Source organism: Chionomys nivalis, chromosome 10 (assembly GCF_950005125.1).
Source record: "Chionomys nivalis chromosome 10, mChiNiv1.1, whole genome shotgun sequence".
In the NCBI taxonomy this organism is placed as follows: Eukaryota; Metazoa; Chordata; class Mammalia; order Rodentia; family Cricetidae; genus Chionomys; species Chionomys nivalis.
The window spans coordinates 14088184-14159490 of NC_080095.1; the positions used below are offsets into that span (position 1 = coordinate 14088184).

General features: G+C 50.1%; 1 non-coding gene and 4 gene segments (V, D, J or C); all 5 read left to right on the plus strand.

Moving 5' to 3' along the window:
- LOC130882232 (Ig gamma-1 chain C region, membrane-bound form-like) overlaps positions 1-3982 on the plus strand; it is a 4004-nt gene extending 22 nt beyond the window's left edge. Inside the window, 5 exon segments of the C gene segment in view lie at positions 1-309; positions 657-977; positions 1079-1393; positions 2762-2892; positions 3899-3982. The exon segment at positions 1-309 is cut by the window's left edge and continues 22 nt beyond it. Of these exon segments, the coding sequence occupies positions 1-309; positions 657-977; positions 1079-1393; positions 2762-2892; positions 3899-3982 (1160 nt within the window).
- Positions 3983-17953: 13971 nt separating this feature from the next.
- LOC130882233 (Ig gamma-2B chain C region-like) lies at positions 17954-25540 on the plus strand. The segment is given in 5 exon segments: positions 17954-17963; positions 23902-24192; positions 24516-24578; positions 24687-25016; positions 25124-25540. Coding segments are annotated over 5 exon segments (1017 nt in total).
- On the plus strand, positions 23382-23506 carry LOC130883231 (small nucleolar RNA SNORA40). The gene has a single exon (XR_009057927.1). It is a non-coding gene; the product is annotated as a small nucleolar RNA SNORA40 (small nucleolar RNA).
- A 5303-nt stretch (positions 25541-30843) lies between the features above and the next one.
- On the plus strand, positions 30844-53025 carry LOC130882234 (immunoglobulin heavy constant epsilon-like). The segment is given in 7 exon segments: positions 30844-30907; positions 49318-49596; positions 49725-50045; positions 50128-50448; positions 50532-50858; positions 52725-52858; positions 52942-53025. Coding segments are annotated over 7 exon segments (1530 nt in total).
- Positions 53026-63623: 10598 nt separating this feature from the next.
- Positions 63624-64971, plus strand: LOC130882235 (Ig alpha chain C region-like). The segment is given in 3 exon segments: positions 63624-63834; positions 64057-64377; positions 64580-64971. Coding segments are annotated over 3 exon segments (924 nt in total).
- The last annotated feature ends 6336 nt before the right edge of the window (positions 64972-71307 follow it).

Below are 71307 nucleotides of genomic sequence, written 5' to 3' on the forward strand. Positions count from 1 at the left end.
ATACACCTTTTCTTGCAGCCTCAACAACAGCCCCATCTGTCTATCCACTGGCCCCTGGATGTGGAAGCACAACTGGCTCCACAGTGACCCTGGGATGCCTGGTCAAGGGCTATTTCCCTGAGCCGGCGACCGTAACCTGGAACTCTGGAAGCCTGACCAGCGGCGTGCACATCTTCCCATCGGTCCTGGATTCTGGGCTCTACTCCCTCAGCAGCTCAGTGACTGTGCCCTCCAGCATGTGGCCCAGCCAGACCATCACCTGCAATGTCGCCCACCCGGCCAGCAGCACCAAGGTGGACAAGAAAATTGGTGAGAGAGCAAGCAGGGGAGGAGTGGTTCAGGGTTAAGACATTTGCCTACCTAGACCAACCAGGTTGGGCAGCCATCACCAGGGAGGGGACATCAGCTCAGGGTAGCAGGAGATCCTGTCTGTGTCCCCTTTTTTGCGTCTTGGTGCCTTCTCATCTCCAAACTCCAGTAACACTCAGTCTTCTCTCTGCAGGGCATGGGACAGACTGTTGCAAGCCTTGCACATGTCCAGGTAAGTCTACAGGCCATTTACTCCAACCCTGTATACAAAAAGTGACCTAAGTAGTGTCCATATTCAAGAGTGGTCCGGGTATTGGCCTATTTCCATCTTTCTTCTTCATCTACAGACTCAGAAATATCATCTGTCTTCATCTTCCCACCAAAGCTCAAGGATGTACTCACGATCTCTCGGGAACCCAAGATCACGTGTGTTGTGGTGGACATTAGTCAGGATGATCCTACCATCCAGTTCAGCTGGTTTATAGATGGCAAGGAAGTGCACGATGCTCAGAATCAGCCCCGGGAGCCGCAGTTCAACAGCACCTTCCGAGAAGTCAGTGTCCTCCCCATCCTACACCAGGACTGGCTAAATGGCAAGGAGTTCAAATGCAGGGTCAACAGGGTAGACTTCCCTGCCCCTATCGAAAAAACCATCTCCAAAACTATGGGTGAGAATTGCAAAGTGGATGATGTAGTAGCAGCAATACATGAACAGACTTCTACCCTGTCAGCGACCTTTGTGCTGACTATTTATTCTCTGTACCCACAGGGCAACTTCGCGTTCCACAGGTATACACCATGCCCCCACCCAAGGAGCAGCTGACCAAGAATGAAGTCAGTCTCACCTGCATGATAACGGGTTTCTACCCTGCAGACATTGATGTAGAATGGAAGAGGAACGGACAACCAGAGACGAACTACAAGAACACCCCGCCCGTCTTGGACACAAATGAGACTTTCTTCCTCTACAGCAAGTTCAATGTGAAAAAGAGTGATTGGGAGAGTGGAGATACTTTCGTCTGCTCTGTGGTACACGAGGCCCTGCACAACCACCACACAGAAAAGAACCTCTCCTACACTCCTGGTAAATGAGCCCAGTGTCTTGCGAGCCCTCTGGTCCTAAGGGATGCTGATACCCACCTCCATCCCTTCACTGTGTAAATAAAGCACCCAGCACTGCCCTGGGACCCTGCAAAAATGTTCTGGTTCTTTCTGACATATAGAGTATTCCTTCGTCATGGGCCGTGGCATCTCCAGGGTTTGAGGTCTTGAATTAACACTAGGGAGAAAAAATGTGAGCCTGTACTGCCAGACTCAGCAATCTTGAATTTGGCTGGCCTGAAAAGAACCTATTTCTCACTGGAAAGGCTTATCCTTAGGCAGGGTCTCTCACTTGCCCTCCCTCTAACTAGCAGTTCATCTGTTCTGGGCCCAGAACATCCACGAAGAAAGGGACACACAAACCCCATCTCCTTCAGTCTGTCCTTGCCTCCCTCCCTGTCCAAGGATATCTCTGAGTGCACTGAAAAAATGTATGTGGTCATAGGCATTCAGACAGACCCTGGTTGGAGCTCTGCTCGATCCAGGAAGCTTTGCAGGGGCTAGGTCTATGCCATATGTTGAGAACGAAGGTATCTCTCGCTGCCTATGAGAGAGACTGTCAGATGTTCACATGAATCCAGACCTATTAGAACCAATCTGCTGGCAACACCCAGCCCACAAGGCCCATATGTACACACACACACACACACACACACATGCACACACAACTGGGCCATCATTTGGGCATCTTGCACAATACTCAAAGTTCAAAGGGCACCAGGTCTTTTCACATGGCCCTCCTCAGCATACACAAGAGGGTCGACTGAGACAGATACAACATTTCCCTGCCGAGTGTGGCCGCATACTCCTCTTACACACAAAAGTCCTCTCAAGCCCAGTCTGTCCCTGGACCTCAGGCCTACCTCACACAACTGAAACTATTCCAAAGCTGTATAACACAGTTCACTTCCCAGTGTGGATTTTGTCTGAAGTCCAGGCAGCACCAGGCACAGACTCTGCCATCACTCTGGCATTCTGAACTTAGTCACCAGAGGACAAACAAAAGACCAGGCAAGCTACACAGTCACTACCCACAAGAGTCGAAGGCTCTGACTAGCCTAGCCAGTCCCAGAACTGAGGAGTTGAGCAAACAGAAGGGTCTCCTACACAGTCCAGGCCACCATCAGGTCCAGTGTGTCTGCCTGAGCCCAGAAACAAAAGTGGAACACTTTTGGGAACTGAGGTTTCTGGTCCAAAGAGAACAGAAATAAAGCTGGCCCCAGGAAGGGTCTGCTGGCCCAGCCCAGCTGGCCCTTTCTCCTCTGCCTCCATGCAGATCCACTTGCCACATAGGGAATCCCTCCCAGCCACACCCTGTTGGGACAAACACTGACTGCCCTTCTCTGTCCAGAGCTGGAACTGGACGACAACTGTGCTGAGGCCCTGGACGGGGAGCTGGACGGGCTCTGGACGACCATCACCATCTTCATCACCCTCTTCCTGCTCAGCGTGTGCTACAGTGCCACGGTCACACTCTTCAAGGTCAGCCACACCTTCCGTCCCCACAGTGTCCATACTGTCCTCACACTGCTTCCAGTCCGTCACCATGCTGTCCCCATACTGTCCATGTCACCTCTACATGTTCCCAGTTTGTCCTCTTGCTGTCTCTACTCTGTCCCCCACAGTGCCCCATGGCTTTGCTTGCTGCCCCATGTTGTCACACTGCTTCCATCACACGGTCCCCCACACTATCCCTGTGATGTCCTAGGCCCCACGCTGTCCCATGCTATTTGCCACTTGTTACATGCTGTGCAATGCTGTCTACACTGCTGTTTTGACACAGACTCCACAATGTCCAGTGCCATCTCCATGATGCACCAAACTACCCCGTTGTGTCCTATACTGTCCTCATGCTGCCCCACATTGTCCCTTGCTAGCCACTATGCTTTTCCATGTCGATGTCTGTACGTTCATGCTACCCTTACTGTCTCATACTAACCCCATTATCTCCCAAAATTGTCTGCACACTGAACCCTGCTGCCCCATAATGTTCCCGTGCTGTCCTCAGCCCTGTCCCTACACCAGTGCTACAATGACCCTCTCAATTCTTGTGTTGCTCCCATGGTGTCCCATGCTGCTGTATCTTGTGCTGTCCCTACACTCACCTATAATGTATCATGTACCCTGTTGTTCCGTGCTGTCCTCACCTCTCGCTCATCCTGTCCTTCTGCCACACCCTATTCTCTCACCATTCTCCCTACTCAGTGTCTACATTGTCCGCACACCGCCCCATGTTGTATCCTCAGCCTGGCCCCATGCTGTCCAAAACTCTATTCCATACTATTCCCACACTGTATCCCCGACATACACCCCCTTCTATCCCCTCTGGTCCCCATGCTGTCCTCCAGACTCCAACATGGTTTGAGAGGAGCTCTAGGAGTGGGTACTCTCCTGCCTGTATAGAGGGGACTTCAGGTGAGATAGTCCGTGGTTTACCCACAGGATAGAGTGCAGGCCTGACCCTTGTCTTCCCCATCCTGCCCCACAGGTAAAGTGGATCTTCTCCTCAGTGATGGGACTGAAGCAGACGCTGGCCCCTGACTACAAGAACATGATTGGACAAGGGCCTTAGGCCATCTCCTATAATGGGCAGAGGGTTTCCTGGGCCCAGAAGGATCCTGTCCACCATGTCAAGCAGCCTAACTCAGATCACACTGCCCACACATGCTTCACTACCCTCTAACCCTGAGACCCAGCCACCCTCAGTTCTTCCCTCGTTGGAGGACCATGTGAAGAGTATATTCTGTCCCAGGAAACAGCCAACAGGACCTAAAACACCATCACAGCAGCAGCCAAGATACTGGATGGGGCCAGAAGGGCCATAGTTTCCTCAACAGTGTATCCAGACAGTTGGCACAGAAGAGCTCTCACTGAAGAAAAGACAAGTGCCTACAATGTCTGTATCGAACTGGAAAGGGACCAACCTTGGAGTCAGCCATGTTCAAATCATCCTCTAAAACACAGGGATTCCTGACAGAAGAGGCAGTTTTCAAATCCCCAAGAGCAGACATCTTTCAACCAAGCCAGGAGGATCAAGGCGACCATGGCCCAGATGAAGCTCACTGGAGTTATTCCAGTGGCCTTTGCATCGCCTATGTCCAGCAAGGCTCCTTTTGACCTATTCCATGAATGCTGGGATAAGGAAAAGGCCTGTGTTTCTCAGGGTCTTGGAACCTTAGAACCTTCCAAAGATTGGGTTCCTTGTGTAGATCCCTCTTCTGGACACTGCTTCAACATACTGGATTCTCATACCCTGACCCCACAGCCTTGAGACCCGGACACTGCCATCTCTCTGGATATCTCAACTACACTCTGGACACCTAGCAGAAGAGGGCTTGGACTTCATGGCTTCTGTGTGGCCCTGGCAGGAACAGGCACAGAGGACACTGTTCAGGGGCTGGGTGACCAGCGAGGACCTCCTGAAGAGGGGCCTGATGAGCAGGTTCCGATCAGGCCAGAAGAAAGAAGGCAACAAGCAATCGTGGTCAAGGGACACAGAAAAGATCAATGGCACAGCAGGCTCATACTCCAGGCCTGATACTGCTCAGGACTTACAGCAGTTAATAAGAGTTGGAGGAGAAGCCCAAGGAATCGTCATGGCCTGAAGCACTATCTACTGATGTGTGGAGTAGATCTACGGAGGCCCAATGCCTGCTTCTCCGTCATTTCTCAGCCAATGAAGACACAGTGGGTACCTGCCATTCCATGACTGGGAGGAAGTTCTCAGAGGGCTTGGGGCTTTGGCTTCATCTGATTTCCTGGAGATCCTTGATACATTTAAGATCTCTCTCTAGTTTGGTTTTGTTTGTTTGTTTGTTTGTTTTTGTATTTTGACAATAAAACATTCTTTAGAAATTCTACAAGCACTGTGTTCTTCCTATGTGGACCGGCCCTGACATTCAGGAACAAGGTACAATTAGGCAGCTCAGTGAGCCATGCAGGCCCCTCTACCTCTCTCCTGGCCATGTGTCCTCCCAGGCTTCCCCTAGTGGGCCCTTCACTGCTGGGCTTAGCTCTGCTACCTCAAACCACAAGGCCCTCAGCCTTTCCTCACTACAGGTAGCTTCTTCCCAGCCTGAGGCTACCCTGAAGCCCAGGGTGTCCCCCAAGCTGGCCAGGCAAAGCCTCCAAACCAGACACACAAACTGAGAAGCATGTGGCCTTCAGTGACTTTGAGCTGCTATGGATTCAGCAAAGGACAGGGATTCGTTCAGCTGCCTCCATAACTGATGTTTATTGTCTCAAGCCCTAGTAGAAGTCCCAGACCAGATGTTGACAGCGTGGGTTCTCAGCAGGGCTCTGCTTGGCTTGTAGATGTCTTCTCCTCCATGTCCTCTGTGTGTGTATGTGTGTGTGTGTGTGTGTGTGGTGTGTGTGTGTGTCTTGATCTCTCCTCATAAGTGCACAGTCAGCCTGGAGGAGGTACACCCTAACCCGCACTATAACTTACCTGTTTAAGATCCTGTCTGTACCTGGCAGTGGTGATGCACATCTTTAATCCCAGCACTCATGAGGCAAAGGCAGGCAGATCTCTTTGAGTTTGAGGCCAGCCTGGTCTACAAAGCAAGTTCCAGGACAGACAGAGCAACTATACACCCTGTCTCAAAAAAAGAAAAGATCCTGTCTGCAAACATAGGCACAGTCTGAGTCCTAGGGACCTATATATCGACTGGTAAATCTGTTGAGGACAGAATCTAGCCTATAATAGCTTGCCCAATGGCCCCTAAAAGTTCATATCTTTCCTACATACAATGTCCCCCATGCTCATATCCCAACGTCTCACCCATCCAGCGTTCAGCTATATCCCAAATATCCTCCAAATGTCTGCTAGTTAGGGAAGGGTGAGATGTGGATGAGACTCTTTCAGGGTCAGTTTCAGGCCATAGCTGTCAGGATGGAGGTCAAGGCAGTAGGCACAGAGCAGATATTTACACCAGGATCACCTGAGCATATGCTCAGGTTCAAAGGCAGATTGTAGACGGAGCTCATGCTGTGGACAAGATGGTCCATGGTAATCCTCTCCCACTAGCTCAGTGATAACACCCTGCGCTATGGTAAAGGGAAGAGTAAGGCTGCACAGGGCTGCCCAGTGTCTCGGTGCTGCGTGAGTCTGTGTCCTACCACAGCTGGATTCTGTCTTCACATGGAGATCAGGAGACGCAGACAGACTCCATGGCCTGACGCATCCCTGTAGAGGGATATCTGGGTCCAGGAAGATGTTTCTGGAATATAAGGATTAGCATCCATGGAAAGAGAAGATACACAAAGACCTCCTGAGTTGACACCCCAAGAGTCTGTGCCAGGTGCTGGCTGGACAGTGAGTTCTCAGGTGGAATTTAGTAGCTGACATGTCCTAATGTCATCAGGATACTGTTCTTGTCTATATAACCTCTAGCTATGGTTATATGAGGGGGCTCAGCTGGGTTGGACTGGTCAGGAGAGGATCTTTTCAGCACAGCTACAGGGGGTGCAGAATCCAAACTGGCCTATACCACCACAGCGTATGGTGCTGGGCAAGACTTGAGGAGCAGCAGATTCCCGAGAATGGCACTGCTGCCATGGAAACCATAGGGAGGTGGACAGGGGAGGCAGTGAATCTGTGCCTCATGAACAGAGAGATGCATGGAACCTGAGCTTCGATCATGTGCACTGGACAAAGATGAAAAGCTCTGCACTCGGGACACAGAATTGGGAGTGAAGGCAGTGGAACCTGGAGCACCAAGAGGACAGCTCTGCCTTAGCCCTGAGGAAAACTGTTTAATCCTCCACAGACTTTCTGCTTTATGTGACCAAACCAACCTCCCTACAAAGTAAGGGAGATCAGTCATAGAGATTTTTATTTTAGAGACCATTTGGGCCTGGGATAATTTTGCTACTCTGATATATATACCCCTGTGAATTAAAACTTCCATTTTGTCTCATAGCTCAAGTGTACAATCCACCATTGCAAGTGTCTTAGTTTCATTTCTGTTGCTGTGTTAAAACAGAAGCAATAGCAGCTTTATTCAGCCTGCAGTTTGAGGTTGCAGTCTGTCACTGTGATCAGGGAAAGCAGGAGCTTGAGGCAGCTAGTCACATCCACAGTCGAGAACAGAGAGAGTGAACGCATGCTCACTCAGTGACACATGAAGTTAGGAAGAAAATCTGGTGGGGATAGAAGAGGAAGTATGGGATGGATTTTATCAAACAGTATATGTATGTATGAAATCCTCAAACAATAAAGAAAAGTAATGCAGGAATAACTCAGCAGGCAAAGGCACCATGCATGAAGTGTGATGGTGAAAACCTAAGTGTGTTGAAAATTCAGGAACTAAACTTGGTCACCAGGACACAAGTAATAGAAGGAAAACAATCAAATTATTCCCCAAAGTTGCCCTCCTACCTCCATATGTACACCATGGCATGCACACACACAAAGAGACACACAAACATGAATTAAAGAGACACACAAACATGCATTCACACACTCAACATAAACACAACACACATATAAAAACATACATACACACACTCACATGCACACACATGCACAGACACACATATACACACATGCATTTTTTAAGGACTGCATCCTTTATCTATCTTTCTGCAGGTACTTGTGCTCACGCTCCTGTCTTTGCCAAACAGCATATTTTCCACATCTCTACATTCTGCTTTCTGCTTTCAGTGTAACTCTGGCTATGAAAGTGAGTCACAAACATGCCCAACCTCAGTGTGATACTGACTTGAAATTTCCTCCACCAAACAAATTACTTCTTCCCTCTGAACATAGTCAGAGGCTTTTCTAGAATGCAACACAGGTCTCCAGGTCAGTCTTGATGGAACCTTGTCCCCTTCGCAACCTCATGAGCTGGATCCTTGCTGTCTCCAGTCCCTTTTTAATGTTTGCCTGCACTGGGCTTTCTCTTCCTGTAACATCCACGTAAGTTATCCTTAAAGGTGCCCCCATCTTTTCTTCTGTGTACAAATCCATCCATCTTACTTTTTAAGTTCCTAGACTGGGTATATTCTGAGAAAGCATTTGTTTACAATCAGAGAATTATATATTTCCCATAACTCCTTCTGTTCTGGTTATTGATGCCATTGGTCCTTAACTTGTGTTTAGCCCTTATAATGACCAAAAACCCTTATTGTTCTTTCTTTAACCCCAAATTCTCTCATTCTCACTCTCTCTCTCCCTCTCCCCTTCTCCTCCCGATTCTGTGGGGGGGGGGGGGACAAAAGAAAGAAGGAGGGAAGAAGAGGGAGGAAGAAAGAGAGGTGTATAGGAGTCTGTGAAGGCCAGAAAAGGCATGTGATCCCTAGAAGCTGGAGTTACAGAAAGTTGCGAACCACCTGGTATGGGTACTGAGAACCTGAGAACAAGACTCAGGTCTTCTGCAAGAGCAACATGTGCTCTTAACTGTTGAGCCATCTCTCGAGAACCCCAATTTTTCTTTTGAGGCCTTGTATGTCATCCAGAATAAATTCAGTCAATACATATTCAACACAACCCAGCATGGACAGAACGACCAAGTTAGAGACTTGGAGGACTGAGCATCCTTCCAGCTGGGCACTGGGATCTGGTTTCTGCTAGGTGAGAACCTCCATCTTCAAAATGAAGAAATCAAGTCCACTAGGCCCTAGAGTAGGCCTGAGCCCTGGCTTTCGGTGTGGGCAAGCGTGTGTCCTGTTTGTTACCACAGCTAGAAACAGATGCTTCTGCTGAGAAGCTGCCTGTGTGGAGGCTGTTGATACAGACGAGTTGTGAAGCGTGGTAACCACCACAACCCACATGACAGGCTGTTACAGACTGTGGCTTTGGTGCCGGGAAAGGCATCCACCAACAGTCCTACAGAGGCTCCAGTGCCGCAAGGCCATCACATGTCTGGAGCAGATTTTCAATCAACACTTCTATGACACAAGAAGGGACTCATGCGGCAGCAAACCCTTGTGTTGCTGTGAAGATGGGAACTCACGTAGCAAGACTATGGCTGTGTTTGAGAACCTTGGCACCGGAAAGGTTTGCTAAAGGAGTATCACAGCATCCTTGTACAATTTTATCTTCTAGCTGGAGAAAACCTCCAATACAGACTCTCAGGACAAACTAGGCAGCTTCCATCCCCAAGACAGACCATGAGTCTCCAGCCTTGGTACTCTACGTTCCCCAGGGTTTCCCAGAGCCATGTTATGGGGTCTCTGATGGGAAAAAAACCAAACCAGAAAGCCAGAGGTGACTCAGGTCAAGCAGAGCAGTGGCCATAATCCCTCCAGGAAGACTTCTCCAATAGGCTGAGGTAGGCAGGCTTAGGGAAGGTGTCATCCAGGGTCTCAAATGGTTTTGCAAGCCTTGAGACATTTGCTGAGCAACATGGTCATTTGTCTCCTCATTATTTCAGATGTTTTTAGTGTGTGTGTGTGTGTGTACGCATGCGTGCTGGGGAGCACATGCCACTGAACACAGAAAAATCAGAGGACTTGCAAGAGTCGGTCCTCTCTACCGTGTAAGTCCTAGTTATTAAACTCCAGTCATGGAGTTTGGCATCCTTACCTACTAAGCCATCTCACTGGCCCACTCTTTCATTCATCCATTTATCTGGCTCTCCAGAGGCCAGTGTGTGCCCTTTGTCCTCCAATCCCTAGAGCCAGAACAGGAAGCGAATTGATACTGATGGACACATAAGAGAAGAAATAGTGCCAGAGATGATGCCAGGGCACAGGGAGACTGCCACTGCCAGGCAAAGGGTGAAGTTCTGAGGACTGTCTTGGGAGTACTAGGGGAGCAAGCAAGGCCTCTGGGGTAGCAGAGATCCAGCACTCCAGGCCAAGTAACCCTAGAGAGGTTTAGTTTTTCTCTGCTATGACTAATGGATTCTTAGAAAAGACTATACCAACATGTGGGGCTCATGCAGAGCTGTGGTCAGCAATTGGGGTTTGAAGTTGGGAGCCTCCATGGGAAACCTGTGGGGAGGCGGACAATGCTATGGAAAGACTGGGGTCCTGCCATAGAGGGCACTGGGATATGCTGGTCAGCTTGAAGGGTGATGGTCATTGCTGGGTCACAGATGGTCACAGGGCCTTACAGATCTGGTATATCCATGGCAGGGAGGAGAGGCTGTCAAGAAGGTACCCCAAAGCCCTCTGAGAGCTTTTGTTCTGTACCCCTTTCTGAGAGTTTCTCAGTTGGTACCCTGAAGCTTGCCAGGAACACAGACTTCTCCTGGGGGGAGGACATTCCACTACTGCCAAGGGTCCCAGAATTTTCGCTTTCTTATTTGAATTTTTTCCCCTGAATAGCAAATAAAGTTCCCCTGTTTTCCCTTCAATATCTTCCCACTCCATTCTTGTAGGGTGCTGGACAAGAACCCAAGATAGGAAAAATTATCACTTCAATATAGTCCCAACTGCACACCCCAAGTAACCTACTTCCTCCATTAGGCCCTCCCCCTACCATCACCACTTCCCAATAATGCCATCGTATTCTGAATCCATCCACAGCAAGCTGACCCCTGGTTAGTTCAGAGCTCTCAAGGTCTAACCATCTCTGGGAAGCCCTGCATAGACAGGAGAAATGCCATCACTTAATCCAGTCAAGGTGACAGCCAAATGAACCATCTCATCAGAGAAGGAAGACTCTCGTTACAAGTTCACAATATCAGCTCCTGCCTCGGTTTCCATCCTGCTGGGTTGTCCCAGGTATATCAAACTTATCATCCACATATTCGGCCCAACTGTGTGGCCAGTCACTTAAGTCTTCAGCTCCTCCCCCATTCCATCTGGAACCGGGTCTCTGTCTGTCTATAAAATCATCCTTCTGGAGTTGGAGCTTTATTCTGTGTGTCACCATCTGTCTGTTGTCTGTCCTATCCCTGTTGTCTACCTGCCTATCATCTCCATTTCATCGTCCTCTATCTCTACCGTCTACTGTTTCTATCTATCCTCTATCATCATCCATCATCCGCCACTTGTTCTGCTTCTCTGAAGAACTTGGGTACTCATGTCTGAGACTCTAAAAGATGAAAAAGCCTATTGTGGTATCAGACAGGCATGATGATTGGACTGTGCTTGTTTGCAAGTTTGCTTCAGGGGGGACCAGCATTTGGATGGTGTCTGTTTTAGTCAGTTATACCAGGGAAAACTGTGGTAACAAGAACTGCCTGGAGAAAAGTCTCCTTCTAGCAGGCTCGTCTCCCCTAAGTTCTCTGTCTACTGTGATGTGTTATCTCTGGGACTTGGGTCCAAAGAACAGGTTATTTCTGGAACATGATTGGCCCATGTCAGACTCTGTCTTGGATGTCCACCTAGTCCCTAATCCACATATGACCCTGGTCAGAAAGTTCATTAGGGGTCAGGGACCTGATGTTACTTTATAAGTGACCAGGAGCTTGATAGACTCACAGACATGGAGCTGAGGATCTTCCTGTTGCCAACGTTCAGTTTTCATGGGGATAATGGACACCCATGATCATTGCATAGAAAAAAAATGCACAGAGAGTTATAATGTCAGAGGGCACTGAGTCCAGAAGGGAGTGTGGCCTAGGTATCACACAGATAAGAGAAACGGATGAGATTTTTAAAAAACACCTGGCAAGTCCTGCGCCCCTCAAAGCTCCCCAGGCCCTCTGCCCAATCATGTTCTTATAATTGGAAGTGGTCATCTGTTTCTTTTCCACCACCATAGAAAAGGTCCACTTCACCTGCTGGGCAGGGTACATGAGATCACTGACCAAGCCCTTTCATTCTGTGAATTGACCATAGATAGCTCTGCTCTTTCTATGAATTAAGCAGAGATAGCGCCTGCCTGGCAGATGGTGTGGGGACCAGGGAGAAGATGGAGGTGGGGAATACAGGGATAGAGTGAGGTACAGCAAAGGAACATCACGGTGTAACGGAGCTTCAGTGTGAGGACAGAACGTGGGCAGAGTGTGAAAAGAGTGAGAACAACTTGGAGGTCAGCGTCTGTAGGATGGGACAACAAGGGATATAGGGAAGTGTGAGCACAAGGTGGAGACATCATGAGGATGGCACGTGAATGTCAAAGCTATGGAGGACAGTGGCTCTCAACCTTCCTAATACTGCTTTGGCCCTTTAATACAGTTCCATATGCTGTGGTGATTCCCAACTATAAAACTATCCCACTGATACTTCATAACTGTAATTTTGCCACTGCTATGCATTGCAATTTAAATATCTGATATGCAGGGTATCCGATATGTGACCCCCCCCCAAGGGCCATGACCTGCAGGTTGAGAACCACTGCTCTAGGGGCTTACAGAGGACACCATGGGGACAGCACGAAGACAATATGGGAAGACTATAGAAGCAGCATGATGGTGATGTTATGATGGCATTAGGCTGGTGTGGGGTCTTGTGAGGACATGGAGGGGGCAGCAGGATACACAGCATAGGACACCATGGGGCATTGGGTGAGACGGATGGAACGGTGTGGGACAGATGGGAAGCAGTGCAGGGATAAAGTGCCGACCTTGAAGAGTGTGACGGTGGCACTGTAGCACACGCTGAGCAGGAAGAGGGTGATGAAGATGGTGATGGTCGTCCAGAGCCCGTCCAGCTCCTCGTCCTGGGCCTCAGCACAGCTGTCGTAAAGTTCCAGCTCTGTATAGGGAGGGACAGCCAGTGTTTGTTACAACAAGATGGGGCTGGGGCAAGTCCCTATACAGCAGGTGGGTCAACAGGGATGCTCAGGAGAAAGCACTGGCTGGACTGGGCCAGCAGACACTGTGCTCACCTTTCTAGGCCAGCAGCCAAAGTTCCCCCAACTGCTCCAGGTCAGACACAGTAGACCTGAACAGTGTAGCAGCCCCTGCCTATCTGCTCCACCCCTCCGTTCTGAGACTATCTGGGCTGAGTCCGGGCCCCTGACCCCTGACCCTCACTGCCTGTTCCCAAGTTCAGAAAGCCAAAGTGATGACAGAGCCTGTGCCTAGTGATGCCTGGGTTTCAGAGAAAGTCCACACTGGGGAGTGAACCAGGCCACTTAGCCATGCGGGGAGGAGGTTATTGCTGGAGTCCAGCTCCAGCAGGGTTCTGAGCCACAGGACAGAGATGTGAGGTTTTAGAAAATGAAGACATTGGCCACCGGTTGTCTTTTAAACCGATGGCATCAAATAACCCATTTTTATTTATACAAATAAACATGAGCAGTTCAATATGTTTCTCTTTAATCATTTTCCAAGAATCATTATCATTTACCCATTTTGGTTTTTGTCTTCCCCACTCCCTTGACATCATTGATCTTTACCCCCATTTCGTTAATTTTTATATTGCAAGCCAAATGATTACATCTAGCCAGGCACATCTTATTCATACTGTGCCATAGCCAGCAACAGACACATGGTTACAAAAAAGGGAGTCAAGCCTTATGATTAGTCCTTAACAATGTGAAACTTCTTATATTCTTATAATCAGCCGGTGTATGCTGCCATACCTAGGATACTATTTTCAAGTATAAGCTGATTTATCCCTGTATATCACTTTTATGTGGACAACAGTTATAATTCTATTCTTTATAAATTCTCAAAATAGTTATAATTACCTAACTCTTTAACTTTTGGGACCAAAGTTCTATTCTTCCTAGCAGTTTCTATGAGTACTTTTTACTTCCAAGGAAACTGGGAGTTTTATCTGAAAAAGTATTTAACCATTCATGTCCTGGCCCCAGAGACATGTCTGACCTCTCATTTCCTCTACTTTTCCTTGTGTGTGTCCCTAGAAGTTCTTAATGCCACCTTGTAAGAAACTGTTCACCATTGACCCGAGCTAGTGGGCGCTTACTGATGCTGGACTGAGAGCTGGAGAACCTGTGTAGGCCCCAGCTAGGCCCTCTGAATGTGGGTGACAGTTCTATGACTCGGGGAGTCTGTGGGGCCACTGGCAGTGGGACCAGCACTTATCCCTCGTGCACAAACTGACTTTTTCTGGAGCCCATCCCCTATGGAGGGAAACCTTGCTCAGTCTTGATACAGGGGAGAAAGGGCTTGACCCTGCTTCTACTTGATATGCCAGACTTTGCTGAAGCCAAAGACTGAGTATCCCCTGGATGGGGAATGTCCCAAGAGGTAGACATTCAGTCAGGCAGAGCTGACTGTGCGTTAAGTTTAAAGGCTAGTCTGTATGTGCATGGCTAGACATGCCTCTTCAAGATCACAGAAGAAAAAGAAGACTTGAGCCGGGCAGTGGTGGCGCACGCCTTTAATCCCAGCACTCGGGAGGCAGAGGCAGGCGGATCTCTGTGAGTTCGAGGCCAGCCTGGTCTACAAGAGCTAGTTCCAGGACAGGAACCAAAAGCTACGGAGAAACCCTGTCTCGAAAATCAAAATAAATAAATAAATAAATAAATAAATAAATAAATAAATAAATAAATAAGACTTGATCAGAAGGGGGACAAAGACAGACTGACAGTTGCAAGGTTAATGTGTTCCTTCTCTTGAGGGATTGCAAAAGGGATCCCATCACAGTGTTCAGCAGCAGCCAAGTGGAGAGTGGGCCTAAGAAGCAATTGGCTAAGGTCAAGCTCCCTCCTTTGTGAGAGATGACTTTGACATGGCCAGGAAGACCCATATGCTATAGGCAGGCAATGGCAGACATCAGTGTCCCCTAGGACCCAAGAGTGAGCACTGCGTTTATTTATCTGGGAAAAAAAGAGCGGGTCTTCTCTGTGTGATAGTTGTATAGAGCCTGTTAGACCATAAAGTAAACAGTTCCCTTTTGCTGCCTGTTCTTGTCCACAGGAGCTTGCTGTGCAAGTGCCTAGGATGAGATAGGTGTTCTTAAAGTTTCTGATCTAGTTTTCCATTGCTATACCACAGGTGGAAGCCCATGTAGATCAGACTGAACTTGTTCTTAGTTATCCATTCCTATTGGATGGAGGCATGATCTAAGCTTCCAGCACAAGGCCAGCCCCCTGTGAGGACAGGCGACAACATGCGTGTCACTGTCAAGGTAGAGAGCAGCCTACTCCGGGCTCTGCCTGCATGCCCATGACACTCCACACAGTCCCATCTTTGGGTTTAGAGATGGTTTTTCTCCATGGGAGCTGGAAGGGCCCCGTTGTTGTTTCTGTACTTGAACTCATCACCCTCCAGCCAGTCCTGATGAAAACTGAGAAGGACACTAACCACACAGAAGGTGCTGTTGCCCCACTCCTCTGGCGGCTGTCTGAGCTATATGCACCTCCTTTCATCCATGAACTGACTGGAATGGACCTTGGAGTCATCCGGGTTAGTGTCCACCACCACACACATGATCCTGGGAGTCAGGGAGAGCACAAGTGCATTCGTGTGCTTTAGAGGGAAGATGATGATCCTGCCAGGAGATCAGGAGTTGGTGAGGAGAGGAGATGGGTCAGCACCTGGGACACCTTCTGATGTAGTGTGACTCAGGACACTAGTTATCTTCCTGGAGCTGAGATCAAGGCCTAGCAACTCACCTAAACTTGGGCACAGGTTTGAGCCCATGGTCTCTGAGTCCTACAGAAAAAAAAAAAAAAAGAAAAAAAAAAGCTCTATGGTACTGGGATCTGGAGGAGAGAAAGCACCAAAGTACGGAGATGAACATTTAGTTCTAATGTGTGCTCAGGTCAAGCTGCTTCTGAATGATGCTGGCAGGTCAAGACCCATGTCCACATCTGTGTCCAAGATATGACACAAGGACACCCAGCCCAGAACACTATTCTCCAAATAGGAGTGCCGTGAACAAAGACAGACACACAGAAATTCCTGTGCTTTGGACTGAAGTCCCTCTCGGGACACAGCTGCTCATCTGGCTGATCTAGGAAAGAGAATGGCATAAGCCTGACCTCCGATGAACCTTCCCTCTGCAGGACATCCTCTCAGCAATTTTCTTGCTGGCCAGATGTGTTACACAGCAGGTAGCAGTTTGGCTGGTTCAGGTGCTAGCTGGCATAATTACTGAGATAGTGACGGAGTATAGCTTGAACTACAAGACAGAAGGAAAGTGGCACATACCGCTAGACAGGGCTCCAGAATTCCAAGACATGGTTACTGGCTCAGGGAAGTAGCCCTTGACCAAGTAACCCAGGTCACCATAGGAACCGGGGAGTAGACGGACAGGGCCATAGTTCTGACTGAAAAAAAAAAAAAAAGAGGCATGAGTGAGCATGCTATCCCACCTAGAGAAGCCCTTTTCTCCATTCAGCCCTGTGTCCTCTAGGATGGAATGTACCCCAACTCTTCATGAGCCTGACCAGTCTCTATTCCCTCTAACGCTCGCCCCTATTCTCAGTCCCAGAGCCTTGTACCCTCAAACCCTTACCCTGGCAGCATCTGCTCTGGTCCCATTGGTCTCTCTTCTTCCCCCAATAGGCTCTCTTCTTCCCCAGTATAGGGTTAACTATCCTGAGTACTCATCTTGTTCCCTTTTTCCTCTGAGACCCCAGAATCAGAATTCTGGTCCATGACCCCGAAATGAAACCCGTGTAGCTTCAGTCCCAGAGACCCTTCCTGCTCTCTTCGTTTAGCTGAGAGCCAGTTCTGGACCTTTGCCATGCTTCTCTGTGCTGCCACATAATCCACTGCTCGTAAGCACAGCCAGAGGCCTGAGCCCTTTCCCTTCCCCATCTGATCTGCACTCTGCCTTCCCGCTCCGGTCTTCGTTTTACTCCCTGAGACACAGATACTTTTGGGATCTCCTGAGAGAGCACTACCTGGAGAGAGGGAATGGCAGAGATTACCACCTAGGCTGAGTGAAAGACTTCTCCAGTGGGATCGATGATCAGGAGAGAGTGGACATAATCACTGAGTCCCAGCCAATCCGGGAACTCTAGGTTGTGACAGCCAGGCTTCACACCTTCTTCTATGGGTCTCAAGAGTATCACCTCACCTGCCCCTACATGAGGTAACCTAGACCATATCTGGACTCCCCCTTGTCTCCCCCTACCCCAAACACTGAAACCACCAGAAGAAAGAGGAACTTCAGGAAGTGTCCCGTGTCACCCAGTTTCAATCCTGTTCTTAGTCTGTACTAGGTTGGGAGAAACGTGGCATTCACACCTCTGGGTCAAGGACTGTGAATCCCAACATGTGAATATGATCAGCAGAGAAGGCTAGAGCTGGAGAAAGCCACAGCCAGGCAGACAGCAGATCACAGGAGGATGGAAAGGAGTCGACAGACTAGCCCCAACAGAGGGGCCTGTCTGTAGCAAAAGGAAGGTGTCTGTCTGCAGGCCGGTGTCAACCAGACAGTCTCCGGGGATTCCATGGACAGAAGCACAGACCGTGAAAGCTGTGCACACCCACAGACCACCAGAGTATGCCTCAGGGAGTTGATGGGATAGACCCAGAAACCTGGGGGATGGACTTGACCTGGCCTGGAGGCTGATGGAGCCAGGGTAGCTGAATCAGCAGAGAAAGAGGAATCCAGGGCAGCAATGGGAGGGCAGAGAGTTGGTAAAGAGGGAATGGGGAGGTATGAGGGCTCATCTGGGAAGGCTGATAATGCCTGATGGAGAGAGCTAGAGTAAGCGTGGATGCCCTAGGGTGCAGGAATCGAGACCAACATTGGAGACCAGATTCCAGGAGTGAAGATGAAAGAAGGTAAGTTGGGCAGGAGGAAGCCTGCCAGAGGAGCTCAGGGACCAGGGAGGAAGCCTGCCAGAGGATCCCAGGGACCAGGGAGGAAGCCTGCCAGAGGATCCCAGGGACTAGGCAGTATAGCTTCAAGAAAGCTCTGGAGGGTGAGGCAAATGAGGAGTCATGATAGCTCCAAATGCTCAGAGGACCTGGAAGAGCAGTTACAGGGAATCTGGGGCTGGTGGGAGTTGAGAAGACCAAGTCAAGCAGCTATAGGTGAGATGGGTGTGGAGGAGATATGGGAATCAAGGTGAGGAGCTACAGAAGGGTTGGGAGCTGTGTCAAGTGAGGTTAATAGGCATCCAGAGCAACCCCAGGGACCAGGAAAAGCTTCGCAGGAGGCTTAGAGCAGGTAGAGTTGGGAGGGCAGACTGAGCATCTATAGGATACTATGAATTTGGAATACCAGAGCTGTACTAGGAGCTTAGGGGACCAGTCAAAGCAGCTACAAGGGAGCTGGGGAGGGTTGCGTAACTGGAGGGGGCTGAAGATGTGAGGACCAAATTGTCCAGCTACGGAAGGAATGGAGCAAGGGTACTGGGGGCTCAGGATCGCCAAGTAGCTCAAGACTAGGGCAGAGCAGTAACTGAAGGGCTACAGAAGATGAAAGGACTGGGGTCTAGGGTAGCCTGGAGACCAAGCCAGGCAGTTAAAAAGGGGAGTGTAGTGAATAACACTGGTGTAAAGGGGACCCAGATGAGCAGCTACAGGAGGTCTAAAGTAGATGAAAGCTGAACAAGGCAACCCCCGGAGCTGTGGGACCAGGCTGGGCAGCTACAGGGGAACCAAGGATGGTAGCTACAAGGTAGCTGGTGGGCATATGGGGGATGGAGCAAGTGGAGGAGTGGGATACCAGGCTGAACAGCTACAGGGTGCCACCTGGGACAGGCAGAATAAGAGCAGGGAAGCTCCAGAAGCTGCAGGGACAAGGCTGGGCAACTATAGGGAGCTGGGGCAAGTGGGAGTGTAGGGCACCCGACTAAGCAGCTACCCGAGGAACTGGAGCTGGTAGCAGGGGAGAGGCCAGCAAGCTAAACAGCTACTGGAAAGCTGAGGTTAGTGGAGGAGTAGAGGGAGCCAAGCTTAGCAACTGCAGGATTTCAGAAATAGAGGAGAGGGTTAAGTAATCCCAAGAATTGTGGGAACCAGATCTAACAACTGTAGGGGAGATTGGGAAGGTGGGGATGTGAGGAACCAGACCTAGCTACTGTAGGGAATCTGGGTTAAGTGGGGGTGGGAGGAACCAGACCTAGCTACAGTGGGGGAGCTGGGGCAGGTGGGGGTGTGAGGTACTAGACCTGCTGTGGGGAAGCTAGGGTAGGTGGGGGTGGGAGGGACCAGTCCTAGCTACTGTATGCGGGCTGGGGCAAGTGAGGGTGTGATTGGTCAGACCTAGATGCTATGAGACAGCTGAAGCAGGTGGGGGTGCGAGGGACCAGACCTAGCTATTGTGGAGCAGCTGGGGCAGGTGGGGGTGCTAGGGACCAGACCTAGCTACTGTGAGGGAGCTGGGGCAGCTGAGGGTGCGAGGGACCAGACCTAGCTACTGTGGGGGAGCTGGAGCAGGTAGGGGTGCGAGGGACCAGACCTAGCTACTGTGGGGGAGCTGGGGCAGGTGGGGGTGCTAGGGACCAGACCTAGCTACTGTGAGGGAGCTGGGGCAGGTGGGGGTGCGAGGGACCAGACCTAGCTACTGTGGGGGAGCTGGAGCAGGTGGGGGTGCGAGGGACCAGACTTAGCTACTGTGGGGGAGCTGGGGCAGGTAGGGATGCGAGGGACCAGACCTAGCTACTGTGAGGGAGCTGGGGCAGGTGGGGGTGCGAAGGACCTGACCTAGCAGCTTTGGAGGAGCTGGGGCAGGTAGGGGTGCGAGGGACCTGACCTAGCAGCTTTAGAGGAGCTGGGACAGGTAGGGGTGCGAGGGGTCTGTCCTAGCAACTTTGGAGGAGCTGGGGCAGGTAGGGGTGCGAGGGACCAGAACTAACAGCTTTGGGGGAGCTGTAGCAGGTGGGGGTGCAGGGGACCAGAACTAGCCACTGTGGGGGAGCTGGGGCAGGTAGGGGTGCGAGACACCAAATCTAGCAGCTTTGGGGGAGCTGGGGCAGGTAGGGGTGCGAGGGACCTGACCTAGCAGCTTTGGAGGAGCTGGGGCAGGTAGGGTGCGAGGGACCTGACCTAGCAGCTTTGGGGGAGCTGTAGCAGGTGGGGGTGCGGGGTACCAGACCTAGCTACTGTGGGGAAGCTGGGGCAGGTAGGGGTTTGAGGGACCAGACCTAGCTATTGTGGGGCAGCTGGGGCAGGTAAGGGGTGCAGGGTACCAGACCTAGCTACTGTGGGGGAGCTGGGGCAGGTGGGGATGCAAGGGACCAGACCTAGCTACTGTGAGGGAGCTGGGGCAGGTAGGGGTGCGAGGGACCTGACCTAGCAGCTTTGGGGGAGCTGGGGCAGGTAGGGGTGCGAGGGACCTGACCTAGCAGCTTTGGGGGAGCTGTAGCAGGTGGGGGTGCAGGGGACCAGAACTAGCCACTTTGGGGAGCTGGAGCAGGTAGGGGTGCGAGGGACCTGACCTAGTAGCTTTGGGGGAGCTGGAGCAGGTAGGGGTGGGAGGGATCAGACCTAGCTACTGTGGGGGAGCTTTAGCAAGTAGGGTTGCAGGGGACCATACCTAGCTACTTTGGGGCAGCTGGAGCAGGTAGGGGTATGAGGAGCCAGATCTAGCAGCTTTGGGAGAGCTGTAGCAGGTGGGGTTGCGGGGATCAGAACTAGCCACTGTGGGGGAGCTGGGGCAGGTAGGGGTGTGAGACACCAAATCTAGCAGCTTTGGGGGAGCTGGGGCAGGTAAGGGTATGAGGAGCCAGGTCTAGCAGCTTGGGGGGAGCTGGAGCAGATGGGGATGCGGAGGACCAGACCTAGCTACTGTGGGGGAGCTTGGGCAGGTAGGGGTTTGAGGGACCAGACCTAGCTATTGTGGGGCAGCTGGGGCAGGTAGGGGTGCAGGGTACCAGACCTAGCTACTGTGGGGCAGCTGAAGCAGGTAGGGGTACGGGGAGCCAGAAATAGGAGCATTGGGGGAGCTGGAGAAGGTGGGATGTGAGGGAACAAACCTGGCAGCTATGGGTGAGCTGGGGCAGGTAAGTGTCTGAGGAACCAGATCTATCAATTTTGGGGTACTAGATCAGGTGGAGGTTTGAGGGATCAGTCCTAGTTACTGTGGGGGAGCATGGACAGGTGGGGGTGTGAGTGACTAGACCTAGCTATTATGGGGAAACCGGGGCAGGTAGGGGTGTGAGGGACCAGACCTAGCTATTGTGGGGGAGCTGGGGCAGGTAGGGGTGCAGGGTACCAGACCTAGCTACTGTGAGGGATCTGGGGCAGGTAGGGGTTTGAGGGACCAGACCTAGCTATTGTGGGGCAGCTGGGGCAGGTAAGGGGTGCAGGGTACCAGACCTAGCTACTGTGGGGGAGCTGGGGCAGGTGGGGGTGCGAGGGACCTGACCTAGCAGCCTTGGGGGAGCTGTAGCAGGTGGGGGTGCGGGGGACCAGAACTAGCCACTTTGGGGAGCTGGAGCAGGTAGGGGTGGGAGGGATCAGACCTAGCTACTGTGGGGGAGCTTTAGCAGGTAGGGTTGCAGGGGACCATACCTAGCTACTTTGGGGCAGCTGGAGCAGGTAGGGGTATGAGGAGCCAGATATAGCAGCTTTGGGAGAGCTGTAGCAGGTGGGGGTGCAGGGGACCAGAACTAGCCACTGTGGGGGAGCTGGGGCAGGTAGGGGTGCGAGACACCAAATCTAGCAGCTTTGGGGGAGCTGGGGCAGGTAGGGGTACGAGGGACCAGACCTAGCAGCTTTGGAGGAGCTGGGTCAGGTAAGGGTATGAGGAGCCAGGTCTAGCAGCTTGGGGGGAGCTGGAGCAGATGGGGATGCGGAGGACCAGACCTAGCTACTGTGGGGCAGCTGGGGCAGGTAGGGGTTTGAGGGACCAGACCTAGCTATTGTGGGGCAGCTGGGGCAGGTAGGGGTGCAGGGTACCAGAAATAGCAGCTTTGGGGAGCTGGAGCAAATGGGAGTGCATGGGGGTGCGGAGGACCAGACCTAACTACTGTGGGGGAGCTGGAGAAGGTGGGGGTGTGAGGGACAGACCTGGCAGTTATGGGAAACCTGGGATAGGTGGGGGTGTGATGAACCGGACCTAGATGCTATGGGGAGCTGGGTCAGGTGGATGGTTGAGGGACTAGACCTAGATGTTATGGGAGAGCTGGGGCAGACGTGTGAGGGACAAGACCTAGCCACTCCAAGTTCAGGCAACTACACTGAGAAGCTTTAGTGGGGCTGGGACAGGTGGGGGTGTGAAGGACCAGATGTGGCTACTTTGGGGGAACTGGGGAAGGAGTGTGAGGGATCAGACCTGGGGTTGGGGTATGAAGGACAAGACCAAGCAACTACAATGGGTTAGGGCAGGTGAGATGTGGGAGACTGGGTAAGCAGCCACAGAGTGGCTGGAGTAGTTGAGAATTTGGGGTACCGGGCCAAACAGTTACAGGAAAGCTGCGCCTTATGGGCATTTCAGGCTGACCGCTACAGCGCACGTCCTTGTGAGAGGAAGCAGGCCAAGCTGCTTCCGAGGAGTAAGGACTGGTGGTGGTGTGGGGGACTGAGCCAAGCAGCTACTGGAGAGCTGGCTGAGAAGGAGTATGGGGTACAAGGAGATCTGGGGCTGTGGAGGTGTGGAGGGCTGGACTGAGAAGCTACAGTGTCTGGAGTAGGTAGAGTTGATGTTGGTCCAGAGAAACCCACATCAAGCACTAGAATAACTCTGAAGCAGATAGGAGTGAGGGCAGGTATCAAAGTCGGGGTCCCAGAGCAGCCCCAGGAGTCTAGGGCACCGGGACAGAGCTACAAGGGCTCTGGGAGAGATGGGAATGTTGGGACCCAGAGCAGCCCCAGGAGCTCTGGGGATCAAGCCTAGCAATTGCAAGGGAACCAGAGCTGGGAGGGTGTCGGTGACAAGACCGTGTAGCTACAGGAGTGTTGGAGAAGATAGAGTATGAAAGACTCAGAAGCTACTGAGGAGCTGGGTTGGTGTGGGGCTGGGGGAGCCAGGTCCAGTACCTATATGGGGGCTGGAGTCTTGTGAGCCTGTGAGTTACAGTTCCAGTATCAGAGGTCCTCGCTGTGATCCTGGGAGCTTACGGCAACATAAAATGGAGGCGGGAGGGGGGGGGATGTCAGACCTATTATGGCAGATTGAGTTGTGCCCAGAGTTGACCCACAGAAGAAAGATAAGGTAACTATCGAAGCTTGAGTAGGGGATTGCAGAAGGCGGGGTTCAGGGAAGGTAGAGAGAAGACCAAAAGGCTGCTGGGAATGAGAAGAATGAATCATAGCATTTGCGTGTGGTTTTGTTCAACAAAAACAAAGGCGGAGAAGACATATACAAAACTAAATCCTCTTTTGCAACCCAGACTCATTGTTCAATACAAGTTTTGAAACATACAATAAGAAATATGCTATTAAAAAGAAAAGAAGAATGAACCAGAATCAGAAGGGATAGTAGCCTATCCAACTATTTCAAGGGCTACTGGGAAAAGAAAGGAACTTTTCTGGGGTCTGGCAGTATTAGCACTATCAGGTGCCTTTCCCCCACACCACCTCCATCCACTCTAGACTCCCCATAGGAGCCCTCACCCTAAAAAGATCTTTAAGGTCAGAGTCCAGGATCTAGAACTGGAAGCTGCTGGTCTTACTTGACTCAGAGAAACTCAAGAATACACAGTCTTAAAAAAAAAAAAAAAAAAAAAAAAAAGAATACACAGTCTTTAGAGCAAATCTAAGGCCAGGGTCTCTCCAAATATCTGAGCGCCCACCTGTGTCAGACAAGCTCACACATCCTCCTCTCTTGCAGTCTCAACAACAGCCCCATCTGTCTATCCACTGGCTCCTGCATGTGGAAGCACAACTGGCTCCACAGTGACCCTGGGATGCCTGGTCAAGGGCTATTTCCCTGAGCCGGCAACCGTAACCTGGAACTCTGGAACCCTGACCAATGGCGTGCGCATCTTCCCATCGGTCCTGCATTCTGGGCTCTACTCCCTCAGCAGCTCAGTGACTGTGTCCTCCAGCGTGTGGCCCAGCCAGACTGTCACCTGCAATGTCGCCCACCCGGCCAGCAGCACCAAGGTGGACAAGGAAATTGGTGAGAGAACAAGCAGGGGAGGAGTAGTTTGCTAGAGGTGGGTCTTAAGCCATCTGCATACCTAGACCAACCAAGCTGGGCAGCCATTGCCAGGGAAGGGACCTCAGCCCAGAACAACAGGAGATCCTGTCTCTGCCTCTCTCCCGTCCCACCCAAGGAGTGATCCCCTGGGATAGATATGGATGGCCCTCAGGTCACAACCCACCAAGGATCATTTCCAGAAGCAACTTGGCCTAACCCCATGCCAGGAACAAACATTCCCCTCCCTGGCTTGGTGTATTCTCTCCTCCAAACCCCAGTAACATCCAGCCTTCTCTCTACAGTGCACAGAAAATCTGATGATGATAATAAACACCAACCCTGTCCTGAGTGTCCCAGGTGTCCAGGTAAGTCACTAGGCCTTGTGCTCTAGCCCTAGAAGGATGGAAAGTGCCCTGAGTGACCCTACATTGGAATATGACCCAGATACTGACCCATTTCCATCTCTTATCCAGCTCCTGATCTCTTGGGTGGACCATCCGCCTTCATCTTCCCCCCAAAGCCCAAGGATGTGCTCATGATGGCCGGGCAGCCCAAGATCACATGTGTGGTGGTGGACGTGAGTGAGGAAGAACCAGATGTCCAGATCAGCTGGTTTGTGAACAATAAAGAAGAGAAAACAGCGCAGACACAGCCCCGTGAGGTACAGTACAACAGTACCTTCCGCGTGGTCAGTGTCCTCCCCATCAAGCACAATGACTGGATGAGTGGCAAGGAGTTCAAATGCAAGGTCAACAACAAAGCCCTCCCAAGCCCCATCGAGAAAACCATCTCGAAACCCAAAGGTGAGTTACGTCGTGTTAGTGAGGAAGGTGTGTGATATATTCAGAGGAGGTCTGAGATGGACGGTTCTCCACTTGAATGACCTCTTTGTTTACTTCTAACTCCTCAGGGCAAGTCCGAGAGCCACAGGTCTATACCTTTCCTCCACCTGCGGAGCAGATGACCATGAAAGATGTCAGTGTGACCTGCTTGGTCACAGGCTTCCTCCCTGAGGACATCCATGTGGAGTGGCTGAGCAACGGGAAGCTAGAGCAGAACTACAGGAACACCCCACCTGTCTTGGACTCTGAAGGCTCTTACTTCATGTACAGCAAGCTCACTGTGCCAAAGAGCAGGTGGAATCAGGGAGATCGCTTCACCTGCTCCGTGATCCATGAGGCTTTGCACAACCACCAGACGACGAAGTCCATCTCCCGGTCTCAGGGTAAATGAGCTCCGCACCCGGAAAGCTCTTAGGTCCTGAGGGACACTGGCTCCCTTCTCCACCCTTCCCTTATATAAATAAAGCACCCAGTACTGCCCTGGGACCCTGTGAAGCTGTGGTTCTTTCCAGGATATAGAGGCTAAGTCATGCGCTGTGAGATCTGGCCAGGGTTTGAGGCCTGAGTTGTCTTTAGGAAAAGAATGAGGTTTCCGCACTTCCAGACCCAGAGCTCATGAGTTTGCCTGACCTGGGGTGCCAGGGCTTAGCCTTAGGCAGTGCCTCTTCCTTGCCTTCCCACTAACCAGCAGCTTCTAGACAGAGAAATATACCTAGGAATCCCCCAAGGAAGAAAACACACAACTTCCCCTCCCTCGGTCTATTCTTGAGCCCTTCCCCCACTTCCATATCTGGGGGTTTCTCTGAGTACACTGCAGAGGCAAGGAATGGCCCTGGGCATGCCAAAGACTCTGCCATCGCTCCACTCAACTCAGGAAGCTTTGCACGGGCTAGGTGTGCACACCCATAGGACACTGGCCACCCAGTGCACACTCACTCCTATGCCCTGAGAGAGAGACTACTAGACACCCACATGCATGCTGAACCCTGACCCATCAAAACCAAGCTGCTGCACATCACCCAGTCCGTATGGCGTATTACACACAGGCACATGCGCAGGGTACACATAACACATTGGGACCTTATCTGTGTGCCCTGCACAACACCTACACTCAGAAATGCATCATGATACCCCCAACCACCACCTTACAGTCCACATTTGTGCCCCCACAAACAAACACAACTCTCCTCTTCTGAAGGCTCCCGCATTCTATGCTAAACCCAAGTCCTCTGGAGACAAATCTGTCCCTGGGACCTCAAGGTCATGTTTCAATCCCACACAAATTATACAGCCCACAGCCATAACGGTCTGGGTTGCTTCACATTGTGGAGTTTTCTAGTCATGACCAGGCACAGGCTCTATTGGTGACCGGGGGACAAGCAAAGGTTTAGGCAGGCTGTATAGCCACTGCCCACTGTGATCACAGCCCCTACTGCTCCTGCCACTTCCTCCTGCACTGAGGAATGAAGGGTGAGGCAAAAGCCTTTGCATAACCCAGGCTACTGTCAGGTCCATTGTGTCTGGCAAATCTCAAGGCAGTTGAAGAGAACTGAGACCGAGAGCTGGCCCCAGGGAGGGTCTGCTGGCCCAGCCCAGCTGGCCCTTTCTCCTCTGCCTCCATGCAGATCCACTTCCCACATAGGGAATCCCTCCCAGCCACACCCTGTCGGGACAAACACTGACTGCCCTTCTCTGTCCAGAGCTGGAACTGGACGACAACTGTGCTGAGGCCCTGGACGGGGAGCTGGACGGGCTCTGGACGACCATCACCATCTTCATCACCCTCTTCCTGCTCAGCGTGTGCTACAGTGCCACGGTCACACTCTTCAAGGTCGGCACAGCTCCCCCACTGTCCCCTGTGGTGTCCTACGCTGCTCCCATACCGTCCCCACACTCCTCCTCTGGTGGCGTATGATGTTTCCTTGCTGTCCGTACTCTGTCCCCACACCATTCCCACCGTTCCCTGCCCCACGTTGTTCTCTGTGACTCCTCATAGTGTCCCATGCTGTCTGTCATTCTGTCTGTCGTGACATCCTGTGTGATCCTCGTGCCATCCCCATACTGGCTTTCGACACACCTTGTATTCCACACTGATCCTCACAATATCCCTTATTGTCCCATGCTAACTATCACAATACCCCCTTAATGATGTCCCCATTAAACTCACCAAGGCGCAGTGTAAACTTCACTGTCCCAATCTCAACCCTCACAGTGTCTCCACGCTGTCTGCTCGTGTATCCTAGCCTGGCCCCTTACCATCCCCACTCTCCTACCTGTATGAAAGGAACTGCAGGAGGGAGGGGCCTCTGTCTCACCCATGGGATTGAAGGGCCCGAGCTTGGGTCTCTGACTTACTCTCACCTCCCCACAGGTAAAGTGGATCTTCTCCTCAGTGGTGGAGCTGAAGCAAGCAATCTCCCCTGACTACAGAAATATGATCGGGCAGGGGGCCTAGGCCACTTCCTCTGGGATGATCAGGGCTTCCTAGGCCCTGCAGAACCCCATCCATCCTACTATGGAAGCTAACATGGAGCCCACACTGCCCTCTGACGTCACCACCCTCTGACCCTACGATGCTCTGAATCAGCACTCTCAATTGTTGACCCTTCGGAGGACCATGTGGACAGCAGACTTTGTCCCAGATCTGGGCAACACCCCAAAGCAGTTGCCAGATAACTAACTGGTTGGAGCCAGAAGTACCATCTCCCTTCAAACTGACACCAGGAGATCCGAGACCTCAGAATGGTTGCCCAGGAGGAGTTGGGAGCCCACATTGCCTGAGCCCAGCTGTACTGGGGACCAGCCTTGGAGCTATCCTTGCTCATACCATCCTCTGAAGGGGATTTTCCCAGAAAGGAGAAAGTTTTTAAATCCTTGAAAGACGTGTGTTAAGAAGACCAGGGTCACCACAGCCCAAAAGAGACCACTGAATGTCACTCGGGTACCCCTGTGCCCGCTATGCTTGGGCAGCTTCCTTCTTGGCACTTCTGTGAACCCTAGGCCAAGGAAAGGGCCTGTGTCTCTCAAACTGTTAGGACGTGCCTACTGGAAATAAGAGTAGTTGCACGGGCCCCTCTTCCTGCTACCCACTCAAAATGCTGGATTCTCAGACGCAGGATCCAACCCACAGACACCGTTGACAAGAAAACCTTAAGATAAGGCCACTGCCACCTCCATCGAGATCCTGGTCACACTCTAAGGAGACGCTCAGAAGGACTGCATTGCGAAGCTCTAGCAGGGACAAGTGCAGAGGCCACTGAGTATTGGCTGGGTGAACAACCAGAAAAACCCTCCAGGAAAGGGCCCTGGTGAGAATATTGCTATCAGCACCCCTCACCAAAAAAGAAGGCTGCCAAGGAGCAGCAGGGAAGAGATGTGAAGGGCTGACTGGAAGCGAACCACAGTACTTCAGACCTGCCCTGCAGGCCTGGCGTCCAGACTGGACCACTTACAGCAGTGAATACCAGTCAGGCAGGAAAACAGAGCTGGGGTACCAGGGCTATTGTGGTCAGGGGACAGTAGCCCTGTGTCTACTTCTCCATCACCTCTCAGGGCCAATGAGACGTCAGAGTCTCCAGACAGGATGAGAGTGTGGGCATCTGCCCTTCTGTGACTGGCAGGAAATGCTTAGAGAACTTGGACCTTTAACAGCTTCTTCCTTCTGGAGACTATAAATGTCTTTAAGGTCTCTGTGTGTGCAAGTGTGTGTGTGTTGCTGTTGTTTAGGTATTTTCAACAATAAAACATTCTAATTATCTGTATCTCACTGTGCCCTTCTTGTATGGGTCAGCCCTGACATTCAGAAACTAAGCATGATGCCCAGACCAGTGAGCCAGCCGTGCAGGCCCCTCTACCTCCCACCTGGTCCTGTGTCCTCCGGGGCCTTCCCTCAGCGAGTCACTCACAGCTGGACTCCAGTCCTGCCACCCAGAATCACCAAAAGCTTGGGCACCTTCTCCCTACAGATAGTTTCTTTCCCGCTGGAGACTGCCCTGCTCCCATGGGCGGGCTGGGAAGCAGGGCCCAAGCCCAGAGGACCCCCAGGCTGGCCAGGCAAAGCCTCCCACACCAGCTGAGAAGCAAGTGGCCTTCAGTGACTTTGAGCTGCTATGGATTCAGCAAAGGACAGGGATTCATTCAGCTGCCTCCATAACTGATGTTTATTGTCTCACTGGTAGAAGTCCCAGACCAGGGTGGGTTCTCAGCAGGGCTCTGCTTGGCTTGTAGATGCTTTCTCCGTGTGTCCCCACAGGCTGCAAACATGGGCACAGTTTGAGGTCCTGGTGGCTTAAATGCCAAACTGGTGAATCTGCTGGGGACAGAATTTAGCCTTTAACAATGACCTTAAGACCTCTACGATTCATAGCTTTCCTACATACAATGCCACTCCCCCTCTATGCCAACATGCCAAAACCTCAGCCAACCAGTAATGAGTTCTATCCTAAGTCTCCTCCAAAGGTCTACTAGTCAGACTGTGTGGGATTCATTCTGGGGTCAGGTGTAACCCACACAGGCTGTGGCTACCAGGAGAAGGGGCAGGAGAGGCGCAGGGGAGAGGTGTATACCACGATGAGCTGGGCGACCCTGAAATTCAGGGGCAGGGTAGTAATGTGTGATAGAGAGGACCGTCCAGTCTTCTGGACTCCAGCTCCAACTGACCAGTAAGACCAACCAGTGAGATCCTTCCCACTCTTCCTTCTGGGTCTGGCCCTGCTTCTCTAGTTGTTTGTTCCCTAGAGCAAGTGCTGGCCTCCAGCTGCTTCACCTTCTTTTTTAATTTTTAACTGTTTGTTTGCTTCATGCGTATGTGAGTGTGCCTGAGCATATGTCTGTGTGCCATGTGCGTGCAGGAGCACATGGAAGTGAGAAGAGGCATCAGCTATCCTGGAACTGGAATTACAGATGGTCGTGAGCCACCATGTAGGTGACGGGAATTGAACCCGTGTTCTCTGCAGGAGCAGTAAAAGCTCTTAACTACTGCTGAGCTATTTCTCTAGCCCTGCTTCAATTTCTTATTGGGAGATGATCCCAAACCAAAGCTGACCGCACGGTCTCAGGAAGTGCAGACGTCCTACCTCCAAGCCCCTCCCTCACTTCTGCATATGTACTGACCCTGCATCATCCTCCACCACCTCCTGGCACCCCACAGCACTTAGACTCCACCCAGGGTCTCCCACCTTATGAAGTGCTCTAGCCACCTGAGCCCTAACACCTCCATCAGCACTAAACATATAGACACAAACACCACAATCACTGGACAAGCCTTCCAAACCTCCAGCTCTGAGACCAACTGGTTTCAGGCTGAGTTTAACTGGTTGTTTCCCTGATGCTATCTGAGTTACTCCCTGACCTCTGTGGTATGATATCCACGGTGTGTATTCTGTGGTGTGGCATGTATATGTGACGTTCATACTATGATAACCACTTGTTTATGTGTGTGAGAGAGATCCCCACATGACGTCTCTGGTGTACATCTATGATTTAGCCTTTATGACATGCATGTGGAACTTCTATAGAGGACATCAATTACAGTTCCTAACAGGCACAGCCTAAAGGATACAGAATTCCTGTGCTAGCCAGGCACAGAGGTAGTAGCCATGACTGACCATACAGAAACTGACACTTGACCTACTTACATTCTCCCACAACCTGGGAACCGTCACATGACTCAAATACCAATTTTAGCCCAGGTCAATCGCCTGAATGAGAAGTGGCATATGCATACATATGATATGAGCACACATAAATTACATGAAGACTGTCTCAGAACACAGAGAGACATGTCCACATGGGCATCACGGTGTGGTATCATGTAATAGCCACAACACGGGAACCATACATGACACAGTCACGTAAGTCCTTATAAGAAGATAAATGCTGACTAATTCCCAGCACCACTCCCCTTGGACGCAGTGCCCACGCCTCAGGCTTTGCACACAAATCCTTCATTGTTCTCCCTCCTGTGTTTACTCCACGGCCTCCAGCATATCACCTGCCTTCTCTTCTATGACTGCCCTCACCCTACCCAGCACAGCACCCCACTACTCCACTCAGTGACCATGAATGTCCACTTTCCAGTGAAGTTTGAGCTCTGGAGACAGGAATGTCCCCCCTAGATCATGTTCCTGCAGGTTCATACAACTGCTGGGCACTTACGATAAAGTCACACCAGTTCCCTCACCACTAACTGGCCTTCTAATCTGGCACAGATATGTACTGGGAACTAAGTGGCTGTTCCAGTTAGGATGTGACACTGGCCAGTTGGGCAGAGCAGGAGGTCTCCAAGTCTGCCACGCACACACACGCGCGCACATGCACGCACACACGCACGCATGCATACACGCACGCACACATCATGTAGCCACAGAATCTTTTCCTGTGGCAGGCTGAAGACACCCCATAGAGAGAGACCAAGTGGTGGAACTCCGCCATAAATGTGAGGTCGCAGGGCACAGAGAACATGGCGCACTTAGGGAACCCATCCCCTGCTCCCCAAGCACATACTCATCCTAGTACCAGCTCCCTGACTGATCACTCCATGCTCAGGCATTCTGGTCGTGGGAGGAAGAGCTCAGCCTCAAACAGGATGTGCATGAGAGCAGGCACAGTGTGAGTCCACATGGTTCTGTCCTTTTGCCCCAAAATGTCACGATCCAGAAAGTACTTGTCCCTTGACCTAGACCCCAGAAAAGAGACCAAACACTGTGATAGGCACAGAGATTAGTGAGGACACCCCAATACTTTCTGTTTCCTGCAGAGCTTGTTGACACACTCATCCCTGGCAAAACTATGAAACAGATGTCATCAAAATATTAGTCCTGGTTATAATCATATATTTAGAAATATATGTAAATATTTGTGTTAGACAACAATGAAAGAAATAGAGGCAATGCTGGATGAAAGGAAAGGGAAGTGGGAAATGATATCATTATATTTTAATCTCAAAAAAATAAAAATATGTTTTAATTCTAGTCCTGGGCTAGGGATATAGTTCAATCGGTGGAGGCCTTGTATAGCTTGAGGGAAACCCTGGGTTTGATCCCCATTACATAATATGCCAGGTGCGGTGATGCTTATCTGTAATCCCAATACTTCACAGGAATACACAGGAGGGTCAGAAGTTTGGGGTCATTTTTGGCTGCATAGAACATTAGAAACCAGCCCTATCTTTAAAAAAAAAAAAAAAAAAAAAAAAAAAAAGTTAATAAAAATCCTGATCTTTGCCGGGCAGTGGTGGCACACGCCTTTAATCCCAGCACTTGGGAGGCAGAGGCAGGTGGATCTCTGTGAGTTCGAGACCAGCCTGGTCTACAAGAGCTAGTTCCAGGACAGGCTCCAAAACCACAGAGAAACCCTGTCTCAAAAAAAGCAAAAAAACACCAAGGCCAGCTGGACTGGGACTGAATAAGCATGGGTTGAAACTGGACTCTCTGAACATGGCCAACAATGAAGGCTGATGAGAAGCCAAGGACAATGGCACTAGGTTTCGATCCTAATACATGAACTGGCTTTGTGGGAGCTTAGCCTGTTTGGACGATCACCTTCCTGGACCTAGATAGAAGTGGGAGGACCTTGGTCTTCCCGCAGGACAGGGAATTTGTACTGCTCTTCAGTATCGAGAGGGAGGGGGAATGGAGTGGAGGGAGGAGAAGAGGAGTGGGGATAGGGAAAGGGGAGTGGGGGGAGGGGCAATATTTGGGAGGAGGGGGAGGGAAATGGGGGACGGGGACAGGTGGGAATTTTAATTAAAAAAGAATAAAAATAATTTTTAAAAAAAAGCAAAAAAACAAACCAACAAACAAAAATAATCCTGATCTTTTACTTGAAGTAAATGTAGCCAGTTATTGTATGTGATGTGCACTATACTGGGCTTTGTTTCAGGGTCTCGGAGATAAGTACCCAAGACCCTCCAGAGAAGCGCAACTAGTGAGAGATGATGGATAATATATAACAGAGTCAGAAAACAATAAAGGAATAGGTAAGTAGATGACAAGGAATAGCAGATAATAGACAGAATTTTTATGGTTCATCTTGATTGAACTAAGTGATGTGGAGGTGTCTATGAAGGAATTTCCAGAGGTGGCTAAGTATTGAGAGCTCTGAATACCAGTGGATCAAAACCTTGGTAGAGTCAGAATGTGGTGGTGTTGTGGAGAAGTAGGGAACAGTAGGAAGAAGCAGGTCACTGTGGGTATGTATGTGGCATTATATCTGACCCTGGACTCTCTATTCACTTTATCTCTGCTTCCCATCTGTCAAGAAATAAATAGCCTCTTCCACACACTTCCACTACTATGATGTTTGACTAAGCACATGAGGCCAAACAAAAATAATTCTTTGCTCCCTTAAGCTGTTTCTTTGAGGTATCTTGTTACAGTGACGCAAGAACATCTCACAAACCCAGCTTTACTGGAAAGCCCTTCAACCAACTGGATGAGACCAGCCACATGACACCTTACTGTAGGCAGAAATTTCTGTCCCATCAGACAGCTCCCAAATAACTACACAGAGATTATTATTAATCATAAATGCTTGGCCAGTAGCTTAGGCTTGCTACTAACTAGCTCTTACAACTTAAATTAACCCATTATCTTAATGTACATGCTGCTAAGTGGCTTATAACTTGTTACCTCATCTTCTACACATTCTACTCCCTCTGTGTCTGGCTGGTGACTCTGTCCTTCTTCCCAGCATTCTTTCAGTCTGTCTTTCTGCCTAGCTATTGGCCAGTTAGGTCTTCATTAAACCAATGAAAGCAATACATTTTCATAAAGTGCACAAAAGATTATTACACAATATTTCCCCCTTTTGTCTAATTAAAAATGAAGGTTTTAACTTTAACATAGTAAAACTACATACAACAAAAATAGTTATCAAGCAAGAATTACAGTTACAATATCCAGTCCATTTGCATCTGGAAAATTTTGAGAAAATATTATCCATCTTATCTTTGTGAATTAAGGTTTTATACCTAATTTAACTTTAATCATAACTAAAGAAAACTATATGTTTAACTATTTAGTCTTTAACTCCATCATAGACCCCATAAGGATGCAATATTACCTAACGACAAGAACATCTGGCTTCCTGGACAGTCACCCAAAATTCTTCTGCAACATTGGGGCATCTGTCTTCGGCCTACAGACCTAGAATATCTGACAGAGTTTTCTGTGAAGCAGTAGGGTTTTTTCCCTTTGATTTTTATTATAAATTTTTAAAGATTATATTAAGCTATACATTTTTCTCTGCTTGCCACCCTTCCTCTGCCCTCCACTTCAACCCTCTCGCATGGTCCCCATGCTCCCAGTTTACTGAGGAGATCTTGTCTTTTTCTACTTCCCTTGTACATTAGATCCATATATGTCTCTCTTAGGGGTCTCTTTGTAAACTGGGTTCTTGGCGATTGTGAATTGTAGGCTGCTTTTTTTTTTTTTTTTTGCTTTATGTCTAAAACCCACTAATGAGTGAGTACATATGATATCTGTCTTTCTGGGTCTGGGTTGCCTCACCCAATATAATGTTTTCTAGACCCATCCATTTGCCCACATAGTTCAAGATGTCATTTTTTTCTGCTGTGTAGTACTCCATTGTGCAAATGTATCACATTTTCCTTATCCATTCTTCAGTCAAGGGGCATTTAGGTTGTTTCCAGATTCTGGCTATGACAAACAGTGCTGCTATGAACATAATTGAGCACATGTCCTTGTGGTGTGATTGAACGTTCTTTGGGTATATACCCAAAAGTGGTATGGCTGGGTCTTGTTTTGTAATTTGCTGAGAAATCACCATACTGACATCCAAAGGGGCTGTATCAGTTCAGCACCCTTTGTTGAATATGCTTTCTTTTTCCATTGTATGTCTTTTGCCTCTTTGTCAAAAATCAGGTGTTTGTAGGTGTCTGGATTAATACCTGGGTCTTCGATTTCATTCCATTGGTCCTCCTGACTGTTTTTATGCCAATTTCAGTACTGTAGTTCTGTAGTGGAGTTTGAAGTCAGAGATTGTGATGCCTCCAGAAGATCCTTTTTTGTACAGAATTGTTTTGGCTATCCTGGGTTTTTTGTTTTTCCATATGAAGTTGAGTATTGTTCTTTTGAGGTCTGTGAAGAATTTTACTGGGATTTTGATGGGAATTGCATTGAATCTGTAGATTTCTTCTGGTAAGATTGCCATTTTTACTTTTTTAATTTTACCTAACCAAGAGCATGGGCAATCTTTCCATTTTCTGGTGTATTCTTCAATTTCTTTCTTCAAAGATTTAGCCAGGTGGTGATGGTGCACACCTTTAATCCCAGCACTCAGGAGAAAAAGGCAGGCAGATCTCTGTGAGTTTGAGACCAACCTGGTCTACAAGAGTTAGTTCCAGGATAGGCTCCAAACCTACAGAAAAAAAAAACCCTGTCAAGAAGAAGAAGAAGAAGAAGAAGAAGAAGAAGAAGAAGAAGAAGAAGAAGAAGAAGAAGAGGAAGAGGAAGAGGAAGAGGAAGAGGAAGAAGAAGAGGAAGAAGAAGAGGAAGAAGAAGAAAAGATATAAAGTTCTTCTTGTCATACAGGTCTTCTACTTGTTTCGTTAGAGTTACTCCAAGATCTTTTATGTTATTTGTGGCTATTGTGAAGAGTGATGTTTCTCTGATTTCTTTCTCAGCCCATTTATCATTTGTTTAAAGGAGGGCTACTAATTTTTTGAGTTAATCTTGTATCCTGTTACATTATGAAGGTGTTTATGAGTTGCAGAAGTTTCTTGGTAGAATTTTTGGGGTCTGTTATATCATCAACAAATAATGATAGTTTGACTTCTTCTTTTCTGATTTGTAGCTCCTTGATCTACTTTTATTGTCTTATTGCTCTACCTAGAACCTCAAGTACTGTATTGAATAGATGTGGAGAGAGTGGAAAGCCTTGTCTTGTTCCTGATTTCAGTAAGACCACTTCAAATTTCTCTCTATTTAGTTTGATGTCAGCTGTTGGCTTGCTGTATATTGCCTTTATTATGTTTAGATATGTTCCTTGTATCCCTGCTCTCTCCAAGACCTTAATCATTAAAGGATGTTGTATTTTGTTGAAGGCTTTTTCAGCATCTTATGAGATGCATCATGTGGTTTTTATTTTTCAGTTTGTTTATATGGTGGATTACATTGACAGATTTTCATATGTTGGTTATCCCTTCATCTCTAGGATGAAGTCGATTTGATCATGGTGGATGATTTTTCTGATGTGTTCTTGGATTCGGTTTGCCTGTATTTTATTGAGTATTTTTGCATCAATGTTCATGAGTGAGACTGAGCTATAATTCTCTTTCTTAGTAATGTCTTTGTGTGGTTTGGGTATCAGGGCAATTGCAATTGCAGCCTCATTAAAAGAGTTTGGCAATGTTCCTTCTGTTTCTGTTGTGTGGAACAATTTGAGGAGTATTGGTATTATTTCATCTTTGAAAATCTTATAGAGCCTGATGGTGGTGGCACACGCCTTTAATCCCAGCACTCGGGAGGCAGAGGCAGGCAAATCTCTGTGAGTTTGAGGCCAGCCTGGTCTATAAGAGCTACTTCCAGGACAGGCTCCAAAGCCACAGAGAAACCCTGGCTCGAAAAAACAAAAAACAAAAAAAAAAAAGAAAAGAAAAAAAATCTTGTAAAATTCTGTGCTAAAATCATTTGGCCCTGGGTGTTTTTTGTTTTGTTTTGTTTTGTTTTGGACTGGGAAACATTTGATGACTCTTTCTATTTCTTTAGCAATTATGGGTCTATTTAATTTGTTTGTCTGGTCTTTATTTAATTTTTGTGATATTTATTCAGAAAAATTGTTCTTTACCTTGAGGTTTTCCAGTTTTGTGGAGTACAGGTTTTCAAAATATGACATAATGAGTCTCTGAATTTCCTCTGTGTCTGTTGTTATGTTCCCCTTTTCATTTCTGATTTTGTTAATTTGGATATTTTCTCTCTGTTTTTTGGTTAGTTTGGATAAAGGTTTGTCTATTTTGTTGATTTTCTCCAAGAACCAACTCTTTGTCTCATTGATTCTATGCATTGTTTCCTTTCTTTCTATTTTGTTGATTTCAACTCTCAATTTGATTATTTCCTGGGCCATCTAGTCCTCCTGGTGAGTTTGCTTCGTTTTGTTCTACAGTTTTCAGGCGTTCTGTTAACTCACTAGTGTGGCATTTTCTTTATGTAGGCATTTAGTGCTATGAATTTTCCTCAACACTGCTTTTATTGTGTCCCACTAATTTGGGTATGTTGTGTGGTCATTTTCATGAAATTTTAGGAAGTCTTTAATTTCTTCCTTTATTTCTTCCTTCACCCATTGATGATTCAAGTGAGCATTGTTTATTTTCCATGTGTTTGTGGGCTTTCTGAAATTAGTGTTGCTATTGAATTCTAATTTTAAGCCATGGTGATCTGATAAGATATATGGAGTTATTCCAATTTTTTTTAATCTGTTGAAGTTTGTTTTGTTACCGAGTATATGGTGAATTTTTGAGAAGGTTCCATGAGGTGCTGAGAAGATGGTATATTCTTTCTTGTTTGGGTGGAATGTTCTGTAGATGTCTGTTAAGTCCATTTGATTTATAACATCTGTTCATCTGTTAGTTCCCTAATTTCTCCATTAATTTTCTGCCTGACAGACCTGTCCAGTGGTGAGAGTGGAGTGTTGAAGTCTCCCACTATTAGTGTGTGGAGATTAATGTGTATTTAAGCTTTAGTAGTTTTTCTTTCGCATTATGAGGGTGCCCTTGTATTTAAGGCATAGATGTTCAGTATTTGATGGATTTTTCCTGTGACTAATTTGAAATGTTCTTTGTCTCTTTTGATTGATTTTAGTTTGAAGTCTATTTTGTTAGATATTAGGATAGCTACACCAGCTTGTTTCTTAGGTCCATTTGATTGGAAAATTCTTTTCCAACCCTTTACTCTGAGGTGATATCAGTCTTTGAGGTTCAGCTACATTTCTTGTATGCATCAAAAGGATGGATTCTGTTTTCATAATCAGTTTGTTAGCTTTTGCCTTTTTATAGGTGAGTTGAGTCCATCTATATTAAGGGATATTAAGTGAAAATTAAGTAATTTTAGTTGTCATTGTTAGTGATGTTATTTTGTGATTTTCCCTTCTTTGGGATTTGCTGCTGTTAGATCATTTATTGTCTGTGTTTTGGGGGTTGTAGCTAACTTCCTTGGATTGAAGTTTTCATTCTACTACTTTGTGTAGGACTGGGTTTGAGGCTAGGTAGTGGTTAAATCTGGTTCTGTCATGGAATATCTTATTTTGTCTGTCTATGGTGACTGAAAGTTTTGCTGGGTATAGTAGTCTGGGCTGGCATTTGTGGTCTCTTAATGTCTGCATAACACTTGACCAGGATCTTCTGGCTTTCATTGTTTCCATTGAGGAGTCAGGTGTAATTCTGATAGGTCTGCCTGTATATGTTACTTGGTCTTTTCCCTTTATAGTTCTTAATATCCTTTTTTCATTCTGTATGTTTAGTGTTTTGATTATTATGTGATGAGGAAACTTTCTTTTTTGGTCCAGTCTATTTGGTGTTCTGTAAGCTTCTTGTATCTTCATATGAATATCTTTCTTTAGGTTGGGAAAGTTTTCTTCTATGATTTTGTTGAATATATTTTCTGCGCTTTTGAGCTGTACTTCTTCTCTGTCTTCTATTCCTATTATTCTTAGGCTTGGTCTTTTCAAGATTTATCCATATTTCCTGGATATTTTGTGTTAAGTTTTTGTTAGATTTAATGTTGTCTTTAACTAATGAGTCTATTTCCTCTATTGTATTTTCAGCACTTGAAATTCTCTTTTCCATATTCTGCTGTCTATACTTGCATTTGTGGTTCCTGATCATTTTCTCATAATTTCTATTTCTTTTTTTTAGGGTGACTTACAGTTTCAGAAGTTTATTTTTTTATTTTTTATTTAATTTATTTATTTATTTATTAAAGATTTCTGCCTCCTACCCGCCACCGCCTCCCATTTCCCTCCCCCTCCCCCAATCAAGTCCCCCTCCCTCGTCAGCCCAAAGAGCAATCAGGGTTCCCTGTCCTGTGTGAAGACCAAGGACCACCCACCTCCATCCAGGTCTAGTAAGGTGAGCATCCAAACTGCCTAGGCTCATAATTTCTATTTCTAAAATTCCTCTGTTTGTGTTTTCTTTACTGTCTCTGTTCTGGTTTTCAAGTCTTGAATCATTTCTTTCACCTGTTTGATTGCTTTTTCTTTATTTTTATTAGGGATTTGATGATTTCTTCCAAATTTTTTGTCTTTTCTCCATTTCTTTGAGGGAATTTTTCATTTCCTCTTTAAGGACCTCAAACATTCTCCTAAAGTTATTTTTAGGTCATTTTCTTCTGCTTCATCTATATTTGGGTTTTCAAAAACTAGGGCCACTAGTTTTTGTTGGTATTGTATTGCTCTTTGTGGTGTTGAGTGTGTTCTTACCTTGTCTACCCATCTTTTCCTCTGATTGGTGTAGTTGGAGCTGTGTCTTTGGTGATCAGTCTTCCAGGTGCCAGTAGATCCAAGGCTCAGATGGTTACTCCTCATGGTGTAGTAAGGGCCATGGTCACTGGTGTTCCTAGAGGTTACTCAGCACTCCCCGGGGTTGCTCTGCAATCCTGGGGGGTCATTTGGACCTGCTCCCACGGAGGTCGTTTCCTTGGGGCTGCTCCTGCTGAGGTCGCTGCCTTGGGCCTGCTCCAGCAGAGGTCCCTGGCTCAGGCCTGCTCCAATGGAGGTTGCTGAGTTGGGCCTGCTCCCTCAGAGGTTGCTGATTCATGCCCAGTTCCACAGAGGTCTCTGGCTCAGGCCTGCTCCCTCTGCAGTGGCTCTATTTGTACCTGCTCCTGTGGAGGTTGTTGCCTTGGATCTTCTCTGACTGAGGTTGCTGGCTCAGACCTGTTCCCACAGATGTCTCTGGCTTGGGCTTGCTCCCACAAAGGTCCCTGGCTTGGACCTAGTCCCACAGAGGTCTCTGGCTCAGGCCTGCTTCCTCAGAGCTTGATCCCTTATTGTAAGAGGCTTTATAAGTCCATGTAGACTGTATACTCAAACTGTAATATAATCTTTATCTATGCCATATGTAAGGATGGCATATAATAATAAGTCATGAAGACTCTGTAGCCAACAAGATTTATCATATTTTATCTCATCTCAGCACTGTTCCCAAGTCAAAGGATCAGCTTACATGTTACCTGATCTGTAGTCTTTTTTTTTGGCTTCCTCCCTATGTCTGTAGCCAAGATACTCAGGAGATCTACCCTGGTCAAATCTGATCTTTATTAATCAGAAAGGAATCTATAACCTTTTGTTTCCTGTGTAAATACAAGTATAACCTCTCCCCCAATGCAATACATTTTTAACTCTCATTTTGAAGTTAAGACTTTTTTTAATATATAGGTTGGTTTAATTTAGCAGTTTCCATAATCAAATGCCTTTCAGCAACTTTAATTTATTCATCAGCAATCAAAAAATTTAAAGGCACACAATAACACAGGATCCAGACTCCCTTTGTACTTTCCATCTTTATATGCCTTTTTTCCTTTACGTTACTTTACTCTTTCTTTAAAGATTTTCCTTTATTATTTTTAAGCTACTTTTTTCTATGACTGTTTGTACCCTTTTTCTTTTCTTTCTTAAGCCTACACACATTGTTAAATACTATAATTGTTTGGATGGTTTTTTTTCCAATCTGCACCTGCTTTGCTGTGTATCTGTAACCTTTTCTGTCTGTATGAGCAAAACCTTAAACCTGTCAAGCAACTTAGCTCATGAGACTGTGGCGCCTCAAGCATGTGGGCTGTAGCTGGGAGATGTGTCTCTATATTGCGGCTGGGAGATGTGTCTCTGTACTGCAGCTGGGAGATGTCTCTGTCTCTGTACTGCAGCTGGGAGATGTGTCTCTGTACTACAGCTGGGAGATGCGTCTCTGTACTGCCGCCAGCATGAGAGACACAAAACTAGGAAGCCACATTTGGCTCTGTTTTTGTGTGTTTAGAAACTTTTTAAGCTTGTTCAGGTCTTATTTGGATATATGTGGACAGACACTGGGCACCACATGTGGGTGGAAGTTTTGTCCCACCGGTCAGCTCCCAAATAACCACCCAGAGACGTATTATTAATTATAAATGCTCAGTCAATGAGCTTCTCAAAGAAGAGAGGGAGGAATGAGAATACGAGCAAAGAAGTCAAGCCCATGATGGGGACACCCACAGAAACAGCTGACCTGAGCTAATGGGGCCCACCAACTCTGGCCTGACAGTGAAAGAACCACCATAGGCCCAAAGTGGCCCTCTGAGTGTGGTGGCAGTTGTACGGCTGGGGCAGACTGTGGGCTCATACATACATTGCACTTCCACCAGTCACAGCCCTACGTGTATACTGCCTTTGGTTCCACCGATCACAAGCCTTGCAGAAGCATGGATCGTGGGTCTCAAATAGGTAGAGCTTTCTTTCTGATAATAACCATGTTTTTCAAGTCACCAGGAAATATGTTCTTCTTCCTCCCTGACCTTGAGAGGTGTTATCTACAGGTCAAGGCTGCTGGAGGTCATAGCTGAAATGCAGTTTTCCAGCAGTGGTGCAGCGAGTAGCCATGGTAGCTAGAACAAGGCCTCCTGTGGCTTCAGCAGCAGCCATGATTACAGTATTCTTTGCAGCTCAAATATGGCTTCCTCAAGACTCTGAAGTATTCAAAGCAGCAGGAATCCCATGATGATAATCCTACGGGTCTCTAAAAGATATAACATTACCTGATATAGAAAACAGTCAACCATAGTACATCGAAAGGTCAAATCAGCCTGGCCCCCAACAGCTCATTCTACATGAAGAAAATGTAAACATTACAATATTCCCAATGAAGACCTGTCATTACACTTACACACCTTAGACCTGTCTGGCCCGTCCAGGGACAGATCTGCCCCAGTCACCGGAATAAAGGAGCCACCTATGGGAGTGACTGAAGGGGGACTGGATCCCGGTGGCGCCATGACCCAGGAGATGGATGGGGTAAAGGTGAGAGCAGGGCACAGGCATTAAATGTACCTTGCTGATGGGGCCACTGTGGGCACTATTGGAGCAGAAAGGGAGTGATCACCCTTTGGACAGGAATGGGTGGGGCAAGGATGACTCTTGGAGGCAAGAGGAGAGTCACAATGTAGTCTTCCCCAGGAATGAGACAGGGTTCCTAGTGGGGCCTACAGCTTTAGAAGCTATAGCTGCCTCCTCTCCTTCCAGGGGGTCACCCACTGACACCAAAAATAGAACTCTTGAGGTACCCAGAACCAGCAGCCCAGCCCATCCTGGGTGTCAGTTAAGAATCAGGTCCACCAAGGTTATAATGAGGAGCAGAAGGAGAGAGAACATGAACAAGGAAGTCAGGACCATGAGGGGTGCACCCAACCACTGAGACAGGGGGGCCGATCTATTGGGAGCTCACCAAGGCCAGCTGGACTGCTACTGAAAAAAACATGGGATAAAACCGGACTCTCTTAATGTGGTGGACAATGAGAGCTGACGAGAGGCCAAGGAGAATGGCACAGGAACTTTCATCTGGCGATGGATCGAGAGAGAGACAGAGACCCAATTTGGATCAACCGTCTGAGCTCTTAAGGTCCAAATGAGGAGCAGAAGGAGGGAGAACATGAGCAAGGAAATCAGGACTACGAGGCGTGCACCCACCCACTGTGACAGTGGAACTGATCTATTGGGAGCCCACCAAGGCCAGCTGGACTGGGACTGAATAAGCATGGGTTGAAACTGGACTCTCTGAACAAGGCGGACAATGAAGGCTGATGAGAAGCCAAGGACAATGGCACTAGGTTTCGATCCTAATACATGAACTGGCTTTGTGGGAGCGTAGCCTGTTTGGATGCTCACCTTCCTGGACCTAGATAGAAGTGGGAGGACCTTGGTCTTCATGTAGAGCAGGGAATTTGGACTGCTCTTCAGTATCGAGAGGGAGGGGGAGTGGACTAGGGGGAGGAGAAGTGGAGTGGGGATAGGGGGAGGGGAGCGGGGGGAGGGGGCAATATGTGGGAGGAGGGGGAGGGAAATGGGAAACGGGGAGCAGTTGGAAATTTTAAGTAAAAAAGAATAAAAAAAATAAACAGTTAAAAAAAAAAAAGAATCAGGTCCATAGATAGAAGTGGGAGGACCTTGGTCTTCCCCCAGGGCAGGGAATTTGGACTGCTCTTCAGTATTGAGAGGGAGGGGGAATGGAGTGGGGGGAGGAGAAGAGGAGTGGGGATAGGAGGAGGGGGGAGGGGGCAATATGTGGGAGGAGGGGGAGGGAAATGGGAAACGGGGAGGAGGCGGAAATTTTAATTAAAAAAGAATAAAATAAAATAAAATAAAAAAGAATCAGGTCCAGACATGCTGGGCACAAAGGTTCTTGGCCCTCATGCTCCCAGGGAAGTAAAGACTTTACCACTGTTCAGGGTACACCACAGACAGCAGCACCTGATCCAGCTGTAACAGAGGCTCCTCACACCTGTATTTTCCCTCAGAACCTTCCAGGAAGCTCTGAATTTACCCCTCAGACTCCCACCCATGTCTGTTAGAAGGCTGAGGGCCAGACCCATAACTTCAGACAGACACTATATCTGAAAAAGACAAGGTCAGGCAAGGCCCCAGTTCCCTCCGATCTCTCCCCAGTCCCCCAAAGATCCTAACTGCATCTGACCGTACTGGATCAGCTCCCAGCCTGTCTGGCCCTGCCATTGTCCAGTAGCTCCCTGATATCTTCCAAACATGACTGAACACCCTGTAGAAGCCAGGTTTGTCAAACCCTAAGTCCCGTGGTACGTTGCACTGGGGCAATTGACCTTGGGCATCCAAGGTCGAAGGGACAGAGCACTGATCTCCTCCCCCAAATCTCTGTTTCTCTCTCAAACCTCAACACTTATAAGCTGAGTTGGTGGCTCCTATAGCTTGGCCATGTGTTTTCATGGAAGTCCTAAGAACCAAAATGTAGAGGGAAGGTCTGTACCCAGATGAGCTTGCTCTGCACAGGTCAGTAAAGCACCAACTACAGTCAAAACAGACATTGTTAGTAGTACCCTAGGGAAACTGCCGAGCCGAAGCCCAGCTTTCCACATGGTCTTTCCTCTCTTCCCGCCCCACAATGCAGACATAGGCCTGGAAGAGACACTGCTTCTGCACAGCTCCACGAAACCCGGTCTCAGCCCATATGTTCTCTAGCCTTCCTGATCATTTGCCAGAGAAGCAGATAGAGGACCCAGCTGAAGGACAGCCACTTGTGAGTGAGCGCCAGGGAAGGCCACCCTCATTAGTGTGTCAGCTCCAGAGCTGAGGCGGGAACCAGGGTGTCACTGTCTGAGGCCCTGCGTGTCAGGCTGTTCCTTTCTGTGTCTCATTCATCACTCGTAAAGTGGCTACCATCCTCCCCTTGGAGTGCTGCCAAAGGAACAGAAAGGGCAATGGCTAGAGCCCAGTCCCTCCTCAGGGCAGTGGTGCTCCAAGGACACAGGCATGGTGACTGTAAGCACATGCAAGGCACCCAGATAAGAGCTGCACAGTGGAGCCCTGGGACCAGACAACAGAGAGGAGCATGCAGGTGTGTCTCCTAGAAAGAGGCCTCACCTGAGACCCCACTCTCCCTTAGTCAACTTCCCAAGAACAGAATAAAAAGGGGAACTTCCAGGGCTGCTGAGGTCGGGGGTTCCCACCCCACTTTTAGCTGAGGGCACTGAGGCAGAGCCTCCCCTAGTACCAGCATATGGGCATGAATATAACAATGGTTACCAAGGAGTCGTCTGAGAGCCTGTACAGGGAAATGGGATGACTGCAGATGAGGACAGCCTGGCCAGCCACAGCCACCTACCAGAGGACATCAGGTATTACAGCCCCGGGGAGCCTACGTAGCAGAGATAAACAGGTTACAGGGTCATGGATGGGGAAGGGGACACCCGGGCTGCCTTCCAACATAGACTGAGTCTCTTGGTCATTGAATGTTCTTTAGCTATAACTTCCCTGTGTCAGAAACACAGATATTAGAAACAGCTACAGCTATCCACAAAGACAAGGGACCATGAATCTCAACCAGACAGGGGTGAACCAAGATAAACTAAAGCTGTCAAGAGAAGCTCAAAAACCTCAAAATAGACTGAACATGAATCTGCCTGCAAGCCACCAGGACAAGAATGTCACCCAGAGGCAGCAAATGATGGCAAGGAATTGTCCTGCAATGAGCTAACTACAAAGAGAACAGAGTCCACAGCTGGGCTGGGCTGGGCTGGGCTGGGCTGGGCTGGGCTGGGCTGGGCTGGGCAGAACTGGGTTGAGTGGGGCTAAGCTTTTCTGAGCTAGGCTGGGCTGGATTTGGCTGGGATGCGCCATGTAAAGTGAACTGGACTGGAATGCACTGGATTTAACTAGTTTAGGCTGGCCTGGACTGGAGTATACTGAGCAAGCTTAAACTAGAGTAGGCTTAGATGATCTGAATGAGACTAGGCAAGACTGGACTGAACTGGCTAAGCAGAGCTGGGCTGAACTGGTTGAACTAGGCTAAGCTAAACTGAGTTGGGTTGGGATGGGCTAGGTTGAACTGGGTTTGGTTAGACTGGGCTGGGATAGATGACTGGGCTGTGGGATTAGCTGGGTTGGGCTGGGCTAAACTGATTTAGGCTGTGCTGGGCTTGGCTCAACTGGCCTAAGCAGGGCTGAGCTAAACAAGGCTGAGCTAGACTGGGCTGGGCTGGGCTAAGCTGGTCATGGCTGGGCTGAGCTTGGCTTTACTGAGCTAAGTGGGTTATATTCAGCTGTTATGGGTTGGTCTGGACTGGCCTGGAGTGGACTGGGCTAGGCAGAGCTGGGCTAGCCTGAACTACATGGGGTATACTCATCTGAGATGGGCTGGTCTGGCTAGATAAGACTGGACTGGGCTAGGCTGAGCTGGGCTGACCTGGGCTAGACTATGCTGAGCTGACACAGGCTGAATCAGACTGGGATGAGCTGGGCTATACTGGACTGGGCTGGACTGGGCTGAGCTGAGCTGAGATGGCCTAGGTCTACCTAGATAAGACTGGACTGGGCTAGGCTGAGGCTGATCTGGGCTAAACTGAGCTGAGCTTTACCAGACTGGGTTGGACTGGGTTAAATTAGGAGGGATTTGGCTAGGCTGGGTTTGGCTGAACTGGCCTGAGCTAGGTTGAGCGGACTATGCTGAGCTGGACTGCGCCAGTATGGGCTGGAGGGGCCTGGATTAGGCTGAGCAAATTTAAACTAGGGCCGGCTGACTGATCTGAATCAGACTAGGTCAACTGGGCTGAGATGGGCTAAACGAGGCTGGCCTGGGCTGGTATGAGCTGGTCTGAGCTGGGTTGCACTAGCCTGAGCTGAGCTAGGGTAGGCTGAGCTGAGCTGAGCTGGACTGGTCTCAGCAGGACTACGCTAAGCTAACCAGAGCTGGGCTGGGCTGTACTAGGTTGGACTGAGCTTGAGTGAACTGGCCTTGGCTTGGCTGAGTTAAACTGAGCTGAGATGGTCTAGTTTGGTTTTAGCTGGGCTGAGCAGGGCTAAAACTAAGCTCAACTAGGCCAGACTTGGCTGGGATGCCTTAAAGTAGGAGGGACTTGGGTACGTTGGATTGGATTAGACTGGCCTGAGCTAGGTTGGGTGGACTGGACCAGGCTAACCTAAGTTGTGTAGACTGGGTTGAGCTGTGTTAGTCTTAGTTTGTTTGGCCTTGGATGAGCTGGGCTGAGCTAGACTGAGCTTGAGCTGAGCTAGGCTAAGCTAGGTTGATCTGGGCTGAGCTGGACTGAGCTGGGCTGAGCTGGACTAACTTGGGCTGAATTGGGCTGAGCTAGGATGAACTAGATTGAGCTGGACTGAGCTAGGTTGAACTAGGTTAAGCTAGTCTGAGCTGGACTGAGTTGACTGAGCTAGGCTGAGCTAAGCTGTGCTGGTCTGAGCTGAACTGAGCTGGACTGAGCTGGACTGAGCTGGACTGAGCTTGAGCTGAGCTAGGCTGAGCTAGGTTGATCTGGGCTGAGCTGGACTAAGCTACACTGAGCTGGACTGAGCTGGACTGAGCTGGACTGAGCTGAGCTGAGCTATACTGAGCTAGGTTGAGGTAGGCAAGGCTGGACTGGAATGGCTGAACTGGCCTGAGCTGGGCTAAGTAAGCTAAGCAGGGCTGCCCTGCACTAAGCAGCACTGAACTGGGCTGGGCTGGGCTGAGTTCAGTTGGACTAGGCTGAGCTATCTTGGGTAGACTGAGTTGAGCTGCACTGATGTAGTCTGGTCTGAGCTAGGCTGACCTAGGCTAAGCTGGGCTGGGCTGGGCTGGACTGGACTGGACTGGACTGGATTGATCTAGACTTAACTTAGCTGGACCTGGTTGAGCTGGACTGTGCCTGGCTGAGCTGGGTTACACTAGACTGAACTTAGTTGGGCTGGACTGGGCTGGGTTGGGTGGGCTGAGCTAAGCTGTGCTACACTAGTCTTGTCTAATGTGGGCTGGGCTGGGCTAGGCTGGCCTAAGCAAGGCTGGGCTGTACTGATTTGGCCTATACTGAGCTCAGTTGAAAAAGTCTAGGCAAGGTTGGGCTGAGCTAGGCTGAGTCGGGCTGATCTGGGCTGAGACAGGTTGGGTAGACTAGCCTAAAATGGGCTGGGTAGGCCTAGGTTGGCTGGACTGAGTTGGATTGAATGCCCCTGAGGTAGGTTGGTTTGGACTGGCTTGGGCTGAGCTAAGTTAGTTTGTGTGGGCTGAGTGAGGCTGAGTAGGGCTGGGCCAGGATGAGCTGGGCTAAACTGGGCTTAACTGATAGAGGCTGAACTTAGCGGAGGTGAGCTTGGCTTAGACTTCCAAAGACGGCTGAGCTATGTTGAACTGAACTTGAATGAGCTGAGCTAGGCTGGACTGGGCTGAATTTGTTGGGCCTGACTGAGCTGTGCTGAGCTAGGCTGAACTGGATGGTACTGAGCTGAACTAGACTGAGCTAGACTGAGCTGGGATGAGCTAGAATATACTGTACTAGCCTGATCTGGACTGAGTTGTACTGGGTGTGGTTAAACTGAGCTGGTCTAGGCTGTACTGAGCTCTGCCAGGTTGGGGGGAGGGGGGGGTTGTTGATCTGAGCTGGGACAAGCTGGGATAAACTAGCCTGGGATGCACTAAACTGGACTGAGCTGGAATTGGCCAGGCTAGGGTGACATGAGCCGAGCTAAGCTAAATTGTTCTGGACCGGACCAAACTGCTATGGGTCTGTTGGTCTGGTTGAAGTTTCTGACGCTAAACTGAACTGGGTTTAAGATAGAGTGCTCAAAATCACTTAAGGGTGTTTTGTCCTGTTGTAGTCAGCTAGACTGGGTAGGTAGAGCCAGGCAGGCTTAATGGTATCCTTTGCTTTCTGGGGGCCTGGCACAGAGCTGAGCTGGGCCCCTGGCTCAGGAGAATATCATAGGCACGTATGCACATTAGAGCAATCAGGCAGCCACCAGGGTGGCGTCTGGTGTGGTTTTGCTATCTATGTGCTGTTTGGTGTCCACAGGGGTCATCTGGGAGGCAGAAGGCTACACAGGTTGGGATATGGTAAACAGGAATCACAGCAAGGCACTTCTGTCTCAGAGAGGCTGAGACCAACAGCCTAGGGAGCAAGAATCTCACAGCTCTGTCTTCCATATGCCCCAAAACAGAATTAATGTGACTCACAGAGGAACTTGTGGTCCTGGGAAGGCTTTGACTCTCCAGTCCCCAAGAGTGGGGACAGAAGGGATAATCTGGCAATTCATTGGATTTCTGGGTCCCCAAGCTCTATGGTGTACCTGTTCCTTGGACTTCAACCTAAGGGACAGCCTGGTCCCTCTGTCGATATCACCTAGCCCACCTCGAAGCTACTCCATCCTGCAGCCCTAAGGCCTTCCCATCCCCATCTGCCACCCAGATCTCCTGCTTCATCTATGGCCACATCCTAGATGATGTCACTAAATGATGATGGCTAAATTTTTATATAATTTCCCAATCAAGAAAGAGGGCAATTGCCGCTTGCTGCAAAGCTCAAGTCCAGCCCTCCTGTGCTAAGCCAGCGAAGGGCAATGAGTGAGAAAACCCTGGCAGGGTGTAAAGTATCAGGGGACCCCTGGGTCTGAGCTTGGGCACAGAGAACAAAGACAGGACCCACAAGGATTCTGATTATCTGTCCCCAGAGCCCTGCTCCTGTCACAAACACCCTAATCAGTCCCCCAGCCTGCCGGAATGCAGTGGTCTGAGGCCAGTCTAACCTAGATCCTGTCTGTCTCACAGTCTCTGTCCAGAAGCCTTTTGTCTATGCCTTGAAGCCCTGTAAGGCAGACTCTGCCTTCGTGACACGGGGCTGCCTGGTAAAGGACTACTTCCCTGGCCCGGTGACTGTGACCTGGTCTCCAAACTCCCCGAACATAAGCACCATGAACTTCCCTGCCGTGGACTCTGAACTCAGGGTCACCACCAGCCTAGTGACCACCTGGAACAAGTCAGTCAAGAACTTCACTTGTCAGGTGACACATACCCCATCCGGATTCAACGAGAGTAAGTTTATCCCAGGTAAGCAGTGCTGGGCTGGCTACAGTCACAGTGGGAACCTGTGACAGGAGGACACTCGGGGGCCTGGGTTGAGGCCTGCGGGAGCACAAGGCTGGAGAGATACTCACAACCCACTGCCTCCGCCCTAGTGTCACCTGTCAATATCACCAAGCCCATCCTGAAGCTGCTCCATTCATCCTGTGACCCCACTGCCTACCACTCCACCGTCCAGCTTTACTGCTACATCTATGACCATATCCCAGGTGATGCCACCGTCACTTGGCTAAAAGATGGACAGAAGATGCTTAATGCATTTCCACGTGATGTCCTAATCAAGAAGGAGGGCAAGCTAGCCTCTAGCTACAGTGAACTCAACATCACCCAGGATCAATGGATGTCTGAGAGCACTTTCACCTGCCAGGTCACCTCCCAAGACAGGAACTATCAGGCCTCTGCCCAGAAGTGCTCAGGTAGGCCCTCACATACCAGATGCCCAGACCTCAGAGTTCTAAGGAAAAGGTAAGGTCTCACACAGCCCTTCCCACCCCACAGAGTATGCGCCACGTGGCGTGAATACCTACCTGATCCCACCCAGCCCCCTGGACCTGTATGTACTTAAGACTCCCAAGCTTACCTGTCTGGTGGTGGACCTGGAAAGCAGGGAGAATGCCACTGTGACATGGACCCAAGAGCATGGGGAGCCTGTGGGCTCAGCATTCCAGAGTTCCATCAGGCACAAAAACGCAACAATTAGCATCACTTCCACCCTCCCAGTGGATGCCAACGACTGGATTGAAGGCAAAGGCTATAAGTGCAAAGTGAACCACCCTCACCTGCCCAAGCCCATTGAGCGGTCCATCTCCAAGGCCCCGGGTAAGCACAGGAGATGGAGAGTGGGCTAGTGCTCCCTCATGGCCAGAGAGGTTAGAACCTGGCTAACTAATGTCTGTCCACAGGCCAGCGCTCAGCCCCAGAGGTGTACGTGTTCCCACCACCAGAGAAGGAGAACAAGGAAAAACTCACACTCACCTGTCTGATCCAGAACTTTTTCCCTGAGGACATCTCAGTACAGTGGCTGAACGATGGGGTGCTGGTCTCAACCGCCCAGTACAGAACCACAGCACCCCTGAAGTCCAATGGCTCCCATCAAGGCTTCTTCATCTTCAGCCGCCTAGAGGTCTCCAAGACACACTGGGAACAGAATGAAAAATTCACCTGCAAAGTGATCCATGAGGCACTGAAAGAATCTAGGATTCTGGAGGAAACAATATCCAAGATCCCTGGTAATTGATGCTTCCCTCCATCCTTCCCAGGGCTCCGTGTGGCTGTGGTGGGGAATGTGGACGGCAGACCTCTGCCCACTGTTGTAACAACCAGGAAGCCACCCCCAATAAACACTCAGTGCCTGCTTAGAGCCCTGGGTGCCTGTTCTTGGGGAGGGCAAGTTGTGGGCGAAGTGTCTTGGCATAGAGGAAGGGGCAATGTTAGAGAGGGCTAAGAGTAAAGAACAGCACATCCATCTGCCTGCGCCGGGCGTTTGACAAGTAGGATGCCACAGAGGTTCAGCTTAGGCTTCCCTGGTCCTTCCTGCCCTTCACTGTGCATCATGCCCCTGAAAGGGATCCAGACAGACAGAGAGAAGGCCTCTGCACCCACCCCTCAGTCTTGCAAGTTTCTGTTCCCCAGGTATTCCTGGATTCTAGAACTGAATACTAGAACCCCTTCAGGCAGAGAAACAGCCAAAGCCAGCATCTTAGAAGGCAGGACTCCACACGGCCCTGTGCCTTCCCCTCTGTACTGAGCCGTTGAGGCTGAGCCCACAGCCCTGACCACCTGCCCTGCCATATGGTCATAGCAGGCCTGGATCAGGACCTGGTGCTCTCGTCAACCTCACTCCAACTTGGATTCTTCCCAAGGACTGGAATAGGCTGCCAGCCTCACGCAGTCAGGTGCACTCTCGGGTTTCCACACACGCGCAGCCACACACACTCACGTCTGACTCCAACAGCACAGCATCACCTACAGCACACACTTGTAGGCACCTGACACAGCAAAACACCTCACCCATGCCCACATGGCTGCACTGGGCTTCCCACTGCTGACTGACTCAGGCCACTCTCAATCCTTTCCTTTTATACACTTGAGCCGTTAAGTCCAAGATAGAAGTAGGGAACTTACACCGTGCTAGGGAGCCCAGTGTCTTCCACATGCCCTCCTCCTGTGCCTCAGCCTCCCAGACCACTCTTCTCTGTCTGCTATAACCCTAAGACAGGTACACACACTCACCACAGGTAGTTTTTAATTTAATTAATTGCTCCCTGGTTTATCAATAGCCCAAAGCAAGCTGTACATCCATCCCAGGCCCAACCACCAGCACATATGGTTCACACACCTGAGAGCAGAGGTTCCCATCATACACACACAGTCATGCCCACAATGGAGCCCATACACACTCACCATATCCAGAGATGAGTGTCCAGCCATTGTGTCTAAGATACCTCTGAGGCCCACCAATAGCAGAGTCAGTCAGCACTTCGGGGCTCCTTCCAGACCAATCCTTATACTCCTACTCATGCCTGACCGAGCTGCGGGAGACCAGAGACAGGAAGATTGGCTGTATGGTAGCTGATCAGAATAGTAAATGAGACAACAGGGAGACTCGGGTAAGAATAGAGACCCTACCAGGCCAGGAGGCCCTCTCTAGAGTCCCACAGGCCTGGGTTCAGAGCCCATGTGTCCTGACCTGCCCCTCTGAGACCACAGCCAAGATTCCTGGAGCCAGAGCCTGCACGCAGGTCCTGAAAAATGGGCCTATGAGTTCAGAGCCCCTCCAGGATGGTCCTGGGCACTCTCTGAAGGACAAGTTGCAGGCTGGATAGAGGCATCCTATGGCCAGAAGAGAAGCTAAGCTGATGGTGGTGGGTATCAGGCACTGCGGGAACTGCTGTAGGAAGAGGAAATGAGTAGTCAGGGTCAGGGGAGAAAAGAGGGCAGCTGGTGTCTAGAGGTGGCCAGAGACTCTGAGGAGTCGCAGAGCAGGTGGGATGGGGACCTCTGCCATTCCGGCTTCACCGGGACTACCAGTATGGGCTCTCCCCCTCCCCACTGTCACCTGGAATCTGGGGAAGTTGACTGGCTGGTCCCTTCAGAGCTAGACCTCCAGGACCTCTGTGCAGAAGAGGCTGAGAGCAAGGAACTGGAAGAGCTGTGGACCAGCACCTACATCTTCATCACCCTGTTCCTGCTCAGCGTGAGCTATGGGGCCACTGTCACCCTCCTCAAGGTGGGGTCCTGCACCTCAGTGGGTGGGGCCGGGGAGGACTAGGCCAAGCTACAGAGCCATCCTCATACGCACCTTTTCCCCAGGTGAAGTGGGTCTCCTCCACACCGATGCAGGGTACACCCCAGAGCCTCCACGACTATGCCAACATCCTCCAGACCAGGGCATAGGCACAACACCAGCTCCCACGTGAGCCTGCGGCCATGTGTCTCTGAGGTTCCTGCTATACACTGGGTGATAGGAAGGTGCAGAAACCCCCAAAAGGACCAGATATTGGGACCAGAAACTGATATAACAGCATTCAGAAAGTTCCAGATCAAGGCCTTTTGGGCTGTCCTACACAAAGATACTTTGAGACAAACTTTGGAAGAACATCTGTTCCCTCATCAATTTGACCTGAGTTTTAGGAAGAATGCTGATCGCCTTGGCTCACCCCAGATCTACAGGAATCAGGATTACTCCATTTTGACTGAATAACCACAAAAACACAAAGCCCCAGAACCAAGAGTCCCTACGAGGCCCCTACCTAGAGCCCAGAGTCAAAGCTGGGGCATTCAGAATCAACCCATAACAAGTCCGGGCCCTCAATCCCCAGAAGTCATCCTGCCCCACTGCTGCCAAACAACCCAGCCTTTCCCTACAGCCCTCTGTCCCTGGAGACTAAAGAGACAGACAGGCATTCAGGATGAGGCAGCAAAACTGAAAAGAGCTCTTCAGACCTGTGGGTTAGGCAGAGTTTTACTGTAAGAAAAGGAGCGTCCCACAGGGCAGCAGCAGAGCCAGCGTTCCTGCTTTGTCTCCGGGTTTTTTAGTAAAGTTCTTTCCCATAACTCCTTGAGAGCACTTTGAGAAGGTGTCTGAATCCACCATAGGGGTGATGGGTACCAAAGGCATGGACAAGGATCAGAGGGTGAGAAGCATGGGGATCAACCAGCCACCTCTGTGGAATCCAATGTTTCTGGCCCAGTCTCCACCAAGTCCACCATTCCCGCTGGCCTCCAGCACAGACTGGCTTCCCACTTCTTATGCTGAAGTTAAGGGCAAAGCCTGGGGCACTAATGGTGGAATCAGAGATGGACCCCTGGGGACCTGGGTGCAGGTCACTCTCCAGGACCACAACCTGTCCACCCACTAAGTACAGGCAGACAGGCCAGATCCTCACCCTGGAGGGCCTGAGCAAGGACACACACGTATGCAAGAGTCATTCAAACTTAATTTTCCGTCCTTGGGACATGAACTCACATTACAAAATACTGGATTCTCTCCTATGCAGTGGTGGCTCAGGAACCAATAAAAAGGAAGAAGTCTTCGTGGAAAGGAAAAGTAAGCAGTCAATGACTTGCAGAAAATGCTTCAAGGATGAGAACATGTCTAGCAAGGATGCTAGGGTGGGCGTGGCCCTGCTGGGCCCTGGGTGAAGGCATGAGAAAAACTATTACAACCATTTTGAGGGTCAGTTGGCCGAACACTCTTGTCATCATAAGTGGTGGTGGTCTCACAAAAGATCTAGAGCTTGATTAATAAAAAAAAAAAAACCCAGAGATAGATAGATATTGGGGTTCAACCTGAAGGTCAGAAAAGCAAAGCAGTCAGCCACTGGCTCTTACCTCTACCTCAATCCAAAACGGTGATGCTGCCTCTAGGAATCTCAGAATGAGACAGAGACTGAGAGCTGTCTTCTCCCGTTTTATGTTCCTCTGTAGTTCTGGGATTAAGGACGTGCACCACTACTGCCTGGTTTCTATGGCAAGCTAGTGTGGCTACTGGGATTAAAGGTGTATGTCATTGTGGCTACTGGGATTAAAGGTGTGTGTCGTTGTTGACTGGTCTGTAAAGCTGGCCTTTGTGGCTGTTTTACTTTTCTGATCCTCAGAAAAGCTTCATTTATAAAAATACAAAAGAAATCCCACTACAGAGATCCACACTGAGAGCCCAAGATCAGCACCATAGGACTTGGGGAAACTGAGCTGGAGATAAGACTGCCATGACCAGACCACAGCCTCCAGGTGTCTGAGCCCTCTCCTATGCTGTGGTCAGGCTTCTACAGGTTTTGGGGTACCCAGGGAAAGCAAGGATGGCAAAGGCACAGAGGGCCACCTCTACTGGGTGCAGAAGACCCAGGACTGGGAGGGTGACTGGTCTGACTGGAGGAGAGGCCCTGTTCAGGGTGCATCCCAAGCCCCATCCCTGGCCAGCTCACAATAACATTGTGCATTTGTGCTGAGGGACACGCCATCACTCACATTCACATGAATGTCAGACACAGTTGCAGAGATTGCACAGACCCTCTCAAATGCACAGAGTCAGGTGCCAGGCACGTGCTTGTGCACATGAGCATGCACACACACACACACACCACTGTAAAACACAGATCTGCTTGGTCTCATGCTCAGGCACACACTGTCTTGGGAAGACAAGGCCTGGCCCACACCCTTCTCCTGCCAGAGCCTCCTAAGCCCTACCCACTTCTAAGCTGAGGCCTAGGTGTCCCTCTTCCCCAGCCAGCTCGTTCCTGAAGGCACAGTGTCTTCTAATGACCATCCCTCCAAGCCATGAGACCCCACAAACACAAGCAGCAAAGGCTCAGTTTATGGGGCACAACATGGCAGGAATTGTCACATAGGAGCAAATCCTACCTGGAAAGAAAGAGAATCCACAGAGAGCTGGACTCAGTCCAGACAACCAGGCTAGTGACCCTGGCCTCGGCATACCATGAATGACCTCCTAGGACCAAAAATCTACCTTCTCCTCTCTATTCCCTTATCAGTCCACCATGCAGGGGTTGGGAAATCCCCAAAAGACGTGATCCCATAAGTGAATGGTTCTTCACAGAGTGACCAAGGTAACTATCTCAAGATGAGGTCATCAAGGACTAGACTCGTGGAATTTAACCTGGTGGCAAGAGTCATAAAGACGGGGAGAAGCAGGGCCTGTGTCCTCCAAAGTCAAAATGTGAAAAGTGAAAGATGGCAACCAAATCAGAAGCACGGTGTCCAACACTGCCCAGGCTGTGATCAGAAGCACTGTGTCCAACACTGCCCAGGCCATAGGAGGCTCACAAGGGATGACCTAAGAGCTGTCACCACGGTCCACATGCAGCCACTGTAACCCCACACAGAAAGCATCTCTATGGGACCTCAGCTGTGGCTGCACCTCATAGCCATGGATGGATGCTGCGCCTGAATCCCCTGTCCCCATTTACATGTTCCTTCGTCTTGAAGACACACTGTAGCCAGCTACACCATGTTAGGATGATGTCCTAGGAGAACGTCCTGTGATTAAGACTGGCAAACCCTAAGACCAAAAGGAGGTGACTGGGTCATAAGAGCAGCCTCATGGCAGGACATATGACCCTCAGTGACCCTCTGTGGACTAGGAAGCAGCTTTGATCAGACTGACCACACCAGCCCCCTGCTTCTCGCCTTCAACTTTGAACCGAGAGATGAACAGGTACTGACTAAGCCACTTGGCCTGTGGTATTCTGTAACAGTAACACAAATGACTAAGACAGGCAGCCACAATGTCCCCCATGTTGATGGTTCCAACTCATCCCTAGACTAATGACAGAACCTCCAGAGACTCTTTGATACAGGCTGTTGTCCTCCCAGAGGGCACCCAGAACCACACTTCCTCCCCTCTCCATCTCCTAAACTCCCTTGACTGGCCTCAGCTAAGGGGACTTCAATGTGCTCCACGCTTTCCAAGTCTGATACAACAGCCTCTCCTCTGTGGGTCTATTCAAGACCCCAGAAAAAGTTAACTTCCCCAACTCAGCACCTAGCACCGTTAACATGACCCCATCACACATGCTGACTTATAGCCTTCCCCCTCCAGACAGGGCCATTCCTGAGCAAAGACTGGCTGGTGCCTGTGTGAGGCTGCAGAGTCCTGTCATGACATAAATAAGGCACAATAACAGAGGCAGCCTAAAAGGGACACATTGTGGGGAGGGGACAGAAGGGTGTGTAGAGGACTGAGTGACAGGTGGAACCCTACCCTGACAATCTCTGAGAGGCCCAAGGCCCATCCTGGGAAAGTTGATTCAGGGTTGCAAGGGTTGTGAATGGAGATAGCACTAAACTAAATTCTGACCTGCTGACCTCCGTGTTGGTCCTCAGCCTGAGCACCTACGTTCTCAAGGAACTAGCCATGGGGGCAGCTGCAGCTCATGATGAGCCATTCCAGACACATACCCCACCCTGATGTCAACTCTGTGACCTCAAAGATCTTCTCAGAAGCCTCCTTGGCTTAGGGACCTCTCTGGGGTAGCCTAGTTCCTCTGGCTCCCTGACAACACGCTCTTGGGTCTCCCCTTTGTCCTTAATTGTCCTCTCTCCCTCTCTATCTCTGTCTCAGGGTCTCTGAGCAACTAGATGTTTATTTCATTCCCTGTCATGCATCTCAGACCCCAACCTACCCCTATGGCCAGGCGTGTGCAGTCCAAGGCCCATGTGGTCAGACACACCTGTCTCCACCACAGCCAGACCACAGGCCAGACATGACGTGGAGGCAAGCGGCCACAATGTGGAGGTGGAACAGGAAGTGGGAGAGGGACCCCATCTAGGGGCCAGGCACACAGTCATGCAGCCCCCTCAGCTCCTAGCCTGGCCCGTCTGGCAATGACACAGAGAAAACAGGGGATGCTGAGGACACAGCTTCCAGCCAAGGCCTTTCCTAGTCCCAAGCTCCCTCCCATAGGGAAGATGGCCTATAGCCATGAGGATGGACATTCAGTGTGGGACCACCTGGCCAAGGGAGGCCTGGCTGTTCCACTATGGAGGACATTCAACAACCTTGAGCAGGTGGGTCCCAGTAGGGTCTGGACTCCTCTGCTCACTGGCCAGACACTGGGGAGTCTCAACCAGGCCAGGCCTGAAAACATAGAGTAGAGAAGCATTAGCAAGAAGGAGATTCAAAGAGCAAGAGACAGGGGAATGCAGGACATGACCACAGGTTCAAGGATCTGTCATGGGCTGAGATGCAGAAAACAGAAAACTTGATGAAACCCAACTTCCTGGAAAGCAGCAGTAAGAGACTTACAGGCTAGACTGGGGCAAGGATTAGAAGACAGTAGCAAGGGATTGGGGTGACTCGAGCATCTGTGGCCAGGCTGAGCCAGGTTTAGCTGAGCTGAATTAGGCTGACCTAGGATGAGTAGGAAAAAGGTAAGCCAAGTTGGGCTGACTCAGCTAGTCTAGAACGGGCTGAACTGAACTGGGCTAGTTTGAACTGGACTGGTATGAGCTGACTGAGATGGTCTGAGCCAGGCTAAGATGAGATGGCTATAGTGGACTAAGATGGAGCAAAATGGGCTGACATGGGTGACTGGGCTAGTCTAGAATGAAATGAGCTAAGACAGACTGGTCTGAACTGGACCGGACTGAGCTAGACTGGGCTAGTCTAGAATGGGATGAGCTGAGCTAAACTGGTCTGAACTGGACAGGACTGAGCTAGACTAGGCTACTCTAGAATGGGATGAGCTGAGCTAACTGGTTTGAACTGGACTGGACTGAGCTAGACTGGGCTAAGCTGGGCAGAGCTGGGCTAACTTAAAATGGAATAGACCAGTCTGAATTGGGCTGAGCTAAGCTAGCCTGGGTTAGTAGGCAAACTAGACTGAGCTAGGCTGAGCTGGGCTACACCAGGCTGAGTTTGGCTGGCATGAGCTGGGCTGGATTAGACTAGGATGGGATGAGCTATGTTAGACTGGGCTAGGTGGGCTATTCTGGACTGAGATGGGATACAGTAGGCTTAGTTGGGCTGTCTGAGCTGGGCTTGGAGTGGTCTGAACTGGTTGAGCTTATCTGACTGGCCTGGGCTAGGCTGAGTTGAATTGAGCAAGGTTAGACTGGACTGGTTAAACTAGCTTAGGCTGAGCTGTGTTGATTGGAACAGACCTAGGCTGGAATGGGCTTAATGAAATGAATTGAGCTAAACTGGTTTGGGTGGGATAAGCTAAAATAGGCTGAGCTGGGCTGGGCTGAGATAAGTTAAGATGAACTGAGCAATACTAAGCAGGATGGGGTGGGATGGGATTGGATGGGGTGGGATGGGGTGGGATTGGTGGGTGGGGTGGGATGGGACTGAATGAGATGGGGTGGGATGGGGTGGGATGGGATTGGATGGGGTGGGATGGGATTGGATGAGATGGGGTGGGATGGGGTGGGATGGGTGGGTGGGGTGGGATGGGATTGAATGAGATGGGGTGGGATGGGATGGGATTGGATGGGGTGGGATGGGATTGGATGAGATGGGATGGGATGGGATTGGATAGCATGGGGTGGGATGGGATTGAATGAGATGGGGTGGGATGGGTGGGTGGGGTGGGATGGGATTGAATGAGATGGGATGGGATGGGGTGGGATGGGATTGGATGGGGTGGGATGGGATTGGATGAGATGGGGTGGGATGGGGTGGGATGGGTGGGTGGGGTGGGATGGGATTGGATGAGATGGGATGGGATGGGGTGGTATGGGATTGGATGGGGTGGGATGGGATTGGATGAGATGGGATGGGATTGGATAGCATGGGGTAGGATAGGATGAGATGGGACGCAATGGTATAGAGTGGAATGGGGTGGGCTAGGGTGGGTAGGATAGGGTGGGACGGAATGGACTAAGCTAAACTAAACTAAACTGGTCTGATCTGGCCTGAGCTAGACTATCCAAGGCTGAGCTGGCCTGGAACAAGCTAGACTGAGCTGTGAAACAGACTGAGCTGGGCCGGGCAGGACTGGCTGGCTGGGCTGGCTGGGCTGGGTTGGGTTGTGCTGAGCTAGTATAATCTAGACTGGACTGGCCCAACTTGACTGGAACGGCCTGGGCTGGACTGGGCTGGGCTGAGCTAGGGTGGAGTGGGCTGGAATGGGCTGAGTTGGGCTGACTGAGTTACTGGGCTGGGATAAACTGAACTGGACTAGCCAAACTAGGCTGGAATGATCTGCTAAGCTAGGCTGAGATAAGCTGGCATAGGATGGGGTGGGGTGGGTGGGGTGGGATGTGATGGGGTAGGGTGGGATGAGATTGGATGGGTGGGATTAGGTGGGTGAGCTAGGCTGGAATAGGCTGGGTGAGCTAAACAGAGCTGGGATAGGCTGGAACGGGCTGAGCTGAGCTGGACTGGCCTTAGTTGTACTGACCTGGGGTAAACAAGACTGGGCTAGCCAAACCAGGCTGAGCTAGGGTAGCTGATCTGGGATGGCTGAGCTAGGCTGATCTAAAATGGACTGGGCTGGGCTGAGCAGGGATGAGGTGACCTGAGCTGGGGTGAGCTGAGCTGAACTGGGGTGAGCTGAGCTGAGCTGGGGTGAACTGGGCTGTACTAGGGTGAGCTGAGCTGGGGTGAGCTGAGCTATACTGGGGTGAGCTGAGCTATACTGGGGTGAACTGAGCTGTACTAGGGTGAGCTGAGCTGGGGTGAGCTGAGCTATACTGGGGTAAGCTGAGCTGTGCTGAGCTGGGGTGAACTGAGCTATACTGGGGTGAGCTGAGCTATACTGGGGTGAGCTGAGCTGTGCTGGGGTAAGCTGAGGTGGGGTGAGCTGAGGTGAGCTATACTGGGGTGAGCTGAGCTGAGCTGGGGTGAGCTGAGCTATACTGGGGTGAGCTGAGCTATACTGGGGTGATCTGAGCTATACTGGGGTGAGCTGAGCTGTACTAGGGTGAGCTGAGCTATACGGGGGTGAGTTGAGCTGTGCTGGGGTGAGCTGAGCTATACTGGGGTGAGTTGAGCTATACTGGGGTGAACTGAGCTGTACTAGGGTGAGCTGAGCTGGGGTGAGCTGAGCTATACTGGGGTAAGCTGAGCTGTGCTGAGCTGGGGTGAACTGAGCTATACTGGGGTGAGCTGAGCTATACTGGGGTGAGCTGAGCTATACTGGGGTGAGCTGAGCTGTGCTGGGGTAAGCTGAGGTGGGGTGAGCTGAGGTGAGCTATACTGGGGTGAGCTGAGCTGAGCTGGGGTGAGCTGAGCTATACTGGGGTGAGCTGAGCTATACTGGGGTGATCTGAGCTATACTGGGGTGAGCTGAGCTGTACTAGGGTGAGCTGAGCTATACGGGGGTGAGTTGAGCTGTGCTGGGGTGAGCTGAGCTATACTGGGGTGAGTTGAGCTGTGCTGGGGTGAGCTGAGCTATACTGGGGTGAGCTGAGCTGAGCTGGGGTGAGCTGAGCTATACTGGGGTGAGCTGAGCTATACTGGGGTGAGAAGAGCTGAGCTGGGGTGAGCTGAGCTATACTGGAGTGACCTGAGCTATACTGGGGTGAGCTGAGCTATACTGGGGTGAGCTGAGCTATACTGGAGTGACCTGAGCTATACTGGGGTGAGCTGAGCTATACTGGGGTGAGCTGAGCTATACTGGGGTGAGCTGAGCTAAGCTATACTGGGGTGAGCTGAGCTATACTGGGGTGAGCTGAGCTATACTGGGGTGAGCTGAGCTATACTGGGGTGAGCTGAGCTAAGCTATACTGGGGTGAGCTGAGCTATACTGGGGTGAGCTGAGCTATACTGGGGTGAGCTGAGCTATACTGGAGTGACCTGAGCTATACTGGGGTGAGCTGAGCTATACTGGGGTGAGCTGAGCTATACTGGGGTGAGCTGAGCTAAGCTATACTGGGGTGAGCTGAGCTATACTGGGGTGAGCTGAGCTGGGATAAACTAGCCTGAAACAAGCTGAGCAGAGCTGGACGAAGCTAGACTGGGCTGAACGGGTCTGGCTGGGCTGAGATGAATGAGCTAGAACAAGCTGAGCTGGGCTGGGCTAGAATAAACTAAACTGGGATGATCCAGGCTAGACTGGATGAGCTAGGCTGGAATAGGCTAGCTGAGCTAGACTAGGGTAGGCTGAGCTAGAATGAGCTGGGTTGGGGTGAGTTGAGCTGGAATAAACTTACCTAGGCTGGAATAGATTGAGCTGAGATAGGCTAAAGTTGGTTGGGCTAAGCTGACTAAGCTAGGCTGGAATGGCTAGCTGAGCTGGTCTGGGCCAGGATGAGCTGAGTTAGGCTAGGCTGGGTATAGCTAAACTAGTCTAGACTGGGCTGGGCTCAACAAAGCTGAGCTTACCTAGGCTGGGCTGACTTAGGGTTGCACAGAGCTAGGTTAGACTGGGCTGTCTGAGCTGGCCTAAGATGGGCTGAGTTGAAATGAACTGAACTAGGCCAGGATGGACTTACTGAGCTGGGCTGGGCTGGGCTGGGTTGGGCTGGGCTGAGCTGGGCTGAACTGAGTTAGGCTAGAGTAGACTGAATGATCTTGCTGGGTTGGGCTAACCTGAGCTGAGCTAGGATGGGATGGCATAGGATGGGATAGGCTGAGCTGAGCTCCGCCGATTTGGTCTTGTTGGGTTGAGTTTGCTAAACTGGGTTTATCTGGGTTCAGTTGGCCTTGCTGAGTTGAGCTGGTCTAGATGATCTATCTGCGCTGGCCAGAATGGGCAAAGTTAGTGTGGGATCAGGCTAAACTGTGCTTGGCTGGTTAAGATAGGCTAATAGAAATTAGGCCGGCTGAGCTGGGCTGGGTTGAGCGAGATGGACTGGGTTAGGTAAATTGAGCTGTGTTGAGTTGGGCTGGATTGGGTTTGGTTGCTCTGGGTTAAGCTGGGTTGGACTGAGCTAGGCTGGGTTGCACTGGGTTTGGCTGTGAGCTGGACTGGGATGAGTTAGCCTTGCTGGACTTGTCCACAGTTCTAGTCTGAATTCTGCTAGGTTGTTAAGTTCTGTACTGAGGTAGCTGGAAAACTTTGGACTAAACGTAGACCAATCCTTGTTTCATGAGTACAGCTTGTTGCCTCTGTTTGTTTGTATGAATGGGGACCATGCAACTCAGTGTCCATCTCTCATGTCCTCTTCTCCTTCCCCCCTATTGCCTGGTGGAAATTCAAATGTGTCTGCAAAAAGTGCCTACACTGCATCTGGTCTTAAGGGTCTACTGTTTGTTAGATGGATGGGTGGGGTTCATGGAGTGGCGGGTTATAGGTCAGAAGCCCTGACAAGGCAAGTGTAGGATGAAAACACAAACAAAATGGCCTTCTCCTCCCCAGTGAACTTGAAAGTTAGGTCTTCCCTGACCACTCCTGTCCTGTGCTGACCGAGCTGCTATCTTAGGTTGTCCATCCCTGTCCTGGCCCATCAGTTATGATCCTTCAAATCCTGGGACTGAGAGCACAGCTGTGACCATACCCAAACAGGAGTGAGGTTCAGAAACCTGGAGCGCTAGATTGCTCAGTAGCGTGGTCATGTTTATAAAGACACTTATAGTGTTGTACAAAGTTCTGCTCAAGGCATTTGGCCAGGTCCTTATGTTCAAACTCTCTGCAGCCAGATCAGTACCAACTGCAGGCACATGACACAGCAGCCATGTGATACTGGGTTAGAAGAGAAAGGTGGCCAGGCGGTGGTGGCGCATGCCTTTAATCCCAGCACTCGGGAGGCAGAGGCAGACGGATCTCTGTGAGTTCGAGCCCAGCCTGGTCTACAAAGAGCTAGTTCCAGGACAGGCTCCAAAGCTACAGATTAAACCCTGTCCCAAAAAAATATAAGTAAATAAATAAATAAATAAATAAATAAATAAATAAATAAGAAGAGACAGGCGTGGTCCTTTCCCCAGAAACTCTCAAGATAGGCAGACAAAGACTACTATCTCACTCATGTTGTATGTTCCAGAGCCCAAGAGATCTCCCACCATCTACCCACTGAGCCTCCCACAATCTGTGTCAAAGGACAAAGTGATAGTTGGCTGCCTGATTCAGGATTATTTCCCATCTGGAAGTATGGACGTGACCTGGAGTAAGAGTGGAAATAATATAAGTGAAGACAATAAGACAGACTTCCCGCCTGTCCTGGCCTCCACGGGCCGGTACACCATGATCAGCCGGTTGACCCTGTTAGCTGACCAGTGCCCAGCTGACGATTTTGTGACATGCTCCGTGGAACACGACTCTGATCCCGCCAAAGATGTGGAAGTGCCCTGCACAATACCTGGTGAGGAAGTCATCTGGGGTGGGATAAGTGCTACCCTAACCTGGTATCTGGACCCATGTGCAACATCAGGGAACCTTGGGTGCCTCCAGAGCAGCCTTTCTGGCCAGTCCATGGAGGGAGCATGGATAGGTCAGGAGGAGCTGAGGTCCAAGGTATCCAGAGAAGGGGACAGGGAAGGATAAAGGAGGAATATGCTGATTTGCTAGGACTTCTCCGTTACAGTTCCCCCACCAGATTGCTGCGAATCCCGCCTGACACTGCTCCGGCCAGCTCTCGAGGACCTGCTCATGGGTTCAGAGGCCAGCCTCACATGTACAGTGAGGGGCGTGAAAAAGGGCGAGATACCCGTTTTCACCTGGCAGCCCAGCACTGGGAAGGACGCAGTGACGAAGGAACCTGTGCTGGACGCCTGCGGCTGCTACAGTGTGTCCAGCGTCCTGCCTGGCTGTGCTGAGCGCTGGAACAGTGGGGAGAAGTTCACGTGCACAGTTAAACTCCCTGGCCAGTCTGACACCCTAACTGCCACAATTGCCAAAGTCACAGGTAGGCCCAGATGCACCCTGGGACGTCATATTGACATTCCAGGCTTACATGCTGCCTCCTCCCTCTAACACATTCGCTCACCTGCTCCCACCCTTATGTCACGAGGGAAACTGAGGCTATCTGAGGGACTTCCCAGAATGGAAGGGCAGGGGGATCTTAGATCTCCTTCTCTGAGCCATCATCCCTTCCCTTTGTCTTCCAGACCCCTTGCTACCCCAGGTCCACCTGCTGCCGCCGCCGTCGGAGGAGCTGGCCCTGAATGAGCTGGTGTCCCTGACATGCCTGGTGCGAGGATTCTACCCTGAAGATGTGCTGGTGCGTTGGCTGCATGGAAACCAGGAGCTGTCTCGTGAAAACTACCTGGTGTGGAAACCCAAGAAGGAACTAGGCGAGGGTCCCACCACCTATGCAGTGACGAGCGTGCTGCGTGTGCCTGCTGATGCGTGGAAACAGGGTGACAACTACTCCTGCATGATTGGCCACGAGGCTTTGCCCATGGGCTTCACCCAGAAGACCATCGACCGTCACGCGGGTAAACCCACCCAAGTCAATGTGACTGTGATCACGTCAGAGGCAGATGGCGTCTGCTACTGAGCCACCCTGCCCGCCCCTATTCCTTAAATAAACTCTGTGCTCATCCAAAGTATTCCTGCACTTCCATCCAGTGCCTGTCCATCAAATCATCCTCGGATGATAGAACACTGGGAGGGGTCAGGGCCCAGGGAGGGAGGACCACCCACCACCTGAGCCTCTGAGGGCTCAGAGCTTCGAAGACTCTTCACACCTAGAATATATGTGTATGCATGTACATGTATCAGTGAGTACTTATGGATGTGTGTCCAGGTGCCTTTGTGTGTGTACTGCGTGTGACAAGTGAATTCATGTGTGCCTATGAGTATGCAATAGGTACATGTATTGGTATGAGTGAACATGTATACACCTATAAGTGTGAGGATATCTGTGTCCTGGTGAGCATGTGTGTACCTATGTATACCTATGAGTATGCTCGTGTCTGTCTGTGTATGGTCATGTTTGTGTGTGCTTGTGAGTGTGTGTACCTGCCATGTAAGTGTGCCTTGAATAGGAGGGGAGGATAAGTTGGAGATGAAATCCAAGGTGAACAGAGTAAGCCAAGGCAGGAAAAGCACAGGGGAGAGTCCCAGGGGCAGTAGTTTGCGACAGAACTACTCCGAATGGTGGGTGGTATGGCTGTGTATTGAACTGCAGCTTCTGACTCTGGCAAAAAAGGGGTAGAAGGGGCAAGAGAGTAGCAAGATCAAGGCTGGTACCATCTGGTGGTTACAGCAGGAATGGTGAAGGGATGAGAGGCTGAATAATTCAAGGGGTGCTTGAAAAGGAAGATGGCACCCACCCTCAGTAGAACAGCCCTGAATGCAGACATGCACAGCCATGCAGGGTGACTCATGGGAAAGAGCTATGATGTCGTGCAGACAGCCCCCAGCAACACTCTGCTCTGTGTGCATGCACATGGGCATACATGTCCACACATACTAACATTTGCACACACACACACAGACCTGAACCCTGCCGGAGAAGGAAGTTCACACCCCACACCCAGCTTATGGAAAGCAAGGGGAGTCCCCTCCCAATCTCCCAACAGAATTCCTAGGCCCAACCCTAAGAAACTACACACAGCTCATGGACACGGCCATAGGAGCCTCCTAGGTGGCCCCTGCACCCTGCCTGCCCTTCCTAACTCAAATAGCCCTTCCCACCCTGAGCCCAAATATAACAAACCACAAACAGGGTACTGGAACAGGAGCACACCATAGGGACCTCTCCCACATGGACACCCCCAGCACACAAAGTCCTACAACCAGGTATACCTGGCACCAGGATGCCCACAAGAGGGCAGTGGGGCCCCTGCACCTGTGTCACAGGCCTTCAGAACCTCTGCAGGGAGCCAGTTTCTAACAACTTCCCTTTGCTCTAAGAGCTACAGGGGGGTAAAGGCCCATACACACCCTGAACACTCTCCCCCTCGGAAGTCCAGTTCCCTAAGAACAGCAAGAGCAGCAGACCAACTTGGGAAATCTGACCCAGAAGCCACCTATGGTCAACAACCCATGGAGTCCAAGGCCTGGCCCATAGCAGGGAATTCTAGTAAGAAAGAGACAATAGGTGAAGGACTGAGCCCACAAGGGAGAGCAGGTGCTCAGGAGAGAGGATGGGCAGGTGGGTGAGAAGGTGGGTGGGTGGGTGGATATACAGATGAATGGATGGAATGATGGATGGACTGATGGATGGGTAGAGAGAGAAAGATGAGATTGTCTATATCAGCAGATGACAAACGGTTCCCACTTCCACTTAACATGGAAGCTCTGTGCACTGGGACCCTGAGGACAGCAGGGTTGTCTGAGCTTTATCCCCTTTATCCCCTTTATCCCCTTTATCCCCTTTATCCCTCTATTGACAACTCCCCCAACCTTCAAGTCACAATTCTTGATAATACAGCAGAGTCCTCTGGTCGCATGTCCAGCCTCTGAGATGCCAACCTCATGCCCAGAAATTGTGTTGGGTGGTATCTTTTTAAGGCTGTCTGATTTTGTCCAACCTCCGTACCCAGGCCAACATCAGCCTAAGAACTGGGGCTTAGTGAGAGGTCATTAAATATCTAGATAGAACTAAGACCCAAGTGGCCTTGGGCTCAAACTCTTGTTGGAGTCACAAAGACAGCAATAACCCTCTTGCCATGCCAGTTCTCTAATTAAGGTCGCCTGAGAGAGGACCTGAGAGAGTTGTCTTGGGGGCATCTCAAGAACTGCAAGGATTCCAGCCCCTTAACTGAGACCCTGCCTCCTCAGACTCCCTGAGCAAACCTCTGCCCAGTTCTAAGGAACTTTCACCACCACATCCCCAAAGCACAAGGCATAGATAAAGGGAAGCCTTAGGCCTGGACCCCCATCCCCATGGGTTTGGGTCTATAAGGTCATCTTTGTCTTACAGAACATCAAGAGCCACTTCCCTGTGTGATGCTGGACCCGTCCCAGGACATCCTGGAGGAAGAGACGCCTGGCGCCAGTCTATGGCCCACCACTGTGACCTTCCTCACCCTCTTCCTACTGAGCCTGTTCTACAGCACAGCACTCACTGTCACAACTGTGCGAGGCCCATTTGGCAGCAAAGAAGTCCCCCAGTACTGATCAGAAGCCAGCCACAGGTGGCAGTCATGGAGATGGTGGGTTGTGGGGGTTCTGGGGGTCCATTCAGGATATGCCTGTCCTCTCCACAAGTGGCCTTGCAACCCTTCACAGACATTAAGGGAATGGGAGTAAAGGATGACAGCCATCTCTGGATTTAATCCAGTCTTCCACAAGCCAGGGCTGAGACAAAGGCAAAAGTGAAGACATAGCCCAACTCCAGGATGGCATAGCCCAACTCCAGGATGACATAGCCCAACTCCAGGATGACATAGCCCAACTCCAGAATGACATAGCCCAACAACTCCAGAATGACATAGCCCAACTCCAAGATGACATAACCCAACTCCAGAATGACATAGCTCAAACCTAGTATCTCCTCTGGCTGATCACTCTTGTCTTTGCAGGGACAAAGCATGGAGAAGGTCCTGTACATTTCAGAGCTAAGACCTGTGTGACAATTGCCCAACCCCTACTCACATACTTTCCTGAGCAATAAACTGATGCGAAAAAGCACAACTTCTTACTCTCAAAGACAAAAATTAACAAAGAATGGCAGAAGATCAGGGAAAGTATGGTGATACCAGACTAGAGTGTGCTTACATCATAGAATGTGGGGATATTGGGTATGGTAGACCCAGGGTGCCCAAAGTCTGAGACATAACGTGGAATTATGTGTGACTGAATCCAAGTGCTTAACACTGGCTTCATCAAGGGGTGGTATGTGTAGCCTCTTCAGACATGATGCCAGGTCATCAAACTTCATCTCTGGGCCTGATTTCTAAACATTTGGTCAGGGTACTTTTCACCAAGGGTGGACAATGGACACCAACCTGGTCTTGGTTGCAGACCCTGATCACTGAGCACTGATTTTGGAAACTGAACCCTGATCCTGTTCAAGACCTCCAGCCATGATCATGAGGCCCTGGTTCTGACCACTAATTCCATGTCGAGATCACTCATTCTAATCACTAATCCTTGGTTCTGATCACTGATTCTTGGTTCTAATCACTGAGCCCTGGTCCTGATCCCTGATCCCAGGTCCAGATCATCTAGCCAAGTAGAGATCACTGAATCCTAGTCCAGATCACTGAATCCTGCTCCTAATCACTGGGTCTGGTCCTCATTACTGAATCCCAGTCTTGACTACTGATCACTAGTCTTGATCATTAATATCTAATCTGACCCTAATCACTGGCCCATGGTACTGGTCACTGGGTCCTGTGCAGATCACTGATTCCTAATCCATATCAATAAAACCCTGTTCCTAAACACTGTTCATGGGTCTATATCACCAGATCCAGTCCTGATCACTGGATCTTAGACCTGGTTACTGATTCCTGGTCCTCATCACTGAAACCTAGTCCTCAACACCCAGCCCTGGTACTCATCTTTCAGCCCTGGTCCTCATCACTGACTACTGGTCATTATCACTCAGGACTGGTTCTCATCACTCAGCCCTGGTCCTCATCACGGACAATTGGTCACTATCACTCAGCCCTGGTCCTCATCACGGACAATTGGTCATTATCACTCAGCCCTGGTTCTCACCTATCAGCCCTGGTCCTCATCACCGAACCCTGGTCCTCACCACTGAACCTTGGTTATCATCACTGATCTGTGGTTATCATCACTGAGCTCTGGTCTCAAGCAGAATGCTTGGGTTCTGACCACCAGACTGAAGAAAAGAAGAAAACTAGGCCCAGGTTCTGATAACTGGTTTTGGGATCTGTTTACTAGGTTGTGGTCCTGGTCCTGGTCCTGGTCCTAGGAATTTGACATTAGTCCACATCTGCGCAATGGGCCTAGGTTCTAATAACTGGACCCTGGTACTGATCAATGGGCCCCCACATAGGCAATGGGCCCTGTATATGACACTGACTTCTAAGTAATTTCTGCTTACAAACACTGGTCCTGCACCCCGGTCCTCAGCTCACATGTGTTTGTCTGAGGCCCAAGGCCACAGTGGGCTTTACAAGAAGTCCCTTTTCCATTGTGAGCCCCATTCTCATTAAGAAGATACCTGCAGGCTCAGAGGGAAGGTTCCAGAGGCCCTCAACACTGTCCACTCATGGGCTGCAGTGAGACAGTGACCCCTTTGCTCATCTGTCTTTCCCAGTCTCAGAAGAAGGGAATGGAAACAAAGCAAGCCCAGGCCAGATGAGCTGGAACCTCTGGTCTGGGGTCTCGAGATCTGGGGTCAGCACTGTGGAGGGGGTTGCGGTACAGGTGTGGGGGCAGGGCAGGGATGGGCATGTTTGTTACACTTGTTTTTCTTTCTTCTGAAGTCTCTGTTGTCGATCACCTGCTGAAACACTCAAAATAGCTCAGAGAACTGAGGGTAGCTGAGTCATCATGAGCCCAGCTCAGCCCAGGTGCCCCAAACCAGAACTGCTGTTCTGAGAATCACACTCCACACTAGACATGGCCAGGTGGCCCTGGGGTCTGGGCCTGGATGAGGGGTTGGAGCCAGAGGAGCCTGCCAGGCACTGAGGAGGCCCCAGCCCCCAGCACTCAAGGCCAGGCAGGGCCATCCACAGTCAGGCCTTAGCGAGGCCATGTTCTGACCGGATGAGAATGAATCCAGTTGAGAACAACTATGGTCTTCCCAGGGTCACACTAAGTCAAGCAGTGTCAGCCAAGGTCGACCAAGACCAGCTGAGGTCAGCCAGAAACAGGCCAGGGTCGCACAGGCTGTTCTGTTGGACTAGGGTAGTCAGATGAGCAGGGCCTGGTGATGCAGAATGGAGAGTGTGCGTTCACCAGGCAGGCAGGTCCCTCACTGCCCTGTGCTCCCTGAGTGTTTCCAGACTGCAGGAGGTTGTGGACGAAGGTCACAGAGCCCCGGACTAGTAATAAATGTGCAGAAGGCTGCGAAGGACAAGAACTTGTCTGCAGGTGGATAACAAGCTGTACCAGAAGTCTGCAGACCCCAGGGGAGACCCTCATTAGGGTCAAGCTGTAGGATCAAAGCTGAACTGAGCCTCAGGGTTGAGGAAGAACAGAAGCAATCTGCAGGACCCTGGAGGCCATGCGGGCAATGGGCAGGATGGAGTCCAGACAGACGAACGGGCAGACAGTGAGATGTAATACAGTGAACCATGTCAACAATGGGAACTGAACCAGACGAAAGCTTCTGGGAAACTCTGGGCTTCTCTGCCTCTGGATGTCTTAATGCATAGCATACACCAGGTGATCAGGTGACAGCTCAGTGGGGCCATTGCCACCATAGTGTTAGGTGTCCTCCTGTTCATGGGGATCAGGTGAGGGGTGCTGCACCTTTCCTTAGAGTCTGTGTATGGTAAGTTCTCAGCCCGCATTTCCTGACATGATTTTAATGAATCTAGATGTCCCACAATCTCAACTACCTATGATAAATTTATAGGGTGACATGTTATTTAGGGATGAACTACGTGTCAATCTTTGCCTCACAGAGGTGCAGGGCAGGTGGTGTTCTTACATATCCACCAAGGTGTGTGCCATCCTCTATCTTCAACATGGAGGCAAAAGCCATTGGTAGAGTGAAATTCCTCAGGGAAAGGGACAGTTTGAGAAGGTCACAATTTCTCACAATGTGGAGAGATTTAAAGCAGGACACAGATTGACACTGGCACAAAGACAATGGGAGAGACACAGAAGGGGACGCAGAGACACAGAGGGAATGAGACAGAACAGAGACACACAGGGACCAAGAAGGGGATGCAGAGAAACAGAGAGAATGAGACAAGACACACAGGGATGAAAAAGGGGATGCAGAGGGACAGAGAGA